Source organism: Oreochromis aureus, linkage group 22 (genome assembly GCF_013358895.1).
Source record: "Oreochromis aureus strain Israel breed Guangdong linkage group 22, ZZ_aureus, whole genome shotgun sequence".
Taxonomy (NCBI): domain Eukaryota; kingdom Metazoa; phylum Chordata; class Actinopteri; order Cichliformes; family Cichlidae; genus Oreochromis; species Oreochromis aureus.
In genome coordinates, this window is record NC_052962.1 from 39,849,847 (window position 1) to 39,921,935 (window position 72,089).

Below are 72,089 nucleotides of genomic sequence, written 5' to 3' on the forward strand. Positions count from 1 at the left end.
AGTCTTGTCAGCTTTTGTCAGTCAGGTAGTTAGTTCCCCATTTATTTTAAAATTCTCACTCATTCACACAGTCATCCATTCTTTTTTTTGCTGATTGTGGAATTTTATCGTCGCATTTTCATTTTCACCCACAGCAAAATAACGTCATTTCAAAAGGAAAAGAAAAACTCCAAATTGGATTCCCTCTCTGAATCCTTTTTGACAGGGACTTGTTTTCTGATTGTCCCAAATAAGTGGCTTTCTCCTGAGCTCATTTTAATTTTTTGGAGAAACTCACTTTTGCAACAGTTTTCTCGACGATGAGTCGTATAGCTCTTTTATTCTAATCGTGGATATCTGCTCAAACAGAGATCATCAACCGAAACCTTCAGTGCACCATGAAAGTAACAAAATAAAAAAGAAAGGAAAGCAAAGGAAAGAAAGGCCTTGTTTAAGTCATGACACGTGTTCTTCATGCCAGGGGATAAATCGTAACAACCCATTTGGCAGGCTCAACTTGGTAACAAAAGACAAATCAACAGCCAGTTTAATCTCAAACATTCATCCAATCAGTCACACACACAACATACAGCATAACCCTGTTGTCTCATCACATAATAAGTTTCTTCTCATGTAACCAAAAAAATGTTTGCCGTGGTAAAACTTCTTCATACACCAGAAACTCACAATCAGCTCACTCATTTAAAACCCCTCATCAGCATTCTGTTTTCCTCTATGATGCAGTCATCTCTCCTCCTATAATATTCAGTCCACTAGTCTATGTATCACTTTCATCTTACTAGTGACTTGGACAAGATGACAAACAGAATCTCATGCTTAAGATGCTGTCTGGTCTTCATGAGTATCATTTATTGTGTATATGCATGTAGGGTTAGTATGGTTGATGTATTTTCTGTATGTTTTTGTGTTCCTCTCATCACATTTCATTAATCTCATCACTGCTTAAAACCACACACATCTCTCTCTCTCTCTCTCTCTCTCTCTCTCTCTTTTAAACTATCCTTCTCTCATAAACAGAAAGTAGCATTATAGCTGTTTCAGGCTGAGAAACACCAAACACTCTTCGTGCTATCATTCACCACACAAATTATGTTATTTCTTTGTCCGCTGGGCAGGTGACCTGCAGAATCACGTCTGCCCCAGCTGGATGCCTTTTCACACACACCGTGACGTCAGACACACTCACACTCGCTTCTGCTTAGAGCACAATTTCACTTCATTCATCAACGATCCACACACCACGTGCTGCCCAATAAAACTTTGCAGTGTATTTCATCCTCTTTCAAGGCAGACTTAAACACCATATGGTTTTTTTTCTGTTGTATCAGGGATGGATATGTGGTTGCAACGTTTATGTTCACTTTCTTTCCTTTCTGTCTCCTCTCCTGCCTAGTCTGTTTTGGACTCAACGCTGCTCCTAATGCCTCCATACTCAGCCTTTAGTCTCTCCTCCACCTCTGCCTCTTACGCTCTTCTCTGGCTCTTTTTTTTTTCTGCTAACATTCTTGCTCTTTCTAATGCTTTTCCACGGTGTTGTTCCACAACTTAGCGACTGCTAACTACAATTCCTTCCTCTGCTTAGCTGTCCCTGTTTTACCTGCTGCACTTAGAGTTATTCTTTCTACAAGCATTTTACACTGAACTTCCACTAATATCCTTCAAATACACCAACAACCTACATACTGCATGCTGCCGGTGAATATTTCTCCATAAATTTTACATCCCCTTCTAAGGCAGACTTACACATTTTATTCTCACACAAGACAACAATCAGCCACACTCACGCAGACCACGTCTGGCCCGCACACACACAACATAGGCCTATCGCTATGCGTCTACACGCACAGCTAGCGCTCTGTTGAAAACTCTCAAACGCCCCATATGGCGGAGAATTCAACCGTCGGACACTCTCCAAACGCCCCATATGGCGGAGATTCCAACCGGACACTCTCCAAACGCCCCAAATGGCGGAGATTCCGAACACTCCTCACGGCGGAGCTACCGAACCTAGGTTATCTCCACGCCCCACACGGCGGAGAAGCCTGCGTCTCTCTCGCGCGGCTAGCGGGCCCCGCACCTGCGATCAACGCAGGGTCACGTAGCCGCTCTCTAAGGCCTTCTGTACTTACTGTTCGTGTTGTTTCCGTTCATGGGAAGAGTCTCTGTATCCCGTCAATCGCCATCCATCCCGAGGGGAGTTCAGACGCAAACTTCCCGGCCTGGTGACAAGCATCAAGGCACCAGGGCTTTCCGTCAATCATCCCAGACGCTGCGGTGGCGTCCTCCCTCTCCTCGCGATGGAGGCAATGTGTTGGGCTCCGGCTCGAAGGACCAAATAAATGTTGGGTCTGTTCCCACAAACCCCGCTAATTCTAGAGACTTATTCATCATGAATGAAAACAAGACAGTCAGCGATCGATCGATTACTTGCGCAAGGGAGGCCTCGTCTATGTCCAGCATGGAAGTGACCCCATGAGGGCCTCCTCTCGCTGGCTTTTATTGACAAACTTCAAACAATAGTTTACAAAACACCTCCCTCGCAACCCCTTTGGTTACAAAGACAAGGCACTGTATGTATATGCATGCAGGGTGTGTGTGTGTGTGTGTCCTCCTGCTGACCAAAGGGTCGTAAACGCAGGAAGCTTACATCAAAGGAAGTAGATCTTCCAGATAGGATGTATCTGCTATAAAACCTCCCCCAACACAAAGTGGTTAGAGGTGCTCAGGATCAAAGGAATAGCTTTGATAATACTGCTTGAACTAAGACTGTACAAATTTAAGAAACACAATGGCAACATTCAACAATTAGACCTAACACACTGTCTCAGCTGAACTCTGGACACGCACACACATACATATACTGATACTGATAAGCACTCACCGACGCATCACCCTCCCTACCCCGGATCCAACGCCACCTCCAACGCTTACCTCCCCTCTGATGTGGACATCGGGTCAGCTGGAGGCGCAGTCGAACGATTGCAGCGGTCCCAGATCAGATGTACACACTGGAACTCTTTCCCATGTTGCTCGTCTGTGTTTTATTGTGCTATGGTGTGTTGATATCTGTGCATTCCTGTATCATCCTTTTGTGTTACACATTTCGATGTTTTTTCCTCGCTACCTAGCCTGACCTGTCTCCCCAATGTGATGTTGTGTAATGTATGTACGGTCGGCAAGGTCTGTCATCTCGGTTGCGGGCAAAAGACCTGCAACTGACAAATAAAGGCTATCTCATCTCATCTCACCAGAGTCATCTCATTGTACTGGATGATGTTATTTTTCAAGCAGCTAATCATCCAGAAGTGGTCCGGATTTTCACACAGTACAGACATCATAAAAATATGAGTGTCCTGATGTTGACTCAGAATGTGTTTCTACAGGGTAAACACAGCAGGACGATCAGTCTGAACAGTACTTATATGGTGTTATTTAAAAACCCTCGTGATAAATTACAAGTTAATACATTAGCTAGACAGATACGTCCAGAACGTCTGCAATTCTTCTTGGAGAGTTTTGAAGAAGCCACGAGAGAGCCACACGGATATTTATTGATAGATTTAACCCCCACCTGTCCAGAGCAGCTCAGACTGAGAACAGGGATACTTCCCTCAGAACAGCTGTGTGTTTTCTTACCCAGGAAAAAATAAGAGAGACAATGTCTGTAAGATTGAGAAGAAACTTTGCTTTGCTGATAACACTAACCACAAGCTCCCCTAAAATTCGTAAGGTTATTTTAGAAGAATGCTCATCCGATTTTATTCAGGCTATTTGTGAGATTTGTATGAATCTTTTAAAACCGTCATGTCATCCTTTAAAAAACTTACGTTCATCGCCCTAGGGACCGTTTTCTGCCACGTCCCAAAAAGTGCTATAAAAAGATTATATATTCATATTTTTTTCCAGTTTAAATTAGCCAGTCTTTTAAAACTACTTCTCCCTGAAATATTCATATAAAGTTTTAATTATATTTCGGGGTTTTTAACCCTTTAAATCGCAGTTTCATTACATGAGCGAACCGTTTTTTTAGCCCCCAAAAACAAAAAAACTAAATATTTTCCATAAAAAACATTTGAAGTAATATTTGACTTTTATTATAATTAGGCCTTTGGATGGTCCAAAGATTGGCACCAACATTCGTTTTGATGCAGCATTATTTTTTGCAGCAACATAGTAAATTATAATAAAACGGTATATTATGTTTTTAGTTTTCACATACTAAGTGCTTATTACCACGTAGTTTTCTAAAATAAAATTACAAAAATATGTTCATAACAATACAAGATCACTTTGAACCAGAAAAACATTTATTTACATAAACAGTTATGGTATTGGGACTCCAGGAAGATTATGATTTCCGCTGCTTCCAGCGCGCCTCCAGTCGGCTGCCTCCCGGGGTCTGCATGGAGCTGGCTGCCTGCCTCCAGCCGGGCGCTGCGGTGTCATTCCCGGTGTCGTTCCGCGGTGAGTGTCCCTAGCCGAGTTTTTTTCCCTGTGTCGGGAGCACAGGCTGGGATGTCTAAATCACGCAAACAGTATTCCACAATTTATATTTTTACTTCACAAACACTTCTAATTATCACGTTTTACACCTGAAACTTTGGAGGGCTTAGTTCTTTGTACAGAAAAGTTACAGCAGGATATAAATAATTATCAGGCAAAAATGTCCTTCGTTTATCACAATAATCCCGTCCGAACCTGAGAACACTAAATATAAAATGTTTTGAAACCCTCAGAATGGTAATGCAACAATACTTCTTAATGAAACCAAACAAACTGCCTGCGTCACAGTGACGCATTGTGGCATGTTCTGTGGGGTAGCTGCATACACGACATGTCCGATCCACGCGAGAGCAATAAATCTATCATTTTCTTTGCTAACCCTCAAACTGAATGGTAATGCAACTTCTTCATGAAACTAAAACAAACTGCATGCGTCACAGTGACGCATTGTGGCATGTGCTGTAGGTGTAGCTGCATACATGTCCGGACATGTCCGATCCACGCGAGAGCAATAAATCTATAGTTTTCTTTTGTAACTCTCAAACTGACTAGCAATGTAACGATAATAATTTTTCAAATAACGAAAACATTATTATTCCCTGCATAATCCCGATGCGGGGGGGGATTTTGTCAGCCGCGAACAGCGGTTCGCCATCGGCGAAGGCGGAAATCATCGCCAAAGGCGAAGTCGGATCATTGTGACCGAAATACTTTTCAAATTTTCAAAAATCACCCTGTTACTGTTTCATTCATCTCCCTTTCGCTCCCAATTTTAAAATGAGTGGCAAAGGTGCTTTTTTTTACCGTTAAATTTGCGTTCCATGTTCCACGTTCCAGGAGGATCCGCGATACACGCCGACCCCTTCCGTCGTCAAAAATGACTACTTCCGGTTTACCGATTGTTTTTCCACTGCAGCTGCATTGAAAAATGCTTGAAGTCATAATAAAGTGTAATTTGGTTTTGGTTCCAGCTTTTATACTTATTGTGTTTGCACTGCATTGTGGCCTAAGAGAAAAGACGGGGAAAAAAAGGTGTGTGTGTGTGTGCGTGTGTGTCATTTTTTTTCTTTTTTTAGGCATAAATACCTTTATTTTATTTTTTTAAACATATATGCCATTGTCTAAGACTGTTAGTGACACAGGATTATCATTTTTTGAGCAGAAAGTCTATGGAATAAATACGGAAATTTACTGCATTTGATTCACTTGCCCAAAAGTGAAGAAATGGCGCCACCTGGTGGACAAATAAAAAAAATTACAATTTCAAGGCCCTGAGTCTACATCGACATCCAAAGCAAAAGAAATAAATAAAAATACATAATAATAATTTGGGGATGAAAAATAGCGTTTATAATGGATGTCAATGGGGCACAAAACGGTCCCTAGGGTAATGAGTGTGAGTATTTTTGCTGCTCAGCCATTTTAGGCTGATTTAAGAAATTCACACTGAAATTTTAAATCTTTTAAAAAAATTAACTCCTTTGGCAAGTTTGGTTATATTCCACTGAACACAGTGGAAATGGCATGCATTTGAAACAAGAAAGTGGCACAAAAAGGTCCCAGTATGAGGTAATATTCCAATCACACAATGTCAGCATAACAAGCTGAAACGGCATAAAGAGAAAATCAGACAGATGGCCAACAGACGGGATGGAGTCAGGAAGAAGAAAAAGTTAATGACTCAAAAAGGTGGTTTCCTGTTACCACTGCTCACAACATTGCTACCCATCGCCGCGGATTTAGCTATAGGCGCCATTCGCAAATAAAAGATGCAGAAAATGTATTTTATCTTGCCCGAGCAGATCAAACACTTACATGAAACACATGCAAATGCCTCTTGGACACCCATCAGAGACAAAGCTGAGGATGAACTGGACAGCGAAATGAGACGTGTATTGGAGACTCAGGGTCTAAGCCCGGATGAGAAAATAAAAAGTATAACATGCTTTTACAAAAGTATCTCGTACTGGAGAAACAAAAACTGCCACTATGAGCACGAAGAGAGCGAGGAGGGGGAGGAGTTGGGAAGTGTGGACAAAGTTTTGCATTAAGTTTTAACCAACATAAACCCACGCTCAAAGAGAAACACTGAATAGCTAATGCGTAGAAAATTAGCATCAAAAGGTCACAGCGGATGGACTGAGGACGGTGAATTTATGCATAGAGACAAGATTATACCAGGAAGTCATATGCTCGACTTGATGAAGTTTTTAGCAAGCTCTCGGACAAGTGTGAAACCAACAGGCTGGAGTTCGCTTGCACGAACTTTGGCAGACCTAAAAATCCCCCTTTCCACTATTGGAAACTTATCGTCTAGAAGGGAGATAAGATGGCCTTTATTAGTCCCACAGGTGGGAAATTTGTTTTGTTACAGCAAAAGTGCAAAGTTATGTAGCAGAAATTAGAAAACACTGGAATGCAATAAAATAAAATAAAATAAAATAAAATAAAATACTATGTACAATAGAATAAAATAGAATAGAATAATATATACAATAGAATAAAATAGAAATACAAATACTATATACAACTGATAGCAGATAGCAGCGCTAAAAGATTCAAGAGAAACAGGAGAATACCAGAGATCATCGGAGGAAGATGTTATTGTTAAGAGAAAAAAAGAAGAAAAGCAAGACAATTGCCTTATCACCCACTTGGTTAAATTTCTGATGTAATCAAAAACCAAATAAAACATTTTTCTTATTTTTTAAAATTAATTATCTCTCATGTTTTTATTGAACCAAAAACACATTACACCGCTTTTTTTCCCAAAAACGTTTTTAGGCTTTATTAAAAATTAATTTTTAACACAAATGACAATCATTAAAAGCTTTCAGAGAACATGAAGTTTGATTAAAATTGCTAGCTTTACATATTAATAGACATCTGACAAATCGTTTTACAAAACACGAGACCATGGTATCATTTTTGTTTTGATAAGTCTTTCCACGCCATCTCTGGGCTAAGAAAAATATACAATGCTGACCGCATACTGTAGACAGTGTGGCTTGTAGCTGTCTTTGATGGAAAGATACTCGATCAGCATGCTTTTTCAGAAACGTTACAATGCTTTTAGGGTAAAAAGGATAATCCGGTGGGAATCATAAAAACTGGCACCTCCATCTTCATCTAATGAAATCGCCAGCCAATGAGTTCCAGGTTTGTTCCTTGGGTCTGTATTTATGATCACATATGTAGGCCGTTTAAACGAGCGTTTGAGTAATGTTAATAATTCATCTTCTGCATATACTCCAAAAAACCTGTCACTGACTAGCAGCCTCCCTCCAACTGATGATTGTTCATGCTTCAATAAAAAGGTGAAACCTTTCTATCAAACTATCAACGTCGTGGTGTGAGGCAGCGGCAGTCTGAAGCGCATTTCAAGTCTCAAGTTGCCATTTATTATCGGTGACAACACTTGGCTGTCATCTGAAGGATTCATATTGAACACAAACAGAGTATATCCTTGTTCAAACTCCTGTCTGTCAATGCACAAGGACAGATCTGTCAGGTTTCTCCTGGTAGCGGTTGTGGAGATTCAGAAATTGTTTTATTGCTGCCATATAACCTGCATTATTATAATTGCATTAATAACATGTTTTACAGCATTATTTGATTAGTAATATTTCTTACAGGGTTCATATTGCATTGAATATGTTTGTCATCACATTCATTCTATTCACAGGTAGTTTATTTTATACACATTGCATATCTGTGCTTGTTTAGAGTTGATGTTCCATCCAAGAGGGTTTTAAGCTTCACTGGTGAGAGTGTCCAGGTGATACATGTTGAGGGAAGATGAGAACATAGAAGGTTAATTGCATGCATGCTTACAATACACATAAATCTAGTAGCAGGCCTGAGCGAAGGCCCAAGTGTCTTCTGCTCCTTCTTGAAACTTGCTGCAATTTAGTCTACTTAGTGATTAATGACGAGTGTCCATTTTTAGCTCTTAGAGACCCTGTAGCTTGAAGTTGGTTACCTTAAAAGGCAAGTGTCTTTGACCTCTTTGTAACTGGCTGCCCTTTTAGCGACCTGGTAACAGATGACTGGAGGAGATAACCAGCCCTCAGATACTCTGAAGGCTTAAGACTATGATTGTGCATGGAAGGTGTTATGGAAAAGAAAAGTTATATGTCTGTGTCTAGCCATTAAAAATGAACAAGATGTACCATTGTCTGTAAACAATGACTGTACATAATGTATTTTTGACCTGTATTTGACGCCATGGGGGGACGGATACCCCAATGCTTTAAAAGTGTTCTCCACATGTATTTTTAGTAGAGAGATAGAGAAGACTCATGCTGTAATTTTTGTTCTGTATTAATAAACTCACCGTTTGATTGCACTTTTCTGGGGCCTCCGTGGTTTGTTTCACTGCTCTACATTGATCGATTTCGCGACACGGTGTACAGGCTGTAAAACTCTCTGACGGAGTGATTCTCACCAAAATTGGGTTGAAACGCTTTGGCTGGTATTTGTTTACTCTCATGACACAAAGCCAAAAACTCTAAATTGTTATGCTCGAAATTGAAAGGGCATAAATCATATCGACCTGTAAAAGCTTCGTGGTTTACCATGCCTATGACTAGATACCGGGGCAGTGAACCCAGAAACAGGTTCTCATGATGTGATATCCGTGAATTCTCTTGAAAATGTTTTTACATTAATCCTTGAGATCGGAGTAAATTCTGAGTAATTTAATTATGTCTCGATTATAGCCCTGTAGGGGTGAGTTGAGCTGGCTTGTGAAATCAGTCTGTCGCCCAACGTGATGTCACACTGCGAGAAAATGGTGTTTAAAGGGTAATTTATAACATTAGCGTCTGCATCAATATCAGTACCGTCTGCGTTTGTTATTTTCAGCCTTAAACTCAGCAGTGTGTCATTTAAATCCAGGTAATGCAACCCGTTTCCAGGCACGTAAAATTCCAGAGGTCCCCGATCAGTGAGCGCTGTTACTGGTTTAATTTCTGAATAACATTTATCCTTGATTGAAAACTGAGTCAGCGGTGCTGTAAACAGATCCTATTCGCTCAAGGTGCATTCGCTCGATTGTTCGTGAAGTAAAGACATTGTTGCTTGTTCTTAGTTTCTTTAGAAAATATCTTGCTTAGACTTGCGTCCTGTACGTCTGACGGTTTTACCCGTTTGTCTCTTTTTGACAGTTTTTCTCAGCTTTTTAAACTCTGCCAGTCTTTGACCCGGAGGAAGTTTTAAGGGTCTACATGAAATTTTGCTTAGCCCTGAGCCCTTTTGGCATTCAGCTGTGTCCGAGTGATTGAACTTACTGACTGCTGTAGTCAGCACGTCCGATGCTATGTTCTTCACGGCAGTCTTCAAATGAGGTTTTGCGACGCTCACACCCCACTTTATGAATGGACTCACAAATCTAAACAATTTTGAGAAAATAGATGCTACCCTGCGTCCGTAAATTACAGGCGCACCTGAAAAGCCGGGGAGACCGTTACCGGCTTGGGTTTAGCAATACCGTATAAATCTTTTATTATCTATATTGTTATGAGTTATGGCAGATCCTTGACAGGCCGGAAATGTAGCTTCACTATCGTTTTACCGTAGGTAGGTAGGTAAAGTTTGCAGGCTCGTTCTGATCGGTTTTGATTTTGATATGGATATTTTCGATGTGTTTGCGAGCAACAGGAATATAGTCTGGTTTGTTAAAACACAGTGTGATAATATCTCCGTAATTACCCTCTATTTTGACAGTACGCAGCAGGGGGAGTAGCTATCACCCACGAGCTGTAGCGTTGCAATATCAGAATAACAGAATAGATGATAACACCCAGCCTTTATATCTGCTGGATATGAGGCAAATTTGCGTTCAAATTGCTGCCAGACACCTGGCGGGACACCAAGCATATATGCAAGCGGTGGGAAAAACCTGAGCTGATATAGGCCTCCAGATGTGAATTCAAACTTTTTAACATTTGGGTGATATTTTCGATAAATATCCGAGTCCGCGTATTTTTGTCTTAACCACGTCATCGGGCCTCTGCTCAGCATTACTCTTTTTCCTCCATTCAAAATAAGCCTTATCATTCGGGAGATTAAGCCATGTATAGTGATATGAAATTTCAGTGAGAGCCACCTCCCATGCCCCATCGAGATTGAGATGCTGGGCGAGATCCACACGGAAGCTGCTGCTGGTGTTATTTTTAAATACATTCAAGCTTGCGTTTGAGGGTAGCGTTACGTAAAAGCCCTGCAATCTGACGCTCATACTGATCCCGTTACCAAGGTGAAATTGAGGTCCGGGGTTTGTTATGTGAGGTTTTTAAGCTCACTGGCTTTAAGCCAGCTATTAAACTTTTCAGGCCAGCTCCGCCATTTGATGAGGAAATAAATCTGCCCCTTCCGTTTACGTTTTGAGAGAATTTTCTGTCATGGTTGGTTGTGTGGCAGGCAGGCAGGAGTGGTGGACCCAAAATGCAGGACTCAAACACGGAAGTATAACTTAAAGTGCAGCTTTATTGCTGGGAAAAAACCTCTTACTCAATAAACTCACCAAAAAAAACAAACAAAACTCTGGACAGAGGAACTAAGAACTGAAACACTGGAAAACAAATACTAAAGCGGAACAGGAGACAAAGCACACAGCAGATTGAGGGTACGACACAACAGAGAGCACAGGAAAACACAGGGCTTATATACACAGGGGAGTAATCAGGGAATGGGCAACAGGAGGGAGACACAGCTGGGAGAAATTAGGCTAATGAGACAGGGGAGAAGTAAAACTGAACACCAGCACAACTCAAAAACCCAAACAAATCATATATTTAGAAAAACAAAACAGAAACAGAAAAAGCTGGGTCAAACTGACCCAGAACCATGACATTTTCTCAATGTGACACAGCTTATCCTTAACCAGGCCGATTTTCTGCAGCTCATGGTCATAAAAACTACCGATAATTTGTTCCCCATCGTAATCTTTGATTTTATAAACAGGAGGGTCTCTAGGTATGCACTGGTCTATAGTAAATATCTCATCCGTGAAGGTTTGCTTGTACCATTTATCAAACACACCTCTAACTTTAGACAGTTAGAGGTCAGACGTGATCTCCCTTTTTAAATTTCATGGGCTTGTTTCTGCAAGGAATAGAAGTACCATACAGGTTTTGAAATACTAGCGTTGTGTTGTCTGAATTTACTTGATTGGGGGCCATTTTTATGGCACTATGATAACTAGTGTTATAGCTGTGTAATAAATCTTGTAACACATCGACATATCTACGTGTATTTACAGCTGTGAAATATTTATACATTTTACTTTTAAGAGTTCTATAAAACTTTTCGCAGACTGAGACTTTTAGATCGCTCCCTGTAGCAAAATGATTTATACCATGCTTTTTCATTAAAGATTGAAAACTGAAATTAAAAAAATTCCTTACCACTATCTGTTTGTAGCTTTTCAGGAATTTGGCTATCTTTTAAGACAGACTCAAAAGCCTTGGCGACTTGAACGCCTGTTTTGTTTTTCAAGACTCGTGCATAAGCTTTTTTAGAGAAAACATCAATAACATTAGGTAAATATTTATAGCCATCGTTATGCTTGGATAACGCTTGCATATCGCACAGGTCTGCTTGGAACTGATTAAGAGGTCTTGGGACACGATTTTTCCGAAAGCAGATCTTGGTGAAATGTCCATTCCAGAAACTTTTACAGAGTTAATCATAATATCGGAAAAAGTAATATTTTTCAAACGGGAAAAGACAAGAATGTCGTCTCTGAGAGGGGTAGGAGACATCCTTGACAGACATCTCGCCGGTGTTTCTGGATTAGCAAATTAATTATGTACTTCACCGTTAGTTTAGTGAGTTGCAAAACAGCGGTGGGGAGCAGACTCGCTGCCTCGTCGTCGTCCACGGCCGAAGGCTGTCCACGGCTCTCGCCGGGGTGGGGAGCGGTGTCTTCGGGCTCTTGGAAAAGAGCTCGGCATACAGGATCGCCCAAAGCCCAGAGCGAGGCGCCGGAGACTGAAAAGTTGCCGGGGGTCTGGTCTGGGGACTGCCAGCCGAGAGTGGCGAGTTGTGAATGGCTGGGTGAGTTCCAGCCTTGAGGGGATGATGGCGGCGGTGGATTCTCTGTAAGCATAGTGGCCGGAGACGGTGAAGCCAGATGCGGCGGAGGGCTCGGCGGCAGGGTAGCCAGATGCACCGGAGGGCTCGGCAGTGGGGTAGAATCAGCTGAGGGCTCAAGAGATGCGAGGGATGCAGCGGACGGGGCTCCGAAGCTATTTCCACTCTTTTCTCCCACCATTTTCAACCAGTCTAGCGTGGGAATTCGGAGCATGGTGTTGAAAACACCAGACTGGCTGTTTGAAAAGTCCAGAACAAATTCATCTGTGCGAGCGTCTTCGGTTGTCTGCCGGCTCCCTCTGCAGTACCAACGACAGAATGGCGTGCCCTTTGTCTCCCACTGCGTGTATGTGACGATTTGTCTCACCATGCTTAACGGCCGTTGCTGTTGCTGGTCCAGCTTGAAGGGTGGAAACGCGTGGGCCTGTTTGAAGACTGGATGCGTCTGCATCTGTTGATCTGTTGGTGTCGCGATGAGGGTCAAAACAGCCCAGTCAGACGAAGCAAAGGCAATCCGAGATGTTACACTGTAAAATGTAATTCTAGATGTTTGTTATTTCAACATATTATTCTATATCAGTTTGACGATAGATGACTGAAGTTGTTGTTATAACATAGAATTACAAGTTATAATTTCAAGTAATTTCAAGCTAACTTGAAAACTCATGTCCAGCTAAATCAGCAACTTATGTGAACTTGACAATGTGGGTAAGTTGAGCACAGCAGGGTTCAAAACTGTCCCATGTGACTGCTATCGAGGTGCATCATGGGGAATTGGCGGTTAACGACATGCTCACTTTACTTGGACGTTTTCTAATCGTCTTCTTTGGAATATGCTTTCAAGGTGAGTAACATTGGTTATAACTATAAGGAAAGAGAGCTACAAAAGTTGGAACATGTTTTGAATTTATGGCATGATGTGTGTTTTTCTCTTTTACCGAAATGTTTGCTTTAGCTAATGTAGCTTTAGCGGACAAGGTCCAGCTTGTGTGTCATGACCAAACTTGACCCAATAAACTGACATATGGCTAAAAAGGGAGTATGTAATGGACTTGCTGGCTTTAATGTAAAAAGCCTGTTGTGTAACTTTAATGAGGCAGTTGGACTAAAACAGTATTGCTCATCAAGGTAAACATCTGAGGAATAAGGAAACTGTTACTTGTCCTTTTACTCAGTGTTCTTTTAATCGCACGTTTACTAAAGTTTTACATCACATAAGTCATTTTCACAATCATTGTACTTTAAAAGATTTCGAGACAGAGCTTATTGTTCTGTGAACTTCCTTGTTTGCTGAACGGCAGGTAAAGTGCATCTTTTTGTTTGTTTGCTTTTGTGTGTTTGTGTTTTCTCTAATGGGCCTCAGATGACTGTTTGCTTAAATTTGGGTCTCAAAGAATCTTTTTTTTATTCTGCCTGTACTCTCCACCCCTCTTCTTCTATTGCTCAGGTTGAAGCAGAATTTGCCCGTCTTACATCTGTTGACCTGAAAGGGTTCCTTTTTGCTGTGCTTGACCATTATGGAGAGGTTCGTGGAGCTGTACAAAATCAAGAGCGGCATAGGAGGGCTAACTAGGCTCTCATAAGATGCTTCGGTGATGATGTAAGTGTTCAACTGCGAAATGTGTTCCTTTGTTTAAGTTTTAGGTTATCCAGTTCAACTGATGAACTCATTGAAAGAAAGCTGATAAGTAAAGTCTGTCATCATATTTCACAACTGGACATTTAGTGTGGTAACTTTTACAGAATCTGTGTATATTGGTGGTAGGTTGGATATCATATTCTACTTGAATGTCCTGATAAGCCTGATTCAAAATCTCCAATGATAATCATATATTGATGGAATTATGTATCAAAAAGCTGTGAATTTGGAGCTGTCTACATGCTTCATAAACACTGTTTAAAAAGTGTTTTTGTTTTCTTTTTGACTTCTTTGACCAGAGCCCTACACAAAGGAAGAGGACAGAGGACCTCATTTTCTAAAGGAAGAGCCCTCACACACTTTCAAGACTGTGAAGGTTAGCATTGTTTCTTTTAGTAAATTTAATAATGACAGCACCACAGTGGATTTTAATGAAACATGTGGCATCTATGAAACAATAGATGCCACATGATAACATGTCTACTTTTTCCTCACCAAATGTATTATTACAAGATCTTTGACACTGGATTTGGTCTGGGTTTCAGAGAAACTAACTGCCAAGCTAGCATTGATATTATTAGTGTCTTGTGTTTATTCATGTCTTCACCAGAGTCTTTGACATTTCGCTGCTGTACTGTTCACTTCAGCTTTACGTTTGATTTCTCACATTGTATATTGTAATGGCAGAGATATTAGGATATTTAAGGGCCTGCAGTGGCTGCTACAGCTGTGGGGGCAATACTTTGGTGAAATGTCCTGGACCCTGAAAAGAGACTGTGTAGACTGGGTAAGCAATTAAAGGTTACTGGCCGAGAGTCATTGGGCAGCTGGGTAAAGGTGGATGTTGATATTCAGTGCCAATTATGCAACCTGTTCAGCCATGTCTATATGCTCTTTTTCATGCTGTTAATATAGGGGGAAAATAAACTTTAATCAATAAACTGATTAAAGAAGCATTGTCTATGGAGCCATAATCTGATCCTGTAGTGTAGCTGCAGTTTGCACATTTCATGTATTCTCAGCCAGATTTGGTTTAGAGCACAGCCAATATTTAGCATACGTAGATTTAAATTCACACACTGGTGATGGCAAGCTACATTGTAGCCACAGCCGCCCTGGGGCGCACTGACAGAGGCGAGGCTGCCGGACACTGGCGCCACCGGGCCCTCTGACCACCACCAGTAGGCAACAGGTGAAGTGTCTTGCCCAAGGACACAACAACTGAAACTGTTGGAGCCGGGGCTCGAACCGGCAACCTTCCAATTATAAGACGAACTGTCAACTCTTGAGTCACGATTCAGTCATCCACCCATGTGTGTGAATGACTGAATGTGTAAAGCACTTTGGAGTCCTTAGGGGACTAGTAAAGCGCTATACAAATACAGACCATTTACCATTTAAATTGAAAATTTTGTTTGAATTCTGCAATTGAAGACATGCTCAGTTATTTATGAACATGGTCTTTGTTTAAAGCAAGAAATGGATTTGTAACATGGGGGTGCATATCTCATTCTGAAAAAACTTTAACAACTAATAAGTGTTACCCAAATCACCATCATTCAAGGCATCAGTATGGCTCTGCTTTGGAAAGACATGAATTATTAAGCACAAGGGATATTGTGTAATTGTAATTGTGTAATTTTTTTTTTTTTTTTTTTTGTCTTTGAACCCTTTTATAGCCGACAGGTATTGAAGACACGTTTTCTAAGAGGATGAAAGTTGGCATTGCGATGGTGAAAGAAGAAGACATCATCGATGTGTTGGTTGTCCTTGAGGCGGCAGTAATCCTGTCTAACCTGAGGGATGTCTCAAGTGCCATTTCCATGCTGATGGGCCTTCTTTTTGCCCTCAACATAGACTATCCAAAGGAACTTAAGGACATCTTTGAAGTCATTCAGAACATCCTAATGAACATTGGTGGAAGGCAGTGCATCTCACTAGTGCATGGTCTAAGAAACAGACTCTTGCAGAAAGCCATGCAGAACTGTAATTGTATGCTCCTTAGTGTTAAGGACAGTTTTATTTTACTGTTTGTTTTTTTATTCTTGCAAGTTCTCATTCTCACTTTTGTATGTCACTAAATGACTACACTTTACATTCCAGATTAGACAATTACTCATTTGTTCATGGTTTAAGAAACTTATGTGAACAACAATATAATGGTGGACTCTGCAGATACTTATCTCATGCAAGTCAGTAGTTTTTCCTTTGTTTTGCAATTGAGCAGACTCAAACTGATGTTTCTGAAATATCCATATTATCAAATGTTTCAGAAGCATGCACTCATTTTCAGAGATATTGGTTCTGTGGAATTTGTTGCAATTGTAAACGAAGACAAATACAAGAGTTTGATATGTTAGTTGTTATAAACTGATCTTTACTGTCACTTATCAAAGGTTTTGTACTATTTTAATATTTCAAGTTTTATGCTAACAGGTGTGACTGAGCACAATGAAGTTTAAAAATTTTGCAAATGTAAAGAATAACTTTTCTAAAATAGCAAGTGTTCGTTGATACATTACATTAATGCAGACTTTATGTTGTTACTTCACAAGAATCACTACTGCTCCTAGAGTATTGGTCAGAATTTAATCTTCACCCAAACTGGGCTCAAGACCAAGTTCAAATTTATTGTTTCACAGGAGCAGCCTTTGAGTTTTGATGGATTGTGAGCCTGATGAGCTACGTCACTGATTTTTCTGTTTCTCAGATGACTAAGATGGCACAATAAATGGTGAATGTTGGGTGCTCATGAGTAATTGTCTTGTCATGTTCTTAAAACAAACTTTCTGTATGAAATGATCAGATAGACTTTAATGGAATCTGTGGGTTTTTATTTATTTTTTTTTTCTGTAAACAACAGAAAATTAATTTAAAGGAATGTAGATATTTAAACCTGAGATCTAAGATAAACCTAACAGGTAGTTTTGCTGAAATGGATGTTAGAAAGGTAAAAAAAAAAAAAAAAAAAAAAAAACTAAAGATGTTTAATACACATTTTTCTTTACATCCAGTCAATCAACTCTGATAATTAAAATGAAACTGATTTACAAGTTCACTCAGCTACCTTAAGGAGCTCAGTTAATTAATAAACTTAAATCAACTTAGCTAACAGATTATGTTAGTTAAGCTAAAATAGATTCCTAAGTTAAAAGAACTACTAAAGTATTTGAATTAACTAAAAAACCCAAGTCAACTGAACTAGGACAAGAGTTTAAACAATAGATTATTTTAATTTAGCTGAAAGGGTTTTCCCAAGTAAAGATGACAATTAAAGGAGTTGAACTGACTAACAAATCTCAGCCAACTAAACTAAGACAAACATTTAGACAACATGTGATTTTTCATCAACATAACATTTGGTTGTGTTGCAAGAACAAACTCTATTTCTTGACTTAACTTAAAATTTTAAGGCAGCCCTGTACCTGATATTTTTAAGTTGAAACAACAAGTTATATTTTACAGTGTAGCGGGCCAAAACTTTCACCTGCTCTTAGTTGACAGAAGTAGATTTCGCTCTCTTTGAGGCTGAAGGCATAACCCCAAAATCCACCGGAGCTGAGACGGAATCTCTCTTCCATAGGGTTAGCGGGTGTTGGCTGGACCCTACAAAGATGCAGTCGTGTGAGTTGCGCTGGTGTCCCGGAAGCTCTGTAGCTGGTTACAGGGGTCTGAGCGAGCAGGGTCAGGTTGGCAGGTCTGGCATCCATGTTGTTTATGAAAAAGAGGGAAAGAGAGTTAAAAGAGGGAGTTAAATTTAAGCCGAAATGTTAGATTATTTATCCTGAGTGACAGCCAGCGAGTGAACCTATTGCAGAGAAGGTAAATTGGCCCTGTAGCCGATTGGCTAACTGGGGTGCCGCGGGAGCTGCCCATTTGATATGTGATTGGCAGCGGGCGAAGTTAGGCACGCCTCGGAGGCGGAGTTGGTCTCGGGCGCAAAGTTTCAAAGTTAGGCAAGAATCATTCAGGAGCTGAGACGGAGCGAGTAACAAGGAAAAATTTAGGCTGCGCGCTGGATGTGAGACGGAGCGAGTAAGAGGGGTCGTTTGAAGAAAAAAAGACTAAGGCTTTTTCAGCAGTTTTCCCTGTTATCGCACACAAGGTTTGGGGATACTCCCTAACAAGTTTATCGTATTGTGTTTAGCTGTGTGAGTTGGGGAGAAGCCGGAGGGTTTTTTCAGGAGTTTGACCTGCTTGTTTGCCTAAGGGTTTGGTGGGAGCCGTGGTGAGCTTATGCTTGGGGGGATCGCGTTTGTGAATCGGATTTTGATTCTCGTTTTCCTTGTTCGGATTAAACAAATGCAAATAAATTGAAATAAAGTTTTCCAACGGGGCATGCAACCTCTATCTTCCGCCATACTGAACATTACAAAAGCACAAGTTTAACTAAGCACTTTTACTCTGGTTTAGGACATGTTCAAACACACACACACACACACACACACACACAAGCATGGGCGCTGACACAGGTGAGCGCACGGGCACGCACAGACACACAGGTGCGGGCACGCATGCACTGACCCACCACCAGATGGCATTTTTTGCCCATAAAAAAGTAAAAAAAAAAATTTTGGCTTCAAAATGAGAAAATGCTATTTGATATATAAAAAACTTTATTTTTTAATAATGAAAGAATTTATTTTTGGAAAATAAATTAGTTATGAAATATGATAATTTTATGAATATCATAATGTTATTAATATCATAATTGTATGAGTGTCATAAAGTTTTATTACTTCCTAGGGTCATAAACAATTTATTGGGGTCATAAGTCACTTGGTTTGACACAAGGGGTATCATATCACTCCTACAGTGGGATCCAGAAGTTTGATCAACCTCGTTAAAAGTCATTATTTTCCTGTATAAATCGTTGGTTGTTACAATAAAAACTGCCAGTTATACAGGGAGTGCAGAATTATTAGGCAAGTTGTATTTTTGAGGAATAATTTTATTATTGAACAACAACCATGTTCTCAATGAACCCAAAAAACTCATTAATATCAAAGCTGAATGTTTCTGGAAGTAGTTTTTAGTTTGTTTTTAGTTTTAGCTATTTTAGGGGGATATCTGTGTGTGCAGGTGACTATTACTGTGCATAATTATTAGGCAACTTAACAAAAAACAAATATATACCCATTTCAATTATTTATTTTTACCAGTGAAACCAATATAACATCTCCACATTCACAAATATACATTTCTGACATTCAAAAACAAAACAAAACAAATCAGCGACCAATATAGCCACCTTTCTTTGCAAGGACACTCAAAAGCCTGCCATCCATGGATTCTGTCAGTGTTTTGATCTGTTCACCATCAACATTGCGTGCAGCAGCAACCACAGCCTCCCAGACACTGTTCAGAGAGGTGTACTGTTTTCCCTCCTTGTAAATCTCACATTTGATGATGGACCACAGGTTCTCAATGGGGTTCAGATCAGGTGAACAAGGAGGCCATGTCATTAGTTTTTCTTCTTTTATACCCTTTCTTGCCAGCCACGCTGTGGAGTACTTGGACGCTGCGTGTGATGGAGCATTGTCCTGCATGAAAATCATGTTTTTCTTGAAGGATGCAGACTTCTTCCTGTACCACTGCTTGAAGAAGGTGTCTTCCAGAAACTGGCAGTAGGACTGGGAGTTGAGCTTGACTCCATCCTCAACCCGAAAAGCCCCCACAAGCTCATCTCTGATGATACCAGCCCAAACCAGTACTCCACCTCCACCTTGCTGGCGTCTGAGTGGGACTGGAGCTCTCTGCCCTTTACCAATCCAGCCACGGGCCCATCCATCTGGCCCATCAAGACTCACTCTCATTTCATCAGTCCATAAAACCTTAGAAAAATCAGTCTTGAGATATTTCTTGGCCCAGTCTTGACGTTTCAGCTTGTGTGTCTTGTTCAGTGGTGGTCGTCTTTCAGCCTTTCTTACCTTGGCCACGTCTCTGAGTATTGCACACCTTGTGCTTTTGGGCACTCCAGTGATGTTGCAGCTCTGAAATATGGCCAAACTGGTGGCAAGTGGCATCTTGGCAGCTGCACGCTTGACTTTTCTCAGTTCATGGGCAGTTATTTTGCGCCTTGGTTTTTCCACACGCTTCTTGCGACCCTGTTGACTATTTTGAATGAAACGCTTGATTGTTCGATGATCACGCTTCAGAAGCTTTGCAATTTTAAGACTGCTGCATCCTCTGCAAGATATCTCACTATTTTTGACTTTTCTGAGCCTGTCAAGTCCTTCTTTTGACCCATTTTGCCAAAGGAAAGGAAGTTGCCTAATAATTATGCACACCTGATATAGGGTGTTGATGTCATTAGACCACACCCCTTCTCATTACAGAGATGCACATCACCTAATATGCTTAATTGGTAGTAGGCTTTCGAGCCTATACAGCTTGGAGTAAGACAACATGCATGAAGAGGATGATGTGGACAAAATACTCATTTGCCTAATAATTCTGCACTCCCTGTATGTATCATATAGGAGACACACACAGTGATATTTGAGAAGTGAAATGAAGTTTATTGGATTTACAGAAAGTGTGCAATAATTGTTTAAACAAAGTCAGGCAGGTGCATAAATTTGGGCACTGTTGTTATTTTATTGATTCCAAAACCTTTAGAACTAATTATTGGAACTCAAATTGGCTTGGTAAGCTCAGTGACCCCTGACCTACATACACAGGTGAATCCAATAATGAGAAAGAGTATTTAAGGGGGTCAATTTTAAGTTTCCCTGCTCTTTTAATGAAGAGTAGCAACATGGGGGTCTCAAAACAACTCTCAAATGACCTGAAGACAAAGATTGTTCACCATCATGGTTTAGGGGAAGGATACAGAAAGCTGTCTCAGAGGCTTGAAGTGGCAGACCAAGAAAAATCTGGGATAGACAGAAGCGACGAATGGTGAGAACAGTCAGAGTCAACCCACAGACCTGCACCAAAGACCTACAACATCATCTTGCAGCAGATGGAGTCACTGTGCATCGTTCAACCATTCGGCGCACTTTACACAAGGAGATGCTGTATGTCAGAGTGATGCAGAGGAAGTCTTTTCTCCACCCACAGCACAAACAGAGCCGCTTGAGGTTTGCTAAAGCATATTTGAATAAGCCAGCTTCACTCTGGAATAAGGTGCTGTGGACTGATGAAATAAAATTGAGTTATTTGGGCATAACAAGGGGCGTTATGCATGGAGGAAAAAGAACACAGCGTTCCAAGAACAACACCTGCTACCTACAGCGAAATATGGTGGTGGTCCCATCATGCTGTGGGGCTGTGTGGCCAGTGCAGGGACTGGGAATCTTGTCAAAGTTGAGGGACACATGGATTCCACTCAGTATCAGCAGATTCTGGAGACCAACGTCCAGGAATCAGTGACAAAGCTGAAGCTGCGCCGGGGCTGGATCTTTCAACAAGACAACGACCCGAAACACTGCTCAAAATCCACTAAGGCATTCATGCAGAGGAACAAGTACAACGTTCTGGAACGGCCATCTCAGTCCCAGACCTGAATATTATTGACAATCTGTGGTGTGAGTTAGAGAGAGCTGTCCATGCTCGGAGGCCATCAAACCTGAATGAACTAGAGATGTTTTGTAAAGAGGAATGGTCCAAAATACCTTCAACCACAATCCAGACTCTCATTGGAACCTACAGGAAGCGTTTAGAGGCTGTAATTTCTTCAAAAGGCAGATCTACTAAATATTGATTTCATTTCTTTTTTTGTGGTGCCCAAATTTATGCACCTGTCTGATTTTGTTTAAACAATTATTACACACTTTCTGTAAATCCAATAAACTTCATTTCACTTCTCAGATATCACTGTGTGTGTCTCCTGTATGATATATTTAACTGACAGTTTTTATTGTAACAACCATTTATACAGGAAAATAATGACTATTAACAAGGTTGCCCAAACTTATACATCCCACTGTATGAGTAGGTTTCCAGTACACATCAGCTTTTAGATGTCCCCACTTCCTATGACCCCCCCCGCGCTCTGTGCAGACATGAGTGAGAGAGATTGATATGATACCGGCTCGGATGTCACCCGGATTAACAAGATCTGCATCAGGTGTTATAGAGAATTATATTAAGTTATCTAGTGATTACACTTCGATGGCCCGTCGCAGCAGAACATAATCCCAGAGATTAGAGCAGAGTAGATTAGTGTGGATGCTGGTGGTGAAGATGGAGGCTTGGAAGGAGCAATGAGCTCGACAGTGTGGGAAGTGATGTAAGCTTGGATCAGCCACCAAAGAGCACACAGATGTGTGACTACAGATTTTCCTTACTGAACTTACGCATCAGCTTCACGTCACTCAGAAAACCACTGAGTTCCTGTTGTCAGCCTTAATTTAGCATGAGGTAAGACGCTCTGTTCCTCGAAGAGAAGCTCCGCCTGGTGATTGTGGACAGAACTACTGAGCGAAGCCCCACCCACTCCACCTCTACCCTCATAAATGTTACATTATAATAGCATGAAACATCATCAACCAGAAAAGAAACACTGATATGTGAGGAGGAAGAGGCATGCACGACTGCCTCTCTGACTTCCTCTTCTCAGAAACTGGTCAGTGTGTGTTCAGACACCGGAGTGAGAGTCAGGATGAAGCTGAACATCTTCTGCTGCCTGTTGGCCTGCACTCTGAGCGCTGACGTCACAGCAGGTGAGAAACTTTATTTCTAACAGGTTATATCATTTAATATGTTTTCATTTTTATTAGTCAATGCAATTATAAGACAGGGTTAGGGTCAGGGGCTGGGGTGAGTGGAGGGGAGGGGGTGTCTATATGTCCCCACCGTCTCTGATATTTGCTGCTGCGTCTTGAAACAACACAAACATCAGTTAGTTCAGGAGCGGACTTCACTTCTGACGCTGACTCTGGATGGCATTACTGTGAGCCTGGTTCTGCAGGCTTCTTCCTGTTAAAAGGGAGTTGTTCCATCCCACCGTCGCTAAGTGTTTGCTCATATGGGGTCATATGATTGTTGAGGTTTTCTCTGTATTATTATTGTTATCCACCGCAGTCAAGTGAGCCGTCATTTGGGAGAAGCGGTTAATCCAGATGTAAAAACACATGAATGATCCAGGCACATGACGCAGTTCATTGGTCGATAACTCACCGCTCAGTCTCAGAGCTTCTGTGTCAGACATTTTTGTAACAATCAAACAGGAGTGGAGCTGACAGCAATCCCATCAGGCAAGATCAAGCTTCACCAAAGTTATGTTTTCTCTTTAAAAATTCTGCATTTCTGTTTAAAAAGGAAATAAAACTATTAAAAGCATTAATATTATTAACCTACAGCTCTCAGCTGTTTCTTACATGTGCTTTTCTTCGTGTCCTTCAGCTCTGTGTTTAGTTCCTGATTTCTTTTTCAAGCATCTTTGTCGGTGGGCTAAGGTCAAATTAACAATCAGGCAGGAAAAAGAAGAAAAACATCTCCTTTTTTGGAGTTCATCTTACACCTCAGTGGTAAAGGAAGATGTCACCCTGCACTCAAATAACAGGAACCATCACTAACCACAATGTGTCAGATTATTTCCTGAGAAGGTTGGTGTGTGTCGGAGCCATATATGCACGACCAGCTGAGTTCCTGCTCTCGACAGAGACCAAAGCTGTGGCCGGAGCTCGTCTATTTCTGAGTCCTGATCAGATCAGGATGCATATCTGCTGCTGCCTCTTTGCTTTTGCTGAGCCGTAATGTTACAGTGGATACGGACTTCTCAGTGATATCCAAATGATCCTGCAGAGTGCTTTCATACATCAGTTTTAACACCTCTTGTATTTATTATGTTGCCCTACAGCTGCAGGCATTTTGATTGTCGATGTTTCAGTTTGCTTGTAATGGAATTCACTTGCAGTTGAAGGTTTTGGGTCTGTTTCTAAGCTTTATTCTAACATGAATTTGGAATATAAAAGTGTTTCCTGACAGATGTCTGATTCTTACAGACTCAGATTTAATAAATCACAGAGTATTATGAAAGACAGAGAATTTGCTGCTGATTCAATAAAAGGACTAGATGTTACAATCCCTGATAATACATTGCTTTGAGAAAGCAGCCCCGAAGCTTTACCAGCGGGACACATCACAAATTGTTCTACCAATTTTTATTTTATTTTCCAGTTTCGTTTTACTTCCTTGGTTAGGATGAGGGATTAGAAATCTGATCTAGTCTATAATATTTAAAGTATTTACATTTTTCGGGCACATCATCAGTAGTGGACCTTGGATTCATTGGGTGAATCGGCCATTATCACTAGACACCCTCATCCAAGGACGTGTCATGAATCGCTGTGTGCAGGCAGGAGATGAGGACCCAAGTGCAGGCTTCACAGAGGCAAATTGTGAACTCAAAAACACTGCTTTACTGCAGGCTCGGAAGTAATACAAAACAATATCAAAACTAAACTGGGAGAATTCTAAGTATTCTAAGCCAGGGTTGATCAGGCCCTGGATTGTGTCACTGGTTTATGTTAAATTGTTATTTATCTTCCACTTTCTTCTGTTTAGTTTTCTACAATTTATTTTCTTCTGTCAATTCACTGCAAAACCCCAATACATGTTCCAGAGAGGTCCATGTGTGTCCATGTGGTGTGCACTCTCTAGTCCTGTTTTCTGGTTCCCATCATGCTCTCTGTCTGTGGGGCATTTCCTGTTCCTAGTTAGCTTTAACATTAGCATTAGCCTAAGGCTAACTGCCATAATGTCCATTCTCAGTAAGGAAACCCCATCTTAGTTAGCTGTTAGGTAGCTTTAGCATTAGCTTAGTCTTAGCCTAGCATTATCTAGCCGCCACCTTATGTCCACGGGAAACCACTTTTTGTTTACATAGTCCACCATCTTGGATCTTGGTAAGCCCCTCCACCTTCTTCTTCGCCATTTTGTTTAATTCATCGCTATCTTGTATCCAGGACCAACGACACCCTCTTCCAAGTAAGACCCTGTCAGGGTTGATCAGACCTTGCAGTCTGTCTCTGGCATATAGAAAAATATTCTTATTAATCCATTTCCATCCATACTTTAGTGATAAAATAATTGGAAATTTAGGTATTAGTACTATTAAACTGTTATTACTTTTTAAAATGTCTTTCATATTTGTCTTTTATTTTCTTCAAAGGGATAGAAAAGGTGATAGTGAGACAAAAGAGAGAAAAGAGACATAAGAGAGAGAGGAGCCGGAAGGGGGGTGCCTGATCTGGCATCCAACACCTCCCTGCCGGATTGGGCTGTATGCTCTACCTCCCCGCTTTATCCCAGAAAAGGGAAAAAGGGAAAATGTTAATTATCACTAAACTAAATGTTTAAAGTATTAAACACACAGTTTGATTCTAATGTGTTTTACAGGAATACAGGAGGAAGTAATCAAAGAGAAGGACTCCATCACTCTGAAGTGTCCTCGCTCTGCGGACGCTAGACTGACGTGGAGCAAAGAACATGAAGGGATTAAAGTTTTCATTCTTTCATCTTATGGTAACACGAGCACAAGACACATCGATGACACGCGATTCAGTTTATCAGCTGAGAAGTCGCTGATCATCCTGAGGCCTGCTGTCTCAGACTCTGGAACATACCTGTGTAATAATGAAGCAGCTGTGCAGCTGACAGTGATCCCAGGTAACATCAGACTTTATCAAAACTGCTCTGGATGTTTCCTCTGTTCTCAGATCAGATTGTAACTTTACATGTTACAAATACCAAGTGTATTTAAACCACCTTACATTTGGCACTTAACTGTTTTGCTTGCTGCAGGTTTTCTAACCTTTGAATAATCTTCCTGAATAATTTATCAATAACACAAATTTGCAAATACTTCAGCAAACATCAGCAGGAGTGCTATCTGCTCCTTTGTGTATGGAGGAGCAGGATGAGCACTGCCAGAGCTACAAAACAACCTCCAGCAGGTCACTGCTGTGAATGTTTGTGACCAAATAATCAGGGGCAGATGTTACAACCCGTCTAGGGCCGGGCAATAACATGAGTGAGGCACTCGCTCCCCCCCTAAGACCCAAGCAGCGACAGGAAACAAATCTGTTCTCTATAATGTGATTTAATTATAAAGTGGCAAAGAGGGACAACAAAACGGGAGTGTCAACACTTCAGGGTGAGCTAAGGCCAAAATAATAAACAAAAACAAATCCCGCACCCCTGACCTTACCAAAACAAAGTCAAAAATAAAGACAGAGTCTGACCTCCTTAACTAATTCAAAACAGGAGAAAACTGGTGATGAAAAGAAACGGCAGCTCACCCCTACCCACTCCACTTCCACAACTGTCAAAGCAGTACTGCAGCCAGCGGCTGCCACAGGTACACTGCTGGGTCGTGAGGAGAGACGCGAGAATCTCCCCTGCAGCGGCACTCCAGCCTCCTTTTAATGGGCGGGTCCTCCAGCTGGAACCAGTCACGTCGGGGCTGTATATCCACGCACCAATCGGAGCAGGGCGATAAACATAAACAGATGCATTGACTGCACAAAACAAACACATAAAATGCAGGTTTGTAACACAGACTTCATGAGGGTGTCCTGAGGGCCCCACGTTCTCTAGGGGGCCCTGTCCTCACTGCCCGGCACCGTGCAGCTCGATTGGCATTTCCCATAGAATAACAGAACTGGCAGGTCCATCACTGGGCCCTGTGCTTTTCACAGATGAGACCAGGTTCACCCTCAGCACGTGTGACAGATGTGGAAGGGTCTGAAGAACCATAGAGAATGTTTTGCTTCCATTAACATTGTTCAGCATGACTGGTTTGGTGGTTTGTGATGGTCTGGGAGCTATATGCATGGAGAGACACAGACCTCTACAGACAAGGAAACACCACCCCCACTGCCATCAGGTATCAGGATGAAATCCTTTCACCTGCGGTCAGACCCCATGTTGGTGCAGTGGGTGGTTGTCACTCAGGTAGTAGAGCGGGTCACCTACTAACTGGAAGGTTGTTGGTTCTATCCCAGTCTGCTCCAGTCTGCATATCCTTGGGCAAGATACTAACCCCGGTTTGCTCTCGGAGTGTGAATGTGTGTCAATGTTAGTTAGGTAGCAGTAAAAACCTAGAAAAGTGCTTGTGTGAATGGGTGTGATTGAATGAATGAACAAGTTGTATAAAGCGCTTTGAGTGCTCAGATAGAGTAGAAGAGCGTCCATTTACCATTTCCAGGGTTCCTCCTGGTGCACAGCCATGACTGACCTCCTGTGGTGAGATTATACAGGCAGTGCCTGGAGGATAGAGGAACTGATACCATTGACTGGCCCCCACGGTGACCTCACCTAAATCCAGCAGAACACCTCTGGGACACTATGTCGTGGTTCATCCAACACTGCCATGTTTCACCTCAGGCTGTCCAGGAACTCAGTGATGGTCCAGATCTGTCAGAGAGATTCCCAGGACACCATCCCTCGTCTCATTAGATGTTGTCTGCCATAAATACAATCACATGGAAACCAAACAAACCGAGAACCATTTTGAGGTCCTGCAGTGAAATTTCTGCAAAATGGACTAGCCTGCTGCAGCCTTTTGTAGGTTTACATCCAACGATGTGGCATCCTGTCATTCCTGACACATTACCCAGTCCATATTCTAGATATCCAGCATGATTTCTTTTCCCACTCAGATCTGAAGTCTTTTAAAATTAGTCCATTCATTTTTTGAGCAGTGTATAAATGTATACATTTATCTATAACAATTTTCTTTTGCAGGAAAAGTCCATCAAAACAAGGATGGAAATGAGTCCGTCACTCTGCGCTGTCCTCTCTCTGTGGAGGGTAAGGTGACGTGGAGCAGAGAGAAGAGAGGAAGGAAAGCTGACATACTGACAGCTGATGGTAACACAGAGAGAAGACACATTAGTGACAAACGATTCAGCTCATCACCTGATAAGTTGCTGATCATCCTGAGGCCTGCTGCATCAGACTCTGGAACATACCTGTGTAATAACAAACCAGCTGTGCAGCTGATAGTGATCTCTCCAGGTAACAGGTGTTATTGTTCTGTGTGTGTTTTCTTACCTTTCACATATAAAGCTGTTTCAGCTTTCCCGGGTCCTCGAACCTTTAAATCTTCAGATCAAACAAACACTTTTGTACAAACTTTATGTGGCACAAACATAAACGCTGACTTTAAAAATGTTTCTGTTTCAGAAAAAAGGAAAATAGCCAGAGAGGAGGAGTCTGTCAGCCTCCCTTGTCCTCCCTCTGTGAAGGGTAACGTGACGTGGAGCAGAGAGAGAAATGGACGTGAAGTTGAAATTCTTACAGCTGATGGTGACACGGGCGGAGGACACACACGGTTCACAACATCAGCTGATAAGTGGCTGATCATCCTGAGGGTTGTTGTGTCAGACTCTGGAACATACCTGTGTAATAAGGAACCAGCCGTGTACCTGTCAGTGGTCCCAGGTAACATCAGACTTTATCACAGTTGTTCTGTTTCTCTTTTCTCTTTTTCAACCATCACATTAAAAAATAATAATAATATTGTGTAAAACTGAAGGTGCTTTTAGTGACATTAAATCAGATATGAGCTTCACCTCATTCTAATTAGAGATGTGAGCAACTTTACCTTCTTTGAACTTTATAGTCATGAAATGAATGTTTTGACCCAAAAGCAGCTAAATGCCATTGTCACTTACTTTGTGATGTTCTTGGTGAAATCAGGACTAATGTGTATTTATTTTTTCCTCCATCACTCACAAAAGGTGGCAGGAAACCACCAACACCAGCGATCACAGGTATGAGCACAAAGACCAAAATCTTTATCATAACTTCGAAGGTATTCAGATATTCATCCTTCCTGTGAGAGTGCAGCAACATTTATCATATACTCAATATGCAAAATTCAACACAATGTTATCTGAAGATAAAATAGTTGCATTTACTAGTTTAACCACTGAATACAGGTGTAGCTTATTGTACCTGTAGTGCAGTCAGAAGCTGTTTTGATGTAACGCTGATGTAGAACTTTAATGGAAGTAGAAAAAAATAGAAACAGAGTACAGCTAAAACTGCACGTGATCTGAGACGCTATTTTAAAAGTAGATGTGGATGTTTGTCTTTGTTCTTGTCATTAAGAACGGCGACTGCTTCTGATGGTCGGGACGACTGCTGCACTCCTCATCATCATCCTCATCACCACAGTTGTTTCCACCAGGACATGCTGTTCCAAAAAACAAGGTGGAGACATCATCTTACTGAACTGCTGCTAAGCTGCTCCACATCGTTACACACTGCATGAATTTAATGCTAAAAATAACATTCAAAAGAAAAATGTGCTTTTAGACATATTTATCATTGTGAAAACATAAATATAGAAAACAGTGACTCAGAAAGGGAAACATGATGATTTGGTCACAGGCAACAAGAAAGAATGAAAGAGCAGGTATAATTACACCAGGGATAAATGAACTTCCTCTACAGAGACTCTGACAGCCAGCCTCGGGGTGTGACTGTGTTGTGTAAATTCTCCAGAGTGGCATCGCTCCTTCTGGAATTTTTAAATGACCCGTTCACCCAAATTAATAAGGCTCATTATTTTCCTCCAAATCTCACCCCACCCTCGTTTCTTCCAGCTTACAGTTAAAAGTTGTCACTCTCTTATTGCATAGTGGTATATCCCAGGATAATAGAGTTTCCCCTTTAAAAATTAAAACAGAAGGTGAAGAAATTTATCATTAATATTTTTAAAAGGTTGACAGTAATCGACTCTTTGTGAATCCAGGCGAGGACAGCTTCATCATTTGCAGCACAAAATGTTTCTGAACAGTCACTACATGATGTTGCTGACCCAGTGTTTAGAGTTTTATTCTGGGCTTGTTTATTTCTTGAAAAGTTAGATATAAAAGTTATGTGCAGGGGTTGTCTCTATCACAGAACAGCATCATCAGGATGTGGCTCCACATTGGCCAGCAGGTGTCCGGGACAAATGCTTCAAATGCTTCAGTGTTTCATGAAGCCTCGCTTTCCCCGTCACGACTGTAAACTAGCAGACAGGAGAACACGAAAGGCTGAAAGACACACATGAGGTAATCAGGCTACGGAGCCCCTCTGATGACCATCCATCCATCTTCATCCGCTTTATCCGAGGCCGGGTCGTGGGGGCAGCAGCCTAAGCAGAGAAGCCCAGACCTCCCTCTCCCCAGCCACCTCCTCCAGCTTATCCGGGGGAACACCAAGGCGTTCCCAGGCCAGCCGAGAGATATAATCTCTCCAGCGTGTCCTGGGTCTGCCCCGGGGCCTCCTCCCGGTGGGACATGCCCGGAACACCTCACCCAGGAGGCGCCCAGGAGGCATCCTTGTCAGATGCCCGAACCACCTCAACTGGCTCCTTTCCTTTCCCTCTGATGACATGGTCCAAAAAATAAATAAATTGTGGCCACTAAATACTATTTCGAGGGCCCGAAATAGGTATAATGTGCGCACGAAATGCTAATTTGTGGGCACAAATTGGGTATAACGTGGCAACGAATTACGCATTTGTGGCAACGAAATAGATAACGTGCGCACATCATATTGATGCAATTCCTAGACAGCTGTGTAGAGACATAAGCATAAGAGTAGGCTAAACCTATACACCAAGGACAGAGACAGTATGATTGAGTTTTATTTTAGGCTGGGAATGAGCTACAAATGCATTTTGAAAAGCCTGGCAATGCAAGGAACCATTATTACGGAGAGACATTTAAACAGGATATTGAGAGCCCAGTTGCTTTACAGACGTAAGTACAACCTGGACGCCGGGGGAGATTTTATTGTCAACCAACTGCAAGGGCCTGGGAAGGATCACGGTTATCGATCAATTGTTTCGTCCCCACAAATTAGCATTTCGTGCCCACGAAGTAGTATTTTGTGGCCACAAATTATTTATTTTTTGGACCATGTCATCAGAGGGGCTCCGTATCAGGCAGAGGGAACACACCTGGGAACACAGGTGAACTAAATCTGACTGACAAGATAGGGAAAGCAAAAGTGTGAGACTCGGGTTAGGACACATGAACTTGGCACTGGGATGCCAGAAACGAGACGTGGAGACAAAACGTCACCTGTGTGCTCAACCAGGGTTCCAACCTTTTAACTATTAAATTAAAGTGTTTGGCAAGTTACTTTGAAAACGTAATTAATTATAGTTACTAGTTACTTCTTCAAAAAAGTAACTGAGTTAGTAACTGAGTTACAAGAGTCTAAAAGTAATTAATTACTAGGAAAAGTAAGTAAGTAAGTAAAGTTTTATTTATATAGCACCTTTCAAGATAAAATCACAAAGTGCACAGAAACTAGAACATAAAACAACATCAACCAAAGGCAAGTTTAAAAAGAAACGTAACTATTGTGTTACTTTAAAAACACGTTTAACCCCCTGGGGTCCAGGGTATAATTGGCCATTTTAACTACTTTTGATGTTTCCTCTACATTTTACCTTTAAAACTATTTGCTTTGCCTTGTTTGGTATCATCGTTTTCAGCACAACCTCACGTGTCTGAATTTACAGTTATGTTTTCATGTTGACATACTGTATTAACACAATTGATCTAAAATCAGACAAAAACCATAAGATCAGAGTAGAAAAAGTTATATTTTTTACTGTAACAACCACAAACATGTTTAATGAATCATATTTCATAACTTTAAATGCAAATATAAATTGTACATTTTTAAAATCCTATGCACAAGTTTTGCAAACAACAAAGTTATTTGCAGCCATTTCAAACTATTTACAGAACAATCAGCTGTTCTGCATTCAATAAGATGCCACAAATTATTTGTGCCACTCCAAAAAACTAATTTCTGTCCATTATAAAGGAGAACATCACAGCCTGATACCTGCAGGTCTGACAGCAGCAGGTGTATCACTGCTGTTTCTACCTGGAGACACCATTTACACTGTAATCTGCCTTTGCTGGCTTTTTGGCAGCGCCTGTAATTGTTCTGACAAAGCACACAAAACTATCAACTACACTACACATTAACTCCACACTCCAAACATGCCACACGTCACAAATCTCTCACATCTCAAAACTCTCTCTCTCTCTCACCATCACTCCTAAAACTTCCCCCTCTTCCTAAACAACCAAATGTCATGTCGCCATATCATTTTTGATTAGTCGACATTGTACATTTTTCCACCAACACTAATGGGCTGTTTTTTGTTTTGTTTTGTTTTGTTTATTTTTTGCTCATAAGCAGAGAGGTCTCGCTGCGCTGTCCTTAGACAGTAAACGTGACGAAACTATTGAGGAAAAAACGCCGCGTATATCTTGTTTATCATGACTCTGGTTTTACGTGGCCTATCAACACAATTTAAAAACTGGTTTATATCACCTTGTTGTTTTGTCTTTAAGTGGTCATGTGATTGACCACGACTACTTTATTCTTCCTCAGTCAAACAGCAGCACTCATGTGATTGTTTTGCCCCCTGAGCTCCAGGTGTTGTGCCAAAAAGTGATCGTGATTACCGTCTGCAGGAGCGCGCAGCTGCTTAAAGCTGTAGCGCCCAGATTACTTACAGCTACTTCCGTGCAACGGATATAAGAAGCGGTAAGCTGAACACAGCTTCAACCGTCTGTTTGATGAAAAATAGTAACGCGACCGCATTTCCTTGTTAGTAATGGTAATTCCCATTATTCCCATCACTGTAGATAAGATGCACAACCAGCTCGGCATAGTGTAAACATGCACTGTATGTGACAGGTAACCGTGAAGACAAGTGACATTTAACCTAGAAGAAGGGACAAACCAATTTTACTCATTATACAGGATGTCCACACTCCTGCCTGCCACACACAACCACCCAAAACCACTATTTTCTCTACTCAGTATAACACACTCAGCAGTCCACTCTCTGGAGATGGTTAAGTTTTTTTTCGCCCTTTGCAGGAAATGAAGAAAACAAGAACACCTGTCATCACGTAGTTCATGGCAACAGGTTTAAGCCTCCAAGCTGTGAGAAACAGGAAGTGTTGAATGTACCAGAAGGCAACCACATCTATCATTATATAGTCGATGTCAACAGGTTTCAGTCTGAAAATGGTACGAACTCACACTGTGTCACAGTGTTGGTGTGGTTTCTATGTAAATATGCAGATTTTATCAGAAAATATCAATTAAAGCCAGTTTCCACGACTGGTCATGTAAGTAGGACTTCTCATTACACTCTGCTTTGCTTCACTTTAAGGTTTTATCTCAATGCCGGCTCAACCGATTGGCATTGTTACTTTTTCATTAAATGGCAGAATCAAAATTTTGACTAAAGAAAGATGAAAATAAAGGTGTTTACAATAGAATAAAATAGAATAGCCCTTTATTGTACATGTACAACAAAACTGTGTTGAACTTGATGAATGTCTCCATAAACTATTCTCATATTTAACAGGTGGGAAAAGTTCTGCTGGATCAACAGCTGCTATACTCTTTGGCCAGTTTTCCGGGTAAATCATCAAACACTTTACTGTCGTCTTCTTCAAACACAGATTCTGACTTTTCTTTGTTTTTATGTTCATGGAGGCGACAGGCTAAGTTTATGACAATGTTGAAATGCAAACATTATGACTTATGATTAAGATAAAACACTCTCTAAGCATTAACTGAGCTGGCTCTGTGATATTTTACTAAAATTAATTTGAATACATTCTTAATATGTTGTATTTTCTCCTTTCACAGGTCCATCGTAGCAGATTACTTCATTATACTTCTTACTCAATGAGATCCAAAAGCAAAAGGAAATGATGACGGCTGAGTTTTACGCAAATGAACCTGAGATGTTAAAAAAAGATTTTTTGTTAAAAGTTAAAACCAAATGTTGAAGCTTTTTCATTAAAAAATCACATTTACTGCTTTTAAACTTGGTATTGGTGTGGTTCAATAGATTTTTTTGGCATTACTTCATCATCAATATGAAATTGGTTTCATTAATAATTTTCCTGGAGACCTAGTCGACTTAAAGGAGGAAATAAAATTAGACTGGGCTAAAAGTAAGAGACGCTCAGATATTAACTTAGATTTGAGAACCGTTTCATGGAAAATGTCAAAAACTGATAATAGAGCAGCGCCCCTACACAGGAAGTCTGGTTGTAGAAGAAGTCCTGATCGCTGATCCTGTGAGTCTTAGGTTCTGGAGCCGATGTGGGTGAGGAGACTCGCCCGGCCCGACTGCCCTGACGTCCCAGGTGTCTCCCCTGCTCGCCCTGATGTGATGAAACTTGAGTAGCTTTGCATGTCGAATCTTATCAGTCACACCTGTTGTGGCAGCTCCCCTCTCGATCGTGGCACTTGTACTTAATCTGGGATGGTTTCAGAAACCTGGACTGCTCCAAGAAAAGATATTACTTGGAAAGTACCTGACTCCGTGGTATAATTCTCAAACACGTAGCCTAAAGCAGATAACTCGTAAGCTGGAGAGGAAATGGCGTGTCACAAATTTAGAGGATCATCATTTAGCCTGGAGAAATAGTTTGCTGCTTTATAAGAAAGCCCTCCATAAAGCCAGAACATCTTACTATTCGTCACTGATTGAAGAAAATAAGAACAACCCCAGGTTTTTCTCTTCAGCACTGTAGCCAGGCTGACAAAAGTCAGAGCTCTACTGAGCCAACAATCCCTTTAACGTTAACTAGTAATGACTTCATGAACTTCTTCACAAATAAAATTTTTATCATTAGAGAAAAAATTACCAATAATCCTCCCACAGATGTAATATTATCTACAGCTACTTTTAGTACCATCGGTGTTAAGTTAGACTCTTTTCTCCAATTGATCTTTCTGAGTTAACTTCAATAATTAATTCCTCCAAACCATCAACGTGTCTTTTAGACCCCATTCCTACAAAACTGCTCAAAGAAGTCCTGCCATTAATTAATTCTTCGATCTTAAATATGATCAACCTATCTCTAATAATCGGCTATGTACCACAGGCCTTCAAGGTGGCTGTAGTTAAACCTTTACTCAAAAAGCATCTCTAGACCCAGCTGTCTTAGCTAATTATAGGCCAATCTCCAACCTTCCTTTCATATCAAAAATCCTTGAAAGAGTAGTTGTCAAACAGCTAACAGATCATCTGCAGAGGAATGGCTTATTTGAAGAGTTTCAGTCAGGTTTCAGAGCTCATCACAGCACAGAAACAGCTTTAGTGAAGGTTACAAATGATCTTCTTATGGCCTCTGACAGTGGACTCATCTCTGTGCTTGTCCTGCTAGACCTCAGTGCTGCGTTTGATACTGTTGACCATAATATCCTATTAGAGCGATTAGAACATGCTGTAGGTATTACAGGTACTGCACTGCAGTGGTTTGTATCATATCTATCTAATAGACTCCAATTTGTACACGTAAATGGAGAGTCCTCTTCACACACTAAGGTTAAATATGGTGTTCCACAGGGTTCAGTGCTAGGACCAATTCTATTTACATTATACATGCTTCCCTTAGGCAGCATCATTAGAAGACATAGCATAAATTTTCACTGCTATGCAGATGACACGCAGCTCTATCTATCCATGAAGCCAGGTAACACACACCAATTAGTGAAACTGCAGGAATGTCTTAAAGACATAAAGACCTGGATGGCCGCTAACTTTCTGCTTCTTAATTCAGATAAAACTGAGGTTATTGTACTCGGCCCTGAAAATCTTAGAACTATGGTATCTAAGCAGATTCTTACTCTGGATGGCATTACCTCGGCCTCCAGTAACACTGTGAGGAACCTTGAGTCATTTTGACCAGGACATGTCCTTCAATGCACATATTAAACAAATATGTAAGACTGCTTTCTTCCATTTGCGCAACATCTCTAAAATTAGAAATATCCTGTCTCAGAGTGATGCTGAAAACTAGTTCATGCATTTATTACTTCCAGGCTGGACTACTGTAATTCTTTATTATCAGGATGTCCTAAAACTCACTGAAAAGCCTTCAGCTGATCCAAAATGCTGCAGCAAGGGTACTGACAGGGACTAGAAAGAGAGAGCATATTTCTCCTGTTTTGGCTTCCCTTCATTGGCTTCCTGTTAAATCCAGAATTGAATTCAAAATCCTGCTCCTCACATACAAAGTCTTAAATATTCAGGCCCCATCTTATCTTAATGACCTTGTAGTACCATATCACCCCATTAGAGCACTTCGCTCTCGCTCTGCAGGCCTACTTGTTGTTCCTAGAGTATTTAAAAGTAGAATGGGAGGCAGAGCCTTCAGTTTTCAGGCCCCTCTTCTGTGGAACCAGCTTCCAGTTTGGATTCAGGAGACAGACACTATCTCTACTTTCAAGATTAGGCTTCAAACTTTCCTTTTGCTAAAGCATATAGTTAGGGCTGGACCAGGTGACCCTGAATCCTCCCTTAGTTATGCTGCAATAGACGAGGCTGCCGGGATTCCCATGATGCATTGAGTTTTTCCTTTCCAGTCACCTTTCTCACTCACTATGTGTTAATAGACCCTCTGCATCGAATCATATCTGTTATTAATCTCTGTCTCTCTTCCACAGCATGTCTTTATCCTGTTTTCCTTCTTCACCCCAACCGGTCGCAGCAGATGGCCGCCCCTCCCTGAGCCTGGTTCTGCCGGAGGTTTCTTCCTGTTAAAAGGGAGTTTTTCCTTCCCACTGTCGCCAAAGTGCTTGCTCATAGGGGGTCATATGATTGTTGGGCTTTTCTCTGTATTTATTATTGTGCTATCTACTGTACAATATAAAGCGCCTTGAGGCGACTTTTGTTGTGATTTGGCGCTATATAAATAAATAAATAAATTGAAATTGAAAGGAAGAGCAGCTTATTAGAGCTATTTGGACTAATACAGATTAACACTCAGATTTATGGATTTATTTATTTTATGTCTACAGTTTAGACTTTGGCAGATTTTATTAAAAAGACGGGAGGAGCAAAGCAAAAAATAAGAAATAATTAGAAACAGAGTAATGACATCACATCAATTCTACTTATTTAATTAACGCTCTGAGCTAACGCTGATGTTGTTCTGAATCTTTGGGAGGAGAGGGGTTGGAGGAGAGATGGGCACTTCCAGGACTGTAGATGTGTTTCTCCTCATAGCTCTGTGTTCATGATCTGGAAAGCAGGATTCTTTGATAGATCCCAAATTTTCTCAAAGCTATAATCCACAGGGAAAACTTTGGAAGTCTTGAGAAACTGCAGTCCATTTGCAAAATGATGGAAGTCCAAGTCCTTCTCAGAATTATAATCCATCACTGCAGTGATGATGATGATGATGAGCAGGAACAGAGTCAAATCCAAGTCCAATCTGTAATTCCACCATGGTCAATCTCCCCTCGGCTCCTGTGCTGGAATTTTCAACTGTGAACTTCTGGAATCTTTTGACCTGCTCACTGCACAGGCTGCCGGAGACCGACCCAGAACGCCTCCCACCTCTCTCTCTAATATTAAGTGAACCCATCGGGTGTTTACTGAAGGCTCACTGATCTTCAGCTCTACCTTATTATCCTATCATCTCTGACCTTTCACCCATTATTAACTAAGGCAAAGGATATTTCATTTCATGTTTCCATTCATTCGCATTTCATTCGCACATTCACTTTAACACAACTCCTCTTTAAAACTCTGAGTTTGTCAATCAATGTGATTTGATGCTGTATGAATGAAACTGAATTGAATCCATTTTTTTCCTAAATCATACACTTTCAAAGATATTCAGAGATCAGAGAGATCACCTGTGTGTGCATTCACTCACACACACACACACACACACACACACACACACACACACACACACACACACACACACACACACACACACACACTCATATCTCTGAAGGCCAGCTAGGCCTGAGTTTGGTCTGTATCTAAAATCATTTTTTTCTTTTCTTACTCTTATTTCTATTCATCATTTTAGCCAAACTCCAACATCTTCATATTTACTGATGATATTCTGATCAGTATTGATTATAATGAACTATCAGCAAATTCACATATGAATCATAATTCTGTGTTGAACCCTTCTAACGTTTAACACTGTTTGTCTTGTTCAATAGGATAATGATGGGCTTCTGATCTTCTCAAACTCAGGCATGAATAAAAAGGTTGATCATGGATCATGTCTACACACACGAAATCTAGACATTAGAACAGACACTTTCACTGCTTCGACTTCATCTCTGCTAACATACCGATCAAACTGTTTAGCACTCCTTCATTGTTATAAATAAACTATGTATAAGTTTGTTTCTCGAAGAAAGAACTTCCTTTACTGTGATCTGTCCGTCTGTGACTGCACTTGAAATGTGTGTCAACTTATAGAGCTTTAATACTGACTTCAAAGAGCTAAAAGACTGTGGCCTGCAAAGAGAGTGCAGGCGCTGTTTCGGGTCATCTCCAAGTTGGTATCCCAGTGATGATGCTCGTCTTTCATGTCTTGCACACTAAAAGAGCTGTACAAATTATTGCTCATCCTCATTCATTCACGAGGATAAACACAACTGGGATTGCTGGTTAGACCCTCTGTTTTTTGCAGTGGGGGAGGTGCCCCAGGCCTCCACGGGATTTTCCCACTTTGGGTTATTGTTCGGCAGAAAGCCACGGGGGGTGCTCGACCTAATTAAAGAAAACTGCGTGGAAGGTCCAAGCCCAGCAAAAAATGAGATTTAATGCGTTCTAGACCTGAGAACAAAGCTACACATTTTGGGGAGGTTATCACGAGAAAATTGCCCAGGAACATCAGCAATGCCTGTACAACAGAGGGGCTAGACTCAGGGAATTCTCACCAGGTAGCAAAGTGCTTGCTCCCTTCTTTAAGCTCAAATTTACTCGCCAAGTGGCCAGGACCCTTCATGGTCACACGGTGACTGGCAGACACTGACTATGAAGTAGTATGGTCAGACAGGGGTGGAGCCACACAGATTCATGAAATCACCTCAGTAAAGTGTGGAGAAAAGCTGAAATCCCTTCTCTGGTGAGGCTGGTTAATGAGAAAGATAATTTTGGGCCAGAGGTGCTAAATTCAAACATTCCCGCCTCCATCCATTGTGATAACCATCTCACACAGGCACAGAGAGCGGATGTTGCTGCATTGCAACAATGTTTTGCAGATGTCTTCTCCCCCTTGCCTGGCCGTACCAATCTCATAGAGCACCATTTTGAAACGCAGCCTGGCAGCCCAACAGATTACCCGAGCATAAGAATCAAATTGTTAGGAGGGAATTGGTCCAAATGATGAAATTAGGAGTGATAGAAGAGTCGCGCAGCACTTGGTGTTCTTGTTGTGAAGAAAGGTCTATATGGTTCTGTGTTGACTATCACAAGGTGAATGAGGTGTCACGGTTTGATGCCTATCTCATGCCCCAGGTGGACGAGCTCCTGGATCAGTTGGGCACTGCTCACTTTTTCACGACACTGGATTTTAAATTTTTTGCCTGTCCCGTTTGGATCTTTAACCATCAGAATTGTTGTCTGAAGGCCTAGAAAGATGCCAAGTGGATTTACTTTACCAATTGGATCATCATGGCCTTGCCATATTGGTCCATTTGATTGACCTTTATCATAATTATGTATTTATTTTATTTTGTTTTTGGTCATTACAGATGGGACAGACATGACTGGGGGATAGGACAGGGAGAAAGAATGAAAGAAAGAGAGGGAGAGAAAGAAAAATAGAGGGGAGAAGAGATGGTGAGAAAGGGGGGAAGAAAAAAAAAGAAAAACATACAAAACACCTGGATCACCTGTATGGAGATAAGAAAAACAGAAGAGAAAACAAACAAAACAGAGCAACATAATAAATACAAAACCATCACAATAAACTAGCTAACAGTAGATACTAAATATTACATGTTATTGTGCAGCACGCAAGATCAACAGCGCACAATGTGCTTTCAGGTAGCAACCAAGAAAGGTGTAGTTTGTGTCTGTGAACACCCGTGTGTACACCTGTGTGGATCAGCATGCTTGTATTCAAAAGGTTTTTCCATGTAACGATCTGCTAGGGAGTGTGGGGAGTCACAGCCCCATCCCCCAGGGCATGAAGCAGGCATGGAGGAGAACCAGGCCCCAGACATCCAGAGGCCCCAGAGTGCGAGAGCCCAAGGAGGACCACCGGAGGGGCATCCGTGCCACCCTCCTGGGAAGAACTGAGGAGAGCCCCAAACGAGAGGTCACCCAGCAGCCACGGAGCAGAGGCCAGAGGGGGTTGCATTGACGTGCCCGCGGGCTCTGCCGGCAGCTAGCTGTGCCACAGAGGACCGGGCCTCAGACCCAGAGGCCAGAGGCCTGAGGACACCCCACCCCCCGGAAGGGGCCCAGCCGGGCCACAGGTGCCAGGCCCCACCAATCGGCCACCAGGAGTGAGCCAGTACATACATGAGTGCCCAGCGCCAGACACCAAGAACCACCAACACACCAACGTCTGAGGGCATCAGCCACTGGCAGGGAGTGTGGACACGACACTGGATTTAACCAAGGGCTACTGGCAGATTCCCTTGTCTGCAGAATCCAGGAAAAAAGCAGCTTTCTCCACTCCATACAGTTTGTACCAATTCGTCAGACTTCCGTTTGGCATGTTTGAAGCCCCTGCCACCTTCCAGCACCTCATGGACCGGGTGCTGTGGCCGTACTTTGCATATGCTGCCTCCTATTTGGATGATGTCATGCTCCATAGTGACACCTGGGAGGGACATATTCAACTAGTGGCCATGGTCCCGGAATCCCTGAGGCAGCCATGGCTCATGGTCAACCCAAAGAAGTGTGCAGTTGGACAGAGGGTGGTACGGTGTTTGGGGTACCCCTTGGGAGGTGGGGAGGTGCGTCCAAAGATGGATAGCATCCCAAGACCAAGAAGTGAGGCAGTTCTTGGGGTGGGCTGGTTGCTACCACCAGTTTGTGCCTGGCTTTGCAGACCTGACCACCCCCTTGACGGACCTCACTCGAAAGGGTGCCCCAGATCTGGTCCGGTGGACGTAGTCGTGCAGGTGAAGAAGTCTGTCTGTGGGGAACCCCTTCTTCACACACCTAACTTCTCCCACTCTTTTATTCAGCAGACTGACGCCTCAAACAGAGGGCTGGGGGCTGTTTTGTCCCAGCAGGTAAAGTCTGGGAGAGAGTATCGCTGTGCCGTAGCAAGCCAAATACAGAGGCTCATCTCTGGCCTCCCCTGGCTATGGGAGCCGCTTCACCCGCTTGTTCAGGATTTCCTCCTGAACACTCTGTACCTTGCCGGAGGATTCTCTGCCTGGCCTGCCAGAGGATTCGCAGCTCAACCAGTCGGAGGATTTGCTGCCCGGCCCGCCCAACATAATGCTACCTGGGCCTTTGGATCCTTCACCAAGTAGGAAGTGGCATCCGCTCTGTCAGCGCATTGCCCACAGCCGGTTTTCAGGACTTCAGAGCAGACAGCTGTGGTGAGTAAAAAGGGACATCAGCAGGGCCTTCTCGTGAGGTTCCACTGACTCCAGTGATTCACTTCATGGAAAATCTTCCACTAAAGCAGTCTTGTGACGACACCCTACCCTCAGCCTTTGACTAAGTGATGAAAATTTATGATCACATGGTGCACTGTGAAACACTCATTTTGACACATTTTGTGTTGATTAAAGATAGGCTTTATTGAGTGACACTCATGACATTAGCACAGAGGAGGAACTCACCCAGTTGTTGGTGCTGAAAAGCTGTCGGGAAATGATTTTCCGGCAGCTCATTACAACCCCATGGCAGAGCACATGGGATATGACAAGACTCTGGATTGAATAATGGCCCGATTTTATTGGCGGGCATCCAAGCGGATGTGCACAGATGGTGGACGTCCTGCCTGGAGTGTCAGGTGGTTAACCCATTTGAGCACATTGGCATGGACCTCATCAGGCATTTCACTAGAGTGCATGCAGATGAGCTACTTCTCTAAAATAGGAAGTGATGTAAACAAGTACACTTCATGTTCCTGTTCCAGGATACACTACAATGGTACTCACTGTTGCTGACATAGCAACAGTGAGTTTGTCACTCCCTCCCAGTGCAGACAGGACTTTGAATTTACAACAATAAAAAAAGAGTATCCAATAAACACAGTATAAAAATATAAATACACACAATTAAATGTTTATGTGCGCGAGTTATTACTGATTGCACAGTTTAGTAAAAATGGAGATGTGAAAGCGAGATGTTCTGCAAAGAAGAACGGGAGAAACTGCCCAGAAATAGGTGTGTCGAGTTTGTAGCATCACACTCAAAAAGACTAGAGGCTGTCATGGTCCTGGGTCAGTGACCCAACGTTTTGAGTTTATTGTTATTATTTTCTAGTTTCTTCTGATTTTGTGTTAATTCTTATTTTGTATTAGATCTTAGGGTTTGGTTCTTGTGTTGAGTTTTTTAGTGTTCTCCCTTCTGTGCTCTCTTCGTGTCCCTAAGTTAGTGTTGTAAACAGCTTATGAATTTCCTGTTTTACTTTGAAGGTCTGTGTCTCGTCGTGTCTAATTAGGTTCAGCTGTGTTCCCCTCTGGTGTGTCATTCCCGCATTAACTTGTGTGTATTTATAGTGCGTGCCTGTCTGTGTTTCTTGTCAGTTCATCTGTGTTATTCAGTGTTTGTCCATGTCATCTCTGTGTATCATCCCATGTCCTTATGTTTTCAGGTTTGTTTATTAGTTTTTCCCAGTCTAGGTTTTAGTAGCTCCCTGTTCCTTATTTCCTGTTTTTGTACTTCGCCGTCACTGTAAATAAACACTCACTCACACCCCAGCCAGTACCTGCATTTTGGGTGCTTTTCTTGTAACACCACACGACTGCTGCCCCAGCCGTGACAGTAACTGCTGCCAAAGGTGCTCCAACAAAGTTCTGAGCAAAGGCTGAATACTGATGTACATGTTATACATTTGTTTTTTATTTTTAATACGTTTGCAGGAATGTCAAGCAACCTTTGTTCACTTATTATTAAGGGGAATTTGGAGACAAAAAATAAATTGAATCCATTTTGAAAACAGGCTGTGACATGTTTCCAGTGATGTTTTTAATCCATGACGTGGTTTGTCTGAAAGAAGGTGGTTGTTGTTGTTTTTGTCCTTTATGGTTACATTTGTGTTTGCAAATGTCTTTGTCACAATAAGAGCTTCAGTTGTTTTACTAAGAATAACTGATGTGGACAGGAAAGCAGCTTTCCATTGTGAAAGGTGTTTTTACACTTCACTAATGACAAATGATGATTTCATACTTCAACATAACAGGAACCATTAGTGTTTATTAACCACAAAATACCAAAATATGTCATGAGGAGTTTGGTGTTTGCTGGAAGAACATCTATATATGGTCAGCCAGCTCAGTTCCTGCTGTGAGCGCAGATAAAAGCTGCAGTCAGAGCCGATGCATTTGCAGGTATCTGAGTCTTGATCAGGATGAGGGTGAATATCTGCTGCTGCCTCTTTGTCCTTGCTCTGGGCTGTAACCTCACTGCAGGTAAGAACTTTCCAGAAAGCATTAAAATAATCCACCTCCTGCTTCTTTAGCTGAAACAGTTACTATGTTTCTGTTTCATCCACTGCAGCAGGTCTGCACAGATATATGGTAGACTTTATGGTGGAGATTAGTTTGCATAGTTGAAGCTTTATTATTTTAATGTTTTTGAATCTAAGCATTTACTGTTGAATCCACATCCTGTAAGACTTTCATCAGCGAGATTAATTAAGAATAATTTGTACTTGAAGCTCAATCTGTTGAACTTTGTGTTCACTCGTTGATGGGAAATTCCTTTAAAGCCGCTATATAAATACAGGCCATTTACCATTTACTTTCCTTTGAAAAATGTTGTAAATGCAGGAGCTGTGTGTGGTTAATGTCCTCAGTGCAGCATCTACCTTACTGCTGGCAGTGACAGCCATGAGATCACGGGGTCTGCACGTTAATGTCATCTCCACCCAAAAGCCTCGGTGGTTTTAGCATGAATTCTCTCCCTGGTAAATGTGCATTTATCTTTAGTCCGCTCTCTGAAGCGTGATCATGGCTGGATTCTCCGAAGCAGGAAGCCACAGACTTTGTGCTACTTTGTTATGCAAAGATTTAGATAAGTGAGGACTTAACCCATATTGAAACTTTCCAGTGTTTAAATTGTAACGTTGTATGTTGATGAGAAGCTGTTTTGTGAGTTCATTGTCTTAAAAAAACTTGCAGGAACTCTGTTTTGTGAGAGAAATCTTCATTGTTGTGATGACTTGCACAGGTTTTTCGCCCTGCTATGAAAACACAGTTTACTCTGAGAGACTTTTTCACAGTATGATCTTCAGTTGTTTTACAAACAATAATTCGTCTGTCAGTGAGCAGGAAAATATCTGGGAGGTGTGTTTACACTTCACTGATGACGAATGATGATTTCATTCCCCAACATAACAGGAACAATTAGTGTTTATTAACTACAAAATATAAAAATATATCACGAGGTGTTTGCTGGAGGAACATCTATATTTGCTCAGCCAGCTGAGTTCCTGTTGTGAGCGCAGATAAAAGCTGCACTCAGAGCCGATGTACTCGAAGGTATCTGAGTCTCTGCAGGTAAAATGAATGAATCCACCTGCTGCTTCTTTAGCTTTAACCCTTATTATCCTTCAGTGTTTCCATTTCATCCATCAGAGCTTCAGTCACTAATATATGACTTTATATTAAAGGAATTAATTTGAATAACTGAAGCTTTATTGTTTTTGAATTTAAACATTTACAGCCTTCAATCCACAGCCTGTAAGACTTTTATCAATGAGAAAAACTGAATAATTTTCAGAAATTCTTTATATTAACTTTGTGTCTATACAACAATTTTCAATGAAAACATCATGAGGGAACTTTCCATCAAGATATGAACACAAACTGTACGTGGTTAAAATAGAGACCAGTGAATAAAGAACTGCAGTAATGTACAGCTGTATTGAAAATAATGTTTCTTCTGCAGGAATCAAACATAAAATAATCAGAGACAAGGAGTCCTTCACTCTGCGCTGTCCTCTCTCTGTGGAGGGTAAGGTGACGTGGAGCAGAGAGAGTCGTGGAAGGAAAGCTGACGTACTCACGACCGATGGCAGCGTGGACATACGACACAGCAAGGACACACGATTCAGGTCGTTACCTGATAAGTCGCTGATCATCCTGAAGCCTACTCTCTCAGACTCTGGGAGATACCTGTGTAATAACCAACCAGCTGTGCAGCTGACAGTGATCTCTCCAGGTAACATCTTGATCCAGCACAGAGTTCAGTCTGACTGTGCTGTATTCATCTGATTTAAGCCTTTCCCTCCTGTAATGACGAACACTGATGTGGAATATAAGCTCATCCAAAATATTTCAATGTTTTGGACCGCAAAATATTTTTTTTGATACTGCACACTTTATTATTTTTATTCTAATTTAATTGTTTGAACTTGATTTTATTACATCTTTCAACTGTTCCACACAGGAGGGCGAGAGACGTCTACAATGACTGCAGCAGAACTGGACGTCGCAGGTAGGAACCTAAATCTGAGCCCTGAACTGTTTGTTTCTCATACTAGTTTTGCACAAAGGTGCATAAATAAAGACTGTGATCCTGAGTGTTACCCAGGGAGGACACTCAGAGCCCAGCTCTGATTGCTGCTCAGTCCTCTGAAGGGTGACACTCCGGTCAGGCCTTCTTCCTCCTCAGCTGCGTCTGTTATCAGCAGCTCACCTCTAAATCTATGCAATTTAGAGGCCTGGACACATCGGCCCCAAAGATCTGTTCATTTTTAAGGTTACCTGGAAGAACCCTTTGGGTGATGTAATGACGGCCAGGTTTTTACCATTGATGTCTCACACCAGGTGTAAAAGGAGATGTCCACAGTTTAGACTTTTTGAACGTATCCTGTTTTATTACAGCGAGCCCATTAAAGCGGGAGCAAAGTAAATTATACTCATCTAACTTAGCTACTGTGAGCTAAGGTTGAGGAGAGAAAGGGTCTGAAGATGCACTAACCTCTGTGTTGGTAATAATAATCCAGCAATGATAATCCAACAGCAAAGCACCTGTGATGGGAATTTCTTTATTTTTTGTACTGATCACATATGTGAACAATATCACTTTGTGTCACTCAGTTATACACATATATGATAACATCACAAGTGTGTTTTATTTTTAATCCCATGCATGCTCCACACACGCACAGCGAGACCATTGGGAGTCAGAGACATTCAGGCGCCGTGTGCCGCCTCATTACCTGTGATGAAATGTTTCTGTCTTCCAGCATCTGCTTGCCAGAGCCATGTGTGTTATTATATGATGATTGTACTGCTCTTATTATTCATCACGATCAGCATGGCTGTTGTTGTCTGGAGAAAAGGTAGATCAGAGACTCAGAGCCACTGTGCACTCATCATGATTTAGATGAACCACCGTTAGTGAAGATGTCTGCCTGCCTGCACATCCGACTCTTTGCTCAAAGATGCTGAATTACTATGAAGTCTGTAGGAAAAAAAAATCTAATGATTAACATCTTAGCTTCTAGTTTCAAGTCTTAAAGGTTACAACATCAGTTTGTCCCACTAAGAATAAAATAAATAATAAATAAAACACGATATGATCAAATGATCATATCGTTTGTGACTTTTGCAGTTCAGCAGATACAGAAACAGAAGCCACGCCCAGCAGAAGCCACAAACCAGAACGGTAAAGACTGACCTGGCATCAGCATCTTCATCCAGTCATGTTGTAACCAACATAAACATGGCAGTGATGTCAGTTATCCTGACAGCAGCCACATCTGTCACAGACACACCTGAGAAACAGGAAGAACACAGCTTCACCTCAGGGTTGGACGGCAGTGATGTTTCTGTCAGCTTCCTGTAAACTGATGTCTGCTGTCCTCTGGTGTTTCCTTGCAGGGTTGTGATGGACGTCCTGCTCGGCGCAACAGTTTCTGCCTCTTCGTGTGTACTTCAGCTTATTTGGCTTTTTCATTTCACTGGTTTTCATTTAAATAATCCACAAATCATCTTCATGCTAGTTTGTTAAAAAGGAAAAAATAAATAAATTTTTTTCTGCATCACAAACAGCCACTTTGTCTGCCTTTATTTACACTTTCTTAAGAAAATCAAATGATGGGATTGAGTTTAGCTTTAATGCTAACTCAGCTAGTGCGACTCTGGAGGCCATAAACCAGACAGACATTGGTCTCGCTATATAAACAGATTATATATATAATGTACTCAAATCCAAAGAGGTGACTTTGCTGGAATGTAGCCATCGTGTATCATGTGATCATATCATCATATCACATGATTTAACCTTTGAGGTTCCTGTCTGGACTAAGTGGATGTCCGGTCTCGTTTTAGTAGCTAATAGTTGAGTGTATAACTGATAAAGAGGTCCTAGTCCCTGATCCTATGAGTCTTACCCAGTAGATGATGCAGGGTTCTGGTGGTGAGGGCACCACACACACACGCACACACACACACACACACACTCAGAAACACACACACACATACACACACATGCACACACACACACTCACAAACACACACACACACACACATACACTCACACACACACACACACTCAGAAACACACACACTCACACACACACACACACACATACACACTCACAAACACACACACACACCTACACACTCACACACACACACACACATACACACTCACAAACACACACACACACACACACAACCCCGTTCAGGTATCTTAGTGAGGACCCTCATTGACATAATGGTTTCCCTAGGCCCTTACACTAACCCTAACCATTAAAAATGAATGCCTAACCTTAACCCTAAACCTAACCATAACCTAATTGTAACCCTGACACTAAAACCACGTTTTGAGCCTCAAAAATGGCTTTAAATGCCTTCAAAAATGTGAGGACCAGGTTGTGTGTCCTCACAAGTGACTGCTGGTTCTCACAAGTATAGTAGAATGCAGATTTCGGTCCTCACAAAGATAGCTAGACAAGAACACACACACACAGAGACACACACACACACACACACACACACACACACATACATACACACACACATACACATACTCACAGCACATTTCCCTGTGCCTGATTTCTCTTTCTAACATTCACTATCAGACTCAAAGGGAGGCCTCTGGGGAAACCCAGAGGTCACCGACCTTCCATGACCCGCTCCTGCACCGGAATGAAAGTTGCAAGTACAAGAAACAACTCTGCATCCATCAGAACTTTGTTTAAATGTTTCAACAGAAAAACCTCTCCCAGCTGTCTGCACAGGCAAACACACAGACAACATGAATCTATTGATGACACACAGTGAGGAAGTTTATCAACTGGAAACTTGTGGTTTTCCACGGAGCACCAGCAAAACATAAAAGCATGAAAATAAAAATAAAAACTAATAATAAAACTAAACTGATTGGTGGAGTGGTGGTTTCTTAAGTTTCCTTCTTACCTAACAAGAAGTTCACGTCACATTTAGACCTCATGTTTTAATGGTAACAACAAAATTATTGTTTTTATCTAAGTCATTTTGATGCAAGTAACAGGCCACTGCTCACCTACCAGGTAAAGAGGTTACTGATACACAGGTAGTGGCCTGGTGTAGCTGGCAAGCTAACATGTAAATATAAGCAAGCCAGGAACCTGCAACTATTCAGGCTTTGGGTTAGCGAACAGCTAACACATGCAAACATGGTATGGGACAGAAAGTCATTATTCCTTATGTTTTATTGGGAATACGTTAAGTTCTCATGTTGTTATTATTAGTTAGGATTTAGTTGAGTTTTAGTTTACTTTCCATTATGTTTCCTGTTTTATTTTGAAAGGCCTGGTGTTTCCGTAGCTGTGTCCCATAACGTAGGCTGCATCCTTCGGAGGAGGCATTTGAAGGCCGATTACGTCACAGTGACGCGATGAAGGCTGTCCCAATTCGTCAACTCCTTCACAGTTTGAGTTTGGAGAGTCCCAGGGTAGTCAGGTGAGCAGGTGGAACAGAAGGAAGGGAAGCTGAGGAAGAGCCACGTGTATGAGGGGGTGAGGACGTGTGGAGGAGACCAGATAAATATGGAGGAGTGAGGTTATGAAGTGCTTTGAAAGAAGAAGCAGGATTTAATATTAGCATGGAGGTGAACTGGAGGCTGACGGAGCTGTTTAAGAACAGCTGTTATATGTTCGGTAGATCTAATTTCACAGATGATATAACTTCTTATACTGGTTAATCACACAGATTCTGTAAACTCTGACAAACTATCAGCAAAATGACATATAAATTATGATTACACCATTCCTCTCAGTCAGAATCACACACACACACACACACACACACACACACACACACACACACACACACACACACACAAAGGGTCGAAGCTGAGTCATCATTGTATTACTCACACCGCATTTCTCATGTAACATAATAATCAGACGTATACTTTGATTACATTTTTAATAAGAATTAAAAACGATGTACTGTTAGCAGAAGCACATACGGATAAACTCTGTGTCAGCTTTCACATAAAGTGCTGGACTGTAAGTCTCTCACATGTAAGGGGAGATCAGCCGGGGGGACTCGAGTCTCCTTCAGTCTCACCTCTCTCCACAGACGGGTGATGAAATGTTTCTGTCTTCCAGCGTCTGCTTGCCAGAGCCATGTGTGTTATCATATGATGATCGTACTGCTCTTATTATTCATCACGATCAGCATGGCTGTTGTTGTCTGGAGAAAAGGTAGATCAGAGACTCAGAGCCGCTGTGCACTCATCATGATTTAGATGAACCACCGTTAGTGAAGATGTCTGCCTGCCTGCACATCCGACTCTTTGCTCAAAGATGCTGAATTACTAAGAAGTCTGTAGGAAAAAAAAATCTAATGATTAACATCTTAGCTTCTAGTTTCAAGTCTTAAAGGTTACAACATCAGTTTGTCCCACTAAGAATAAAATAAATAATAAATAAAACACGATATGATCAAATGATCATATCGTTTGTGACTTTTGCAGTTCAGCAGATACAGAAACAGAAGCCACGCCCAGCAGAAGCCACAAACCAGAACATCGGCCTCAGGGTTGGACAGCAGTGATGTTTCTGTCAGCTTCCAGCTGAATAAACGTCAGACAGAAAACTGATTAAACAGAAGTGTGAGACGGTCGAGAATTTACGCCAGTGTCCTGTTATATTTTAGATAGCAAGGAGCAGACGGCCGAGTTTATTAAACTCCACCGAGACAGCGGTGACGCAAATCTGAAGGCTAGACCGTCCCATTTCACAGCCTCGCACTTCCGGCCTTCTTGGTCTTCGAAGGACTCGGCCCACGTAGACCACGAAGGCCGGGTCCTCCGAAGGATGCGGTCTACGTTTTGGGACACAGCTCATGTTCAGTGTGTTTAGTTTTACTTTTCCCTGAGGCGTCATGATCATTTGTGTCAGCTGTGTCTCCCCAGGTGTTTCCACTTCCCTCATTACCCTTCTGTGTATTTAAGTCCTTTGTCGTCCTCGTTCAGTGTCGGGTCGTCTGTTTCTCCACGTCGAGTCACGTCAGGGTGCAGAGTTTTGCTACAGCTGTTCAGGTTAGGGTTCATGCTCATGTTTGGATTATTTCTCGGCTACGTTTTGCATGTGCCTGTTCAGTTTCATGTTGGTATTTGGCCAAATAATCACTTTTCAAAGTCAGTAGAGAAATCAGCTTTCCTTCAAAAACATTCACTGGATATTTGCAGATTTATAATACCAGTTAACAGTTAGATGTTCAAAACTGTCATATGATTTGTAAACAAAAAATAAACATGCAAAAGACTTAAATATATAAAATCTAAATGAAATGAAGATTTATTGATAGAAAATACAATTCACACAGTCCTGTCACTGTAAATATTATCATTTAAACAAAATAATGCAGCTGTTATTTAAAGTGCACAACATGCCTGATTTAACTGTTGTTAAATATATATTTTATGTTTTTTACAGCAGCTTTAAAAATTGCTTTTACAGGTATCTCTCAGGTGGAGCGTGCAGGTGGTGGCTGTTATTTGCAGATGTTTTATCTGGTGAACATAATTCTAATGATCCTGTGACGGAGCTGTGGATAAAGAAAATACATGAAAATAATGGTTCACATTCACGATTTAACAACAGGAATGTTTGTGTATTTATGTACAAATATATACGTATATTTACAATAAATGTGTATGTAGAGCATGAATATATATTATATTGGATATTTTTATATTGTATTGGTGAAGTTGTGATACATTTGGGCTTTATGTTGACTTGGAAGATGTGTGTGTGTGTGTGTGTGTGTGTGTGTGTTGTGTCTAATTGGATGGTTATGTAGACAGGTTTACTAGCTTTGTAGCATTAGCTCAGTCATTTACCACTTGTTTCCTATAATTAGAGGAAATGAGATCAGCTATGATGTAACGTTTCAACATGGTTTTACCATCGATTAAAAAGATGCCATGGGAGAAAGAAGATATTAATTAATTCCTAACAATAAAACACCAGAACAAAAACAGTCAGTCAAGTGTTTTTGAGTTACCTGAAGCGTGACCCAGGAGCAGGCAGCTGCTGATCCAGATAAACTTTCCACACCTGAGCCTGAATTTCAACATCCAGGTGCAGCTTCTTGGCCGACATCTAAAAACATATAAAACTGTGACTAAAGACAGAATATAGTAAAATGAACATTTATCATGTTGAACAGTTGCAGCAGTGTTTGTTCTGTTTGGAGTTTAGATTGAAGTAAAAGCCACAGGAAGGAACCAAACACACGCTTCACGCGGCGTCCTGTGGTGTTTATCACATCTGCATGTCTCAAACAGTAAATCATGAAACTTTATTCACACCAAAAATTGCATTTTCTACCACATTTGAATCACGTGATTAACAGATTCACAATATCTATGAATACATGAAAATGTTGTTGTTTAATATTGGTGTCGTCATACTGTCTCAAGCCTGTGTGACTTTTCTATTTTTTCTTTTATTCTACTTTCTATGTTTTAATTCTCAATGATAAATGTTTTGGGAACCTCAATAAACCATTAATTTCAATAAATAAATAAATAAATGAAACTGAAAATGGAAGAGAGCGAGTCAGGAAAACTGGCATATAAAAGAAAAACATTAAAGACTAACTGCAGAAATCGTACGATGACAGTGACGGGAAATGGTGTTCGTTTAAATACTTAAATATTTAAATTGATCACTTTTTAAAATAATAAATAATGAATATAATCCACATCTCAGTGGGAACTACAGCAACACTGTAATGCAGTGGAAGGTAGTCAAAGTATTTCTCACCATTTTCAGCCTTAAACCTGACGTCATCTATTATGTAATGATAGACGTGCTCTTTTCTTTCACTTCCTGCCAAAGTGAACAAAACCTGAATGTTAGTGATCAACTCCAAGAGAGACGTGAGCGAGAGGACAGAGGAGTGAATCTGGACACATCATTACATCTTCTATGTGTGCAAACAAAGAAAAGGTGTTTTAATTACATATCCTATGTTAACAATATTCTCTCTATCAGCAGTCTTAAATAATCAGGCCCCATCTTATCTTAATGACCTTGTAGTACCATATCACCCTATTAGAGCACTTCGCTCTCACACTGCATGTCACGGACCCAGCTCTGTGGACTCGGGGTCCGTGGGCAGCGGGGACTATTATTATTATAGTTATTGTGATTATTTGGTGATGTGTGTGTTTTCTGCATGATGCTGTGTTATTCTGTGTTCCACTCGTTATATGTATAGGCAGGGTGTGGGGGGTGTATATGTGTGTCTGCGGATGTGGCTGTAGGATGGAGGACAGCCACCTGCAGGCCTGATTGCAGGTGTGGCCTTGCTGGAGGACTGGCCACACCTGAAGTCCCTGCCACACACCTGTTGCTGATCAGGGCTCGTCGGGGGAGCTATTTAGGAGAGTGTTGGAGCTCCCACCAGCGTGGAATCATTGCGTTGTCATCCCAAGTTAGTGTGTGCCCGCGGGGGTCAGTGCTGACGGCTGTTTCTGTGGTTTTCCTGCAGGTGGAGGAGTGGACCAGAAAGACAGCACGCACGGGGTGTTGCGAAACACGACAGCGGGGAGCATGAGCACAGACGTCGGAGGGGAACACACACACAGGAGTCTAGGGAGCAACGGGGATTTATTGTGTTTACAGCTTTCACTGTAAATAAAGTGCACTGTTTGCATCGCAGAGTCTTGCGTTTGGGTCCTCATTCCCGTATCCCCACGGTTTGCCCTGGCAAACTGTGACACTGCAGGCCTACTTGTTGTTCCTAGAGTATTTAAAAGTAGAATGGGAGGCAGAGCCTTCAGTTTTCAGGCCCCTCTTCTGTGGAACCAACTTCCAGTTTGGATTCGGGAGACAGACACTATCTCTACTTTCAAGATTAGGCTTCAAACTTTCCTTTTTGCTAAAGTATATACAGTGGAACCCCGACTTACGAAATAAATTAGTTCCAGAGGGTCTTTCGTAAGTCAAAATTTTCATAAGTCGAAGCACCTTTTTCCATCGCCTTATGCGTGAGGCGATGCTGGCTGAAGACGAAGTTCTTGGTGGAGGAGTACCTCGCTCATATTTATCAATAATTTCTCTCTTTGTTTCCATCGAGAGCACTTTACACTTCTTCTTTGCACTCGAATCACTTGCATTAAGTTTTTTCGTCCCCTTTATGAATGAACGATAGGCTAATTGCAAATTAAAAGCACACGAAATAGTGCACTGCAACAACAATACGTCTTTCACGTGGAACACCGAAATGCAAGTACAAAAGCCAAGGGGTTATCACATATTTCAGAAGGCATTCTGGGCATTCTGGACTCAGCCAGCGGATTTCATTACTTGGGCATTTTGCCGTACCACGGGCAGAAATATTGCCGTTAAGTGCCTTCGTAACTTGAAGTTTTCGTTAAATGGGGTCTTCGTAACTTGGGGTTCCACTGTAGTTAGGGCTGGACCAGGTGACCCTGAATCCTCCCTTAGTTATGCTGCAATAGGTGTAGGCTGCTGGGGGATTCCCATGATGCACTGGGGGTTTCTTCTTCACTCACTATGTGTTAATAGACCTCTCTGCATCGAATCATATCTGTTATTAATCTCTGTCTCTCTTCCACAGCATGTCTTTATCCTGTCTTCCTTCTCTCACCCCAACCGGTCGCAGCAGATGGCCCCGCCCCTCCCTGAGCCTGGTTCTCCCGGAGGTTTCTTCCTGTTAAAAGGGAGTTTTTCCTTCCCACTGTCGCCAAAGTGCTTGCTCACAGGGGGTCATATGATTGTTGGGTTTTTCTCTGTATCTACTATTGTAGGGTCTACCTTACAATATAAAGCACCTTGTTGTGATTTGGAGCTGTATGAATAAAATTGAATTAAAGAAGTATGTGTTACATTCTGTGAACTAACTGAGTTCATCACTGGATTTAAAAATTCTCCTGTTCGTGTGTCTCAGGCTTTGTTCACCTTGTTTGTTGGACCCGCGCCTCGCTGGGGAAAAAACAGATGCAACGATGATGATGATAATGATGATGCAGATGAATGAGGCGGCTGTTCCATAAATCAACCCAAGAAGTAGCTGATGGTCTTCAGAGGAAAAGGAAGACAAAATAAACGAGCATTTTTAAAAGTGATAAACTGTCGAGAGCTGAGATTCAGTCTGTGGTGGGAAATCAAGCTGGTACACGTCATCATCATAACTTAACTTTGGACTTTGGTTTTCAGAGAAATACTTTAATGTGTATTGTTCTATATTATTACAGCATGTGACAGCTTTAGTTACAAATTAACATCTCTGACATCATTCTATCTGAACTGGACATAAAACAGCTGGTGTTGTGGTGGCAGAGACTCGCTTTACTCTGATTTTGTTTAATAATTTGTGAAACGTTGTGATTTCAGTGATACCTGAGTTTGTGGGTGGCGCTGATGTTGCGTTTGCTGGAAAGGATAAAATTGATAAAGTTATTTGAATTCACTCATGTTACTTTTTCATGGTTATAAAAACTAATCTTGGTTAAACTTTGACCCCTGATGTGCCATCTATGTACAGCACTGTTATTTAACCCATTAAAGTGATGGAGGTGCGCGCTCATGTTGTTTAATTCCAACAGGCCCTGAAAGCCTCAGCTCTGTGCTTTTTTTCACCCATGTTAAGGTCGTTTAACATAATATCAAGTTTTCACAAATAGATATTTTTCATTACTCATTAATTATTTGAGCTCATTATCTAAAGTTTAGAGGAATGTAACTGTGATTTACACACAGAGCGTATTTAATGAGTCAGAAGACAACCTGATCTTTGAAAACAGAACAACAGTGACAAAGTCTGATGTTACCTGGAGAGATCACTGTCAGCAGCACAGCTGGTTTGTTATTACACAGGTATGTTCCAGTATCTGACGCAGCAGGCCTCAGGATGATCAGCGACTTATCAGCTGATGATTTGAATCGTGTGTCATCGATGTGTCTTCTCTCTGTGTTACCATCAGCAGTGAGTATGTCAACTATCCTTCCTCTGTTCTTTCTGCTCCACGTCACCTTACCCTCCACAGACACAGGACAGTCCAAAGTGACAGAGTCCTTGTCTCTGATTATTGTATTCTTTATATCTGCAAAAAGAAACATAAGTTTACATATGTACTGTATATATGTACCTACACTGACTCTTGCTTTCTCTACAAAGTTGCTTTGTGTGATCCCAAAGTTAAACCTAAACTCTTCCCAGTCAAATATCTCAAATATTCCCAAGGTGTAAATGGGTTTGAAGTCTGATGTACTTCATGTTTAGATTGACATATACAAATACACTGGTTAATACTGATATATAAAAACTGGCTGCTGGATTATCTGAATGAAACTCTGAGACGTTCTTACCTGCTGTGACGTTACAGCCCAGAAAAAAGGCAAAGAGGCAGCAGCAGATATTCACTCTCATCATGATCACGACTCGATATCTGCAGAACGTTGACCAGCATTTATCTCTGCTGGAAGAGGAACTCAGCTGACTGCGTACATAGATGATCCTCCCGTACAGGCCGGCCTTCTTTTGTGGTTAATGAGCACTGATGGAGTTCCTGTTAGAGCTGAAATCATATTTCTCATCATTAAAGTGTAAGACACAAATCCAAGGACGCTTCCATTTTTAGTTTTCTGACCACTGATTCATAACAAAGGGAGTTTTTAGAAAAAGCTGTTTATGGAAAAACTGAAGAAATGACTGTAATCACAATCTAAACATAGAAAGTTAAAGGAAATAAATGAAAACACATTTTGTGTCACACCAACATCAACAAGTTAAGATGGTAATCGGTGGAAAAACGTGTCACTGCGGCGCCATAGCAAGGCTCGTCATGAATGACAGAGCTGTTATCATGTAGCATCATCATGACTTTGAAGTCTGATCTCAGAGTTATTTTAACAAAGTTTTAGAGCAACGTGACAACAGGAAGTGACATTGTCTAACTCATGAAACACTTTGAATACTGAATTTCTTCAAGGATATTTGTTTCTGAGCCTCATATGGAGCCACAGTGGAGACACAAGCTGGCTGATACAGCATGTGACTGTCCAGAGTGTGGTTCACCTGGACAGAAGACTTTTTCTGATATTAGCTGAGGGAAACAGATCGGCTGAGACGGATAGGAAACGTCACTGGAAACTACAATTTTTAATTTTTAAAAATTCAAACAGAGACCTCTACCAAACGGCTGCGATGGTAAAACTCAGAATACATAACCAGGTTAGAGAAAATCAGCCAGAGCTTTGCTGCTGGAGAAAGACGATGAAAAACAAAAAGCAAATACAAAACACGCAGAAAGTGACTAACTGAAAATAAATCTGAACTGACTGTGAGAAAAACTGACAGACTGTAACTTCCCCTACAATGAGCGAGGACACAACAATAAATCGACGGAGACGCAGATTATATATTTACAGGAGGATGATTTACACATGGTGGACTGAGTCATAATCAAAACAGACATGGAGACATGACAGACAGACCGGACAGACGAGACACTGATGACACATAGATCTAGTGGACACAGAGGAGACAAACATAAAACAAGAACCAAGAGCTGAAAGTAACAAACCCAAAACGATGAGTGTCAGTATACAAACACCTGCCAGTTAGTAGAATTACCCATAATGATAATACATCTGCATTTTTCTAGGCAATTACCACATTTACAAGTGATCCTGTGTATGTGATGAGATCAAATGTGAAGTTAACAATAATAACCCACATAGCAGACGGGTCAGGCCCGGATCTGGTATAAAGCCGGCACTGCTGGCTGACTTCTGGCATGATAAGACATATGTCATCCAGATACGGGCCAGGCCTGGCGTAGATGCACTGTTTATGTGATGGCATGGCATATCTGGCCCGATTGTGGTTTGGTTTATGTGGCCCAGGCTCATAGAAAACAGGTCTGGCCCGGATCCGGCATCAAGCTGGCACTTCTGACTGACTGGTGTCATGGCAGAGTGTATGTCAACCAGATGTGCGCCAGGTCTGCAATGATGTTCCTATTTTCTTATTTTAGTTAGAGGACCCAAATGCCATGTAGCAACAGCATACTGCTATGGTAGCACTCATCTTTACCACTGGGTAGCTGTAGCTCAGAAGGTAGAGCAGGTCACTGATTGGAAGGTTAGTGGTTCGATCCCTGGCTCCTCCAGTCTGCATGTCAAGAATGTGTATCAATGTATTTAGGAAGCACTCAGTTTAGAAAAAGCTTATGATTGGGTGAATGTGGCATGTTGTATAGAGAGCTTGGAGTAATCTGGGAGAGTAGAAAAGTGCTATATAAGAATCAGTCCATTCACTGTCTGAACAGTTTCGTCATGTTACTTTTGCACTATTATGTTCTGGCACATGTTGTTATTACATGGCTTGATTAAGGTACACATTAGGCTGACATCTGGGGCCAGAAACTGTTCTGGGTCAGCAGTGTGTCTGCACCTGGTCCTGTGCTGGCCCATGTGTGGATTACCTCTGGCAAACCTAATCTGGGCCACCAAAGGGCCGTCATTTTTTGTGGTATGTGGGCCATGTGTAAGTTGTGAGCAGCCACTGGCCAGTTGCAGACACACTGCTGGTCCTGTGCTGGCCCAGAACAGTTTCAGCTCTGGCCCCAGAGCTTAGAAAACAATTTTAGAGTACTGTCAGGAGGTAGGTCAGCTTTATATAAGAAATTTATTTTTATTTTGACCAAATAAAAATAAATATGTTTACACTAACCAGTATAACTAATCAAAAAATAGAATAACTAAGAGCTTGACCTTGGTGTGTGTGTGTGTGTGTGTGTGTGTGTGTGTGTGTGTGTGTGTGTGTGTCTCTGTCTGTATGTGTGACTGCCCGTCCACTCACAGTAAAACTACACTGAACAAACGGGCGTCACATTTGCAGTCACAGTTTGGGTGTTTTCAGCGTCTGCTCTGTTTTCCTGTTTCATCACTTCTGCTTCCCCTCACTGCCACACTGTGTCATCATCACTCTGATCCAAACATCTTCTTCTCTGCCGTCTGTGAGTCACTCAGTCACAAACAAGACGCATGATGAAACCTTTATTTTGTCTGTACACAAATCGCACATATCTCCTTTCTCTCACATCAAACAGAGCTTCGGTCCTGCAGCCACGGTGTGACAGGCAGCTGTGTCACCAGGAGCTCTGACATGAATAGAAATCATTAGAACTCATGAACTGTGTCGTTTGCATTCATATTTATTTGTGGTGGAGGTTTCCAGTTTCCAGTGGGTCTCTGTGGGTCATTATAAACTTGCACTGCAGGAAAGCAGCTTATTTTCTTCCACTTATGCTGAGGATTAATACGTTTATCATTGATCTGAGCACCTGATTTTTCAATAAAGTTAGAGTTACAGGTGCAATATTTATGGAAAGTGAAACATATTATTATAATAATAATGATGACAGGCGTGGTCACAGATCACTGTGGTCACTGTCAGGATGAGGGGGAATGTCTTCTGCTGATCAACGTTTTATGTACAATAATTGTAAAGTTTTTTATTTGTGGAATTAAAATCTAAGACCAGAGAATGTGGAGTAGCTGAAAAAGCTCAAATTCATTATTTACACGTTGTCTTTCAAAGACAGTCACACCAATGTTGTTAAACATGTTGGTTTTCATGCGGCACAACTGTGATGCACATTTGTTAAAAATGATTAAAAACTAAAGTATTATAATGTTAACAAGCAAGACTGGTGCTGCAAATAATACAGGAGAGCAACACTGCAGAAAACTGTCCATCCTTCCACAGCAGAGAGTTAGTACTCTCACATAACTCTATTATAATCTATTATAATTCCATTCTCACCGCCTACAATTTCTTCCTTTCTACCCGGACGCTGGACATAGCTGCTGAATTCTCCACTCTTAGTCTGGTATCGTCTCCCTTCTTCGTATCACCTGCCTCCCTCCTCTAACAGTTGGACCACCTCACGGATTAGAAGACCTTAAACTCACCCGGACCTTTTCCAAACCAACCTCCTCCTCACACGTGCCTCTACCTGCAAACAACCTGACCTGTCCCCTGACCTGTTTGGCTTCCAACTCTGAATGTCACAGTATAAGCCTCAGTGCACCTATGTTAGCCACCACTGCTGAATGTTATGACCTCTCCCAGTACCTGCGTTACTCATAGTTATATTGTATTTTGTGTGTTCCCTGGTGCATAGCCCTGCCCCGCTCATTAGGGGGCAGGGCTACTAACAAGCATCTACTTACAAGAGTAAGTAGATGCTGTTAATTCACCTTGTATATAGTCAGTGTTTTATGTTCACAGGCACTGTGTACAATCTCACATTCTTTATTACAAGATATTTCACGCAGCTCCTGGTGTCTGAGTTTTATCTGTTCTGTGGGTCCACTCTGCCTCGGACAGCCTGTGTCGTGACAGTTTGGGCCTCATGAAGCTCTGAGAGTCTGAGCTCACAAACCACTGTGGTTTGAGCTGAATGGTGAAACTAGCTATAGCATACATCAATGAACTCTTCTGGAACTTCACAGGGTGAGAAACAAATGTGACAGTGCAGCGGTTTCATCTACTCTGGTGTAAAAATAGTCGACACTTACAGACCACATTGCAGCTGATCTCATGCAAGCACTCACTTTTACACAGATGTTTTCACAGACAGGAGTCACAAAGAAAACCATCTAAAGTAAATCTCCAAAAGTTGAATCTGTTCATCTGGACGTAGCGTTTTGTGGTAGAAACGTTTCGTCACTCATCCAAGTGACTTCTTCAGTCTCAGCTGACTGCAGGTTTCCCCAAATCTTATAAACAGTACATTTGCATAATGACTGAAACCAGCCCACTGAAGGAACAATGGGCAATGGACAGATTAAGGAACTGACCTCCCAGCCCATTGTTCCTTCAGTGGTGCTAGTTTCAGTGATTCTGATTGTTTCAGGATGACCTGCCATTATCCAATGACACATCTGCTTACCTGTATCTTTTACTCGTTTCTCCTCCTCTTCCTTTCTCTTTTTTCTAAACTGAGCACCTGATGACTTTGAACTTTTCCTGTCCATCTTGGTTTTCATTTTGCACTCCAGTAAGAACACAAGTCCCCCAACTCGAGGATCACCACAACATAACCTAATAGACCTACACCTTAGTTCACATTTCGCACAACCCAGGATTCAAATCATGAATACATAATGGGCTTGGATTTACAACATTGTGAAATGTGCTCTATTTGGAAGCAGCATGGATAAATTAACTTCTCAACATGTCTTGAAGTTCTCCAGAGGCCTGGTAATGAACTAATCATGTGATTTAGGTGTGTTGACCCAGGGTGAGATCTAAAACCTGCAGGGGAAACTGGCCCTCATGGAATGGGATTGGGGACCCCTGCTTTAAATCATCAAACTGTAAATTATAAATTTTAAATTGTTATTGATCCCTTTACCCCGAGTCCTAAAGTTTATATTTATTTTCTTACTCTTCTTATATTTATTGTTTGTTTATTTGCACTGCTGTAACTGGAGCCTCGTCGTCTCGTCTCTCTATATACTGGACTGTATGTAGCGGAGATGACAATAAAGTTTACTTTGACTTTGTAACAACCCTTTTGGGTTATAGCACCACTAGGGGGGGGTTGCCCTACTATTGTAGTAGTTGTGGGAGTCTCCTAGTGGGTGTGTGTTGTTAGTGGCATCCATTTTCATGCTGCTCATGTTCCTTCTCTCTAAGAAACCTTACTGTTGTAACGGCCTGGCGCCTGCGACTACCGATCCCCGCACATGTATGTACGGACAGAGCAGAGCCGTGGAGACCTGGCTGGTATGGTGTATTGTTGCTGACACCAAATAAAGGTCTGTTATTGGATTTAACCGACTGGCTTCGGGTATTTCAGCTAACCTCCACACCACATGCCTGCTGGACCTGCTAGCCGCTCTCGCCTCACCAGACTGCTGTTACAACTTCAGCAGCGAGCAGGCGCACCGAGGGCTCTCGCGCTCACTTTTCGCGTATAGAATTTCGAAAAAACATCGGTGAAAATTATAAGTCTGTATCATAATGTCTGGTGTTTCCGTGTTTGTTGGTTTGTTTTCATTTTGTTTTATTTTGTGAGTTGGTTATTAGATGCTGCTCCAGCCAGCCAGAGAATCCCCCGCCGCCCCGCCCTCTCCTCCCTGTGCCGCAAGCAGCAGGCACACCTCGCAAACGGAGGGCGCCCTTAGTCCCAGCAAATGGGTGATAGAAAACCGATCGGTGCCTATGCCATCCCCAGTATGCGCTGGCATGACGTCGGGGCAGCATGAGTACGAGCAATTTTTTTTTTATTTTTTTTTTGCCGACGCCCGTGATGCCGCCCCGGGCAATGGCAAGCCATTAGTGCCAAAATTCGCCACTTTTCTAACCCGTTTGATTAAGAAACGGCGTAAAAAACGCCGTTTAATTATTCAGAACGGCGTAAAAAACGCCGTTTTTATGCATCTTTGAACGGCGTTTTCTGCCGAGTGGCGGAAAAAACGGCGTTTCCGTCTGTCTTTGAACGCCGCTTTTTACGTCACTCGGATGGTGCGTTCAGGGCGCCATGTGAGAGTCGTAAAAAGCGGCGTTTGTCGAAACAGAACGCCGTTTTTTTCGGCGTTTTGAATAATTAAACGGCGTTTTTTACGCCGTTTCTTAAACGGGTTAGAAAAGTGGCGAATTTTGGCACTAATGGCTTGCCATACAGGGCAACCGCCCGTGTCGCCCGTATCTAAAACCGCTACTGGAATAGACAGACTGTTCCCTGTTTGTGAAGGACTGCTAGGAAAGTTTAACATAACTAATTGTCTGTCCTGAATCAGTCTTATTAGGTAATGTTCAAATAATGTTATCATCCCAGTGTTTTCAGTGTGGGAGAAAGTACTCAGGGCCTTCAAGTTACACACTATGAAAGGCAGCAACAAGTTTAATATTCAGAAACCTAAAGTATGTATCAGCAGCAGGATGGAGCTAAAAATAAATGTTTGTTTCAGTTCTATGAAGCTTTGAGTATTTTGGATCAGTAGCACTGCTGTGTTTGTTGCATCATATTGCTGTAATTGTTTATATGCTTTATATATTCTGAGGTAAGTTGATCTATAGTGTTACATCATATTCTATAAGGATGTTATGTGTTTGTAGACTTTCTGCCCAGTTTGACCCATTTAGCAGAAGTCAGCCTGTTTAAGGCTCTGATATCTATTCTGTATGACTTAAAGCAGTTATGACATGCTCTGATTTTCTCACCCAATAAAGGAATATTTAATATATCAGTCTACTCTTCATTCTATCAGAAACAGTTTTCACAGCTCGTACATTTCCTTGTCCCATGTATATGTAAGCATTGCAGCATGCAACCTTAATCTTTACTGAAGTCCAGTGACTGACACAGAGTTCAAGCTCACTGCTATAATATATCCTGTAATATATATATATCATAATAATCTGACAATACTATAATATTGTCCATATTATATTAACATTACCACAGTGAGATGACTTTAGTCTCATGAACAACATTAGCTAATTGTTATTTACTAACTAATCTTGAAATGACTGTTCAGTACAGAAATGAAGCCCAACTATCATGTTTTACAGTCCTGTGGTCTCAACTGATCAAAGTGATGTCATGACAAAAATGAATGAACAACAAAAGATTTTTCTCCTTCATTTCTGTCAAACAAAGCTGTATGAAATGTTTCTCGCGGTTAGTATCATGGTTGCTAGGCAACCTGAGCAGCGCGACGAAGGCTAGACCGTCCGATTTCACAAGCCTCTCACTTCCGCACTTCTCGTACTTCGTAGTGCGCGAATATGCGTACTTGTGCAGCTGTCTGTGCACTAAAACACACAGGACCCCAAAGCTGCCCGATTCAGTGCCTGCGTGAGCGTCACCCATGGGAGTCATCATTGACCAAAATATTCTAGGGGGGGGGAGTATATCTTTGCAATACATTCATCAGTGTCCATCAGTTAAATGAGTCACACAAATTTCATAATACATAATTTGTTACGGCTGTGGCCATAAGAACTCTGTGTGGGCTGTTTTGTTCTGTCTCTTTACTGTGCTTAAGGCTCTTTGCAGGTCCCTCCCCTAATGAAGAGTAGAGAGCAGCTGATTGGACCGTGGAACACGTGACCGCGTTCAAAAAGCCGTTCTGACAGCTCCCGCCGATCTTCCGCCGCAGCCTGGCCAGTCGGGTCAAATTTAGGAGACTGAACGGCGACAGGAGCTTCCGCCCCCGACGTCATTCGCCCCTTGGAAGGTTTCGGGACGGCCCCAGCAGCTTTCGCCCAGTAGCGGTTTTAGATACGGGCGACACGGGCGGTTGCCCGGGGCGGCATCGTGGTGGGGGGCGGCATCACGGGCATCGGCAAAAAAAAAAAAAAAAAAAAAAAATTGCTTGTACTCATGCTGCCCGACATCAGCCAGCGCATATTGGGAATGGCATAGGCACCGATCGGTTTTCTATCGCCCATTTGCTGGGAGTAAGGGCGCCCTCCGTTGCGAGGTGCACCTGCTGCTTGCGGCACAGGGAGGAGAGGGCGGGCGGCGAGAGGATTCTCTGGCTGGCTGGAGCAGCATCTAATCAACTCGCAAAATAAAACAAAATAAAAACAAACCAACAAACACGAAAACACCAGACATCATGATACAGACTTATAATTTGCACCGGTGTTTTTCGAAATTCAATACGCGAAAAGTGAGCGCGAGAGCCCTCGGTGCGCCTGCTCGCTGCTGAAGTCAAAGTAAACTTTATTGTCATCTCCGCTACATACAGTCGAGTATATAGAGAGACGAGACGACGGGCTCCAGTTACAGCAGTGCAAGTAAACAAATAATAACTATAAGAAGAGTAAGAAAATAAATATACACTTTAGGACTCGGGGTAAAGGGATCAATGACAATTTAAAATTTATAATTTACAGTTTGATGATTTAAAGTCTCACACACAACGCGTCGAAAGGGAGGGGGCCGGCTGCTTCCAAATAGAGCACATTTCATTCATAATAATGTAAATCCAAGCCCATTATGTATTCATGATTTGAATCCTGGGTTGTGTGAAATCCCAGAAATACACCTTAGACAAAGTGAATCTGTGAACTAAGGTGTAGGTCTGTTAGGTTATGTTGTGGTGATCCTCGGGTTGGAGGATGGAGTGCAAAATGGAAGATGGACAAGAAAAGTTCAAAGCCATCAGGTGCTTAGTTTAGAAAAAAGAGAAAAGAAGAGGAGGAGAAACGAGCAAAAGATACACATAAGCAGATGTGTGATTGGATAATGGCAGGTCATCCTGAAACAATCAGAATCATACTTTATTAATCCCTAAGGAAGTAATGTGGATTACAGTTGCTCCAATAAGAAATGGTAAAAATAGTAACAGTAACAGACTAAATTCCAAACAAGACATTATGTTACAGACTTTAATAGTAATTAATCATTGTCAATTGTTGATTTGTCCTGTTCTCATTGTATGATGAATTATGATGGCTGTTTGGTAGCCGTTTGCATACAATCCATACTCTCTCTCTCTCTCTTCATATGTGTGTGTGTGTGTGTTTCTCTGGCGAAATTCAGTATGGTTCCGACAACAGTTTTATGTTAATGTATAATCATTAATATGTTTTATGTGTGTGTGTGTGTGTGTGTGGGGGGGGCAGAGGAGTGTTCGCCCGGGCGCCAAACAGGCTAGGACCGCCACTGCTTTCGCCCCCACCGCCGTCTCCAAACTCCCAGACCCACCCGGCAAAGTTTTCATCCTCCCAAACACTCCCCTGTCCACCAGTTTGTCCACCAAACATTGTTTAATTTCCGCCTTCTTAGAATTCAATGGAACATCCACATTGAATAAATTAGCCACTAATAGCAAATCCGCTTTCGTGCACCGCTCCAACTTTTCAATGGAGGGCTGTTGTGCAAAATCATCCATGTCAAACGACATCACGAGCAAAGCAAAAAAGAAAAACACAACTCTGCAGACAACTAACCGCATCCGCTCACTAAATGTAACCATATTTTCTGGCATCTCCATTGTACCATCTTAGAAATCTCCAGTTGTCAAAATTTCACTGGTTTTATATAAAACATCATTTTACACACACCTGAACCTCATTAGTCTCGACCATCAAGACATAAGACCAAACAACAAAATCTAATTCAAGAAACAGGAAAAAGATTATTCATGTAATTTACAAACTCATTTACACCACTAACTCCACCTTCAGCCCCCTCGTCTGCTTCAGAAGGGAAATAAATCATATGCACCTATTAAACCCAATTCTTTGATCCCCATGATAGAACAGAGAAAACCCGACTCAGAGTGGTCAAAACATTTATAATTCTTTATTCAATCATCTTCCGGAAGAGAGAGCCCTGCACAGCCCAAAGCCAACTGCAGAATCTCTAACATTAGAAGCTCAAATGTGTCTCATATAGGTGTTATTTTGGTACTTTACACGTCACACACAGCCTCGATACAAACAACTCCTTATATGTTACTAGTTCCTCTTTTTTCTGTCTGGTTTCCTGTATTTATTAATATGCTTGCACAGCTCTACACTAACCTCCTCTTTTTCAGTCTGGCTGAGCACTTAGTTTGTGAGTCAAAACTGGCCTTACTTTACAAGCCTTTTATTATTAAAACACATAAAACAATATAATCAGAAAATAAGCACTAAGAATATATATTTATTTCGTACACACCCTATTTCAATGTGTGAGTGCTGGTTTTCTACTGGTCACTATTAGAACTCCGTCCTTTCTTGTACTGAGGCTGTTTTGCTGCCACTTCTTAACAGAAGTAAAAATTTTAAATCTTGAATTTATTTCACTGCATTTTTTAAAACCTGTGTAACAGATTATATTAATATAGCGAGCATCTGTTCTCTGACCACAGAACCTCAGAAACAGAAGAGCAGGCGTGTTCACAGAGGCGCTGACTTCCTGTCCTCTGTTCACTGTGAGTTCAGACACTTCAGCCTGTCAGGATGTGGGTGAACATCTACTGCTGCCTGTTAGCCTGCACTCTGAGCTGTCATGTCACACCAGGTGGGACACTTTGCATTAATATCTGATATACTTTATAGTTTTCACACATGTGCATTTGTGTTGGTGTCTGTAGTTACAGGGATTTCACAAGATTATAGAAAGTGAGTTTAAAGTGTGAAGCAGACACACGATCACAGGAAGTCGAGTCATGGTGTGAATGTAGTTCAAACTAACAAACACTTCATGAAGACAAATTTCTATCGTAAATTCTTCATTTGTTTAACAAATTATTTTGACCAAAGAATTTTTTATAAACAGTTTTTTCTTTTAGTTTTTATAAAGAAATATCATCATTATATCCTATGACTATGTTTCTATCATCCGTTCAGATATCTGTTTTCTTTGTAACTTTTATTTCCACACATACATTTTATTTGCTCATTTATTTTACTTGTTTTGCAGGTTTAACCCGTAAAGTAGTTACAGAGGGGACGCAGGTCACTGTGCGCTGTCCTTACCATCTACAGGGTAAAGTGAGGTGGAGCAGAGAGAGTGGAGGAAGCAGAGCTGACATACTTACTGTTGATGGAGACAGAAACATAAAACACATCTATGATCCACAGAAACGATACAGTTCATGGGCTGATTGGTCTCTGACCATCCTCAGAGCTGCTCTCTCAGACTCTGGGAGATACTTCTGTAAGAGTTACCCAGCTGAGGAGCTGACAGTGATCCCATCAGGTAACATCAAACTTCATCACCTTCCTCTTTAAAATCATGCATCTCTGCTGAAAATGTCATTTTTAGTCTTAAATGAGACCGCTGTGGCTCACCGTGGGGTCAGATCCACGGGCCGTTCTTCATGTGCTCACATGGGTCCTCTGTGTTCCTCCCACAGTGCAGAGTCGTACACAGTTTAGGTTAAGTCCTGACTCTAACTTGACCGTAGGTGTGAATGTTGGTGGTTGTTGGTCTGTGTCAGCTGTGACAGGCTGACCACACAACCCTGAACTAGTTTAGCTGTTTGACCTCTCCTGTTTTTAACTGTAATCACATCTGTGGTTAGCATGGTTAACATAAAGTTAACTTTTTAATGTAAAAATAGAAAGTATCACATCAAATATTAAAGTAACCATGAGCAGCTGTAACACTGGGATAATAATAACAAATACGTTTTCTGGAGAATGTAGGAAGTCATTTTTAATTCAAAGCACAGGACCAATCCCAGTAAAACATTTGACATTCCTGTTTCCCATGTGGCTCGTGTGTATTGGTTTGGATTTTTGGAGATTTTTCACTAATGTGTCTCAGACGCCTCTGTGTAGCATTAACTCCCATAATTCCTGTCTGTGTGTAGCCAAAGAGCTTTCATACAGAAATCCTGCATCAGCCACCAAACACGGACATAAAAAGTTTTACATGTTATCATAAAATACATTTCACTGTCCTCTGTAACAGTGAATACACAGAATGATCCAGTTTTCTGTCTTGTATTACCTGCAATAACAGCTGTGTAACACATGGCAATCATTAAGAGCATTAATAAAATTGTAGTAATGCATCCTCTGTATCACCAACTAAACACACAGTAACATTAACAGTAACAGTGTGTGTCACAGTTTGTGCTGCTGTAACTTGATGAGATTTTAAAATGAAACTAACAACATGAGAAAATTTGAGTTTGTCCGTTATACAAAATACATCTTAGTTTTCAGTCACACGTTCATTTGTTATTCACAGGAACAATAATACTGTACTACTGTGATGTGTTACGGGTCCGAAATTGAGGACGAGAGTAAAACAATGATGGTCCAGAAGAGGTCGGTCAAACAATTGATTTTAATGAATACACGCAGCGTGGGGAGATGTAAACTGCAAACCATCAGTTGTAAATCCCCGTCCAAAAATACACTTCAGATTGCTTTTATACCATCAGGGTATTATAACGCCCCCTCTTGCGTTTACAAGCACATTATTTGCATCTTAAGAACATTATTTGCCTCCTCTACAGACATATAAGAGATAAATGCAGACACAGAAGTTCCCCTTTCTGGCATCCTCTTCCGAATATGATCTCAGGCCTTTGAGGTCCCCATGGACTTGTCCTCCTTGTGTCACCTGTTGCTAGGCAAACTCAAATGCAACAAGAAGCTGAATACATTCAGGCCTTTGCTCAGCTACTATTTTACTGTAACAATATACTCAGCATATAAGCTTTTAAGATTATAGATTTAACTCAACGATTTAAAGTGGTTATAACTGCACCTGTAATAAACATGTTAATATTTGATTATGATAACCCCTGTAATACAAATTATAACATAATGCCAACAACTTCAATAAATGCTTGGATGAAATGATAATTAATGCAATGATAAAGATGATGGTTATGTAAAATAATCCCTGTAATTCCACAATTCCCTCTCTTGACGTCTCTTCCAGAGACGTCACCACACCGTTTTCTTGTGTCACTCCTCGACCCACTCTGTCACCTCTAGATCCCTTAATAGCATCATGGGCACCGAAACCACCATTCCCAGGTCCACTGCCTTCGCTCCGACCCTCTCTAGCCGTCCCCTGACTCAGCAAATCAGACGATAACCTCATGTCATCTAGGTGGTCCAGTAATAAAACGCCAGCTCCCACTTAAAAACACTTCATGCTTAAGTGGTCTCTGCTCCTTTTCTGGGTCCCTCTCTAGTAGAAATCTTCTCCTGTAAAGGATAAAAACAAACAGCCTCTCTCTGCTACACCTCACTAATCTACTGTGTTCATCTAATGTTCCTTTAATTATTCAAAGTTGGTTCACAATATCATGTTCTGGGCTTTATCCTTTATATTAACTTTACTTAATCTCAATACTCTTTATGTGTGTGAGCAACGCTTTTAGTTCTATTAAACACACCCAGGGTAAAATATACACCATCCCCATGTCAGCCTAACTCTCTGGTAGAAAGCACACTTCAAAATTTCTATCAGGATTTACGCCTCTTTTTGCTTCAAGCATATACATAACATGCAAAAGTTACTGTCAATGCCAGTTAGACAAGTTTCCATTATCTACAACATTCTGTTTCACCGTCTCAGTAGTTGCTAAGCAGAAACAAAGCAACATGTGTTCCACCTTTACCCTATAAAATAAATCTATGTCATGTTTGTGTCTGTAAGCATGTTTTGCATTCATTCATTACACTCCACGCCATCCCTGCAAGTTAGGAGCTGTACAGTTAAAAGCTAAATGAATTCCAGGCCTTTGGCCTCGCCTATTTTAAATCATGTGTGTTTGTAAGCGTGAATGCTGTTTATCCTTCTGTTGCTCCAAGTCCCCCGCAATATATCGACTGAGACATCGCGCTCGTCGAAGCTTATGACCTTAAATGGACCGAACATCAACTCTGTTAATGAGCACGATCGCAATGTGTAAGAAAAAATCATTTCTACATATATAATCTTCAATGTTATTCATTTGAGTCAGCGACACTTTTAACACTCTCTTAAGAAAAACTCTCTCCTCTACCTTAGAGATAAATCTATGTAATATCTGTATGTGTAAGCCTGCATTATAACCACTTATTCTAGAAATAAAAAGGAAATCAAACATTTTCTACTCCTAAAATCTTCGCTAGTTTTCCCCAAACATATCTTTTATTCAAAAATGTCCCACAATTTCCCTTTAAATTTGGTGTACAACTTCTCATGAACACCGCCATTTTATCTTCTAAACAGGATTCAGTTCATTTTACTTTAAAATAACTTTATTTAAAAATAACAATTTCTGCCCCAGTTTTACCATATCTAAATTATCAACAACCCCAAAAGTCATAAAATGATCCTAGAACCCATTTCAAATTACCCCTTAAATTCCCCCTTTATATTTGGACACATCAGATGTGTCCAAATAAATAAAAACTCAAAAAACTCAAAATGCATCACCCGGGCTTAAGAAATTAAAGGAAAACGGTTAGTCATATCATCTCTCCAAACACCTCAGCCATCCTCCTCTCCGGTAGATCTGCTCCAGCCCTGTAAACCTGTGTTTAAGGAATAAAATCAATTTAATCATTATGTCAAATCTTCTCGAACTCCTTGCTCCATGCAAAGTCTGGATCCTTGGAATTTCCTGGAAACAAAACCTGTACTTTACATTTCATACTCAACTCCCCCTTTATGATCCAGGGGGATCATAAAGGGGTTTTCTTTTCTTTGTGTTACAACAAAGAAAACTTAAAACAGAACAGTCATCAATCATGTGTTTCTTCAGTTAATGGTAACATGAGTTATATCAAAAATGTTTCCCTTTTAACATTTAGCATTTTATAATGTAATAACTAGGGCTGTCAAATGATTAAAATTTTTAATCAGATTAATCACAGCCTAAAAATTAATTAATCATGATTAATCGCAACTCGAAATATGACCAAAATGTGTGCAAACATACGGACAGATAGCGGATTTTTTACACACTTGTTAGTGTTATTTAATGCTAAGACCACGCTGAGTGGCCTGCGTTCACTCAGCGTGGTCTGACGTAGGCTGGTGTTGTGCTGGAAGCGAATTAATCACAGCCTAAAAATTGATTAATCGCAACTCGAAATATATGTGTATATGTGTATATATGTGTAAAAATCGGGACAGATAGTGGTTTTAACACACTTGTTTGTTTTATTTATTATTAATTGTGAGTACAAGCAGTACAAGCAGAACAGGGCTTCAAATAATTGTGAGGATTTTTACTGAATGTTTTCCACCCGTTTAAATCTAGCACATTGTTTTATCCATATACATCTTCAAGTTCACAGAACATAGGCCTAATTCAACAGGCAAAATAGAAAAAATCTCCAATCATCCTTTTGGGTAAGGTAGATTAGTGCAAAAAATATGAACAACAGTGAAAAGTATTGTTTAAATCACATTCAACCATAGAACAAGCTCTAAACACACGGTCCTCTGGTCTACTCATCCTTCAGCCAGTTGCTGAGACAAACCAACTTGTCCACGTTCTCTGAGTGCAGAGCAGACCTCTTCTTGTTCACAATGTGCCCTGCTACAGAGAACAGCCTCTCACAGGGCACTGTGGAGGCAGGAGTGGCCAGGTATCTGCGAGCAAGGCGGGCCAGCTGGCTGTGGGCTCCTGCATGAGCTGCCCACCACTGTAAGGGACAGTCCTCTAAGGCAGTGCAGGGCTCTGCTCTGTAGCGCTGTATGGCTCTGTCCTGCTGTACCTCCTCCTCTGACTCAGAGTCAGAGTCCATCTGCAGCAGGCTCAGCCTCTTCTTGGCTGGACCTTCTTCTGCAGTGTGTGATCTTCTAGGAGAGTCTTCATGCAGCATGCCTGCCAGTGTGGTCCACACTGCTTCTCTGTCAGTCTTGGGCACACTGCGTAGGTCTTTAAAACGTGGGTCCAGTGCAGTTGCGATCTGGAGCCATGCATAGTTGGTATGTTCCTGGCGGGAAGCAAGGTCTTCCTTAAAC

General features: G+C 41.5%; 2 protein-coding genes across 3 annotated transcripts in view; one reads left to right on the forward strand and one right to left on the reverse strand.

The window, feature by feature from the left end:
- Positions 1 to 22,779: 22,779 nt before the first annotated feature.
- Positions 22,780 to 34,021, forward strand: LOC120435895. 2 transcript variants are annotated; one of them, XM_039606053.1, is made up of 9 exons: positions 22,780 to 22,908; positions 25,589 to 25,858; positions 27,938 to 28,210; positions 28,379 to 28,636; positions 28,936 to 28,968; positions 29,309 to 29,410; positions 33,107 to 33,259; positions 33,603 to 33,657; positions 33,890 to 34,021. In XM_039606053.1, exons 1-9 carry the CDS (start codon positions 22,848 to 22,850, stop codon positions 33,930 to 33,932), a joined length of 1,248 nt encoding a protein of 415 aa, XP_039461987.1. In that variant the 5' UTR covers positions 22,780 to 22,847; the 3' UTR covers positions 33,933 to 34,021. The 2 variants fall into 2 exon arrangements, with proteins under 2 accessions (XP_039461987.1, XP_039461988.1); XM_039606054.1 differs by lacking the exon at positions 33,107 to 33,259.
- A 37,326-nt stretch (positions 34,022 to 71,347) lies between these two features.
- LOC120435610 (E3 SUMO-protein ligase ZBED1-like) overlaps positions 71,348 to 72,089 on the reverse strand; it is a 1,570-nt gene continuing 828 nt past the window's right edge. The window contains exon 3 of the mRNA XM_039605364.1: positions 71,348 to 72,089. This exon is cut by the window's right edge and continues 132 nt beyond it. Coding sequence (XP_039461298.1) covers positions 71,570 to 72,089 — 520 coding nt within the window. The 3' untranslated portion in view covers positions 71,348 to 71,569.

Coding starts and splice junctions, on each gene's coding strand:
- LOC120435895 (XM_039606053.1), top strand. CDS start 22,848: ATGAAGCTGAACATCTTCTGCTGCCTGTTGGCCTGCACTCTGAGCGCT. Junction 28,211..28,378: donor GCTGATAGTGATCTCTCCAG/GTAACAGGTGTT, acceptor TTTCTGTTTCAG/AAAAAAGGAAAATAGCCAGA. Junction 33,658..33,889: donor CTCTTTGGCCAGTTTTCCGG/GTAAATCATCAA, acceptor CTCCTTTCACAG/GTCCATCGTAGCAGATTACT.